Below are 71,740 nucleotides of genomic sequence, written 5' to 3'. Positions count from 1 at the left end.
AAATCTGTCCAGCTTCCTGTATTTATACAGGTCTGCCCCTTTCTTTTTAAGTGCTGCCTGGACCCCCTTTATCTTTTAAAAACAGAAAATTTCCATTAAAAATCTGTTTTTCCACTTTAAATCCCATTAGGCTAACTTTTCCCTGATTTTCAGCAGCCCATTATCCCTTGTTCCCCATTAGTATCATTAACTAATAGCCATTAACACTCCATTATCAGCCCACTATTATATCATATTACCCTTACTGTTTTATCTGTTTCATACCCAGAAATGTCCCTGAAATCCTACTGTAATTACTGTTATTACTGCCTTAAATGCAAAAATCATAACAGAATTTACAAAACAGATTTAAAAATCTGTTCAAACTTAATTATCAAACTGATTTAACACAGCTATAACCAATTCTCTTAGGTTCTGGACTGAATCCTAAGAATGTAAACATTCTATCACAATTACATCTAATCATCATTTGTAAACTTGAACTCAAACTTGACAATATTACACTGGGTTCAGCACAATAATGCAAACTGAACTTATAATTGAACTAAGATCAAACATACACAGGAGCATTGTCAATATACTGACAATGCCCTGTTCAGAAAACAACATATACAACATACATTTGAATTCACTGATTCACAAACAATCATGATTTAATTGACGAGCATTAATCAATTGACTATTTACAACATTTGTCAATAATTAGTCTAAAACAATAGAAGCAGACTGTTTTAGTTAACATTTTCAGAAATGAAAATTCGTAATATAACTAATCGACGAACTTAATCGAGTCGATTACACACATTGTAAACAATCACAACCAACAGAAACAATTCACATTCGGATTAAGTAGATAGGTAGGAGACAGAAATGACAGAATTGATCAAAACAAATATGAAAAATTAAAAAGCTATTGAGACAGACAACAATACACGTAGAATACACAAAGAAATAGAAAATACCTCTGAATCTTCAATCAGACTCGAACTCAACTCGGCTTTCGGATTTTTTGTTTGAAATCAAACAGACCTTAGTCGAAGTATTTTCCACTGAAAATACTTCGACTAAGGTCGATTAAACCTCAATCCTTTAATCAATTTGGACAAAAATCCAGAAGTTTGGTATTTCTAGGTTTCCTGAAGGTTCGATTTGGGACCTAATCATTTCTGGTTAGATTCGAAAGGAACCAAACATGATATAAGGGTGAGGGTAGTCTAGGGGTCATTTGGTGTTAGTTTGAAACGGATCTGAGTTCGTCCTTGTTTGGTCCGAATCTTCAAAAGAAGATTCGAGAAGTTCAGAACTGATTCGAGCCAAACAACCAACAGATCCATACTCAGGATGACTAGGGGAAGCTATGGTGTTAACTAGGTGTTGTTTGGTTTAGATCTGAACTTGGCTCGAATCTTCAAATGAAGATTCGAGAACCTTCAGGGAGATTCGAACCAAGCAGATAACATATTTGGATAGAGGAGGCTCAGGGGGTTCTGGGGTGTTACTTTGGTGACCGGCGGCGTTGATGCCGCCGGGTTTCAGGCGAAGGGGAATAGGGGCGGCTAGGGTTAGGGGTCTGTTTGAGAAGACGATGAACAGGAGAGGATGGGGGGGTGTTTAGTTAGGGGCCGGGGTAAGGGTTTGGGATTTATATAGGGGTGGGGTGGATTGGTATCGTCCGTCCGATCAAGTAAGATGGAGGGCCAGGATCAATCCACTAATCCAAACGACGTCGTTTGGTTTAACGTTGGGGTCGGACTGAGTCGGGTCAATGGGTCGGGTTATGGGTTGCGGGTAAGGGCAGGGGATCTTGACCGTTGGTTGGATTTAATCCAACGGCCCTTGATGAGAGGTGACCAAACGACGTCGTTTGGTCTTAGCTTGGGACTGGGTCAGACTTGGGCTGTTCGGATTGGGCTGTGGGGGGGAATTAATGTTTTGGGCCTGGATTTTAATCCAGGTCCGATTTTGTACAACTTGTATTATTTTTTTTATTTTTTTTATTTTCTAATTTCATTATTAAATAACAAAATCTTAATTAAAATTATAAAAACAAAATTACCCTTACAAAGATATTAATTACCTTTTTAACAACTATTAACACATAGACAACATTAATCACACAGTGGAAAAAATAGAACAAAATGCATATTTTTATGATTTTATTTAAATTAACTTAATTAAATGCATACTTAAATCCTAGATATACATGAAACATGTATTTTTATTTTTATTTTGTTTAATTATAACAAAGCAAATATTTTACGGACATAAACAAATATTTAACACCACGCAAATTCAGAAATTACACAGTAAAAGAAATTTATTTTGATTTATTTTGGAGTAGTTTTTCGTAAGGCAAAAATCACGTGCTCACAGCTGCCCCTCTTTGTGCGGAAACTCGAAGAGTTTTCGTACAAAGATAAAGTGAGCGGACACGAGCGATTTTTTGCCCGTTCGAATACTCCGGGGTAAGCATTTTTAGAAAGATTTGACTGAACCTCTGCTTCAAAGGTTTCCTACATATCCTTGGCTATAAAGGAATCAGGTCAATGTAGTTCGGGAAGTTTTGGTAGCTGGGACTACCGTGGGACTGTGATGTTACTGCTGCTTCGTGCTGTTTTTACTGCTTGCTGACCTCCTTATTACACCTTACTGTAAAGGAAATACAAAATTAAACTAGACTATGGTACATGAATTATAAAATCTTATCTAGATCATGCTCTCGCGTTTCTTGTTGTCTTGATATCTTGGTGACTCTTGGGCATTGGTCTTATTCCGTATTCCTTTTGGAACTCTTGTTGTTTCTTGTTGGGGATCTTGTTGGACTCCTCTGTTTTATTGATTCTAAGTGTGCTCCTTTTTCATATGAGCGGGCTTTTGATTTCAACACTTCAATTGCATTTCCCTCGTTCTTCAGGTGGGTGCCTCGACTGCTTCTTTTCTTTCTTCATCCTCATTTTCCAGGTGGACGCCTGATTTCTTCTTTTTCTCATCCTCATTCTCCAGGTGGACGCCTGACTTCTTTAATTCTCATCCTCATTCTCCAGGTGGACGCCTGACTTCTTTAATTCTTTCATCCTCATTCTCCAGGTGGACGCCTGACTTCTTCAATTCTCATCCTCATTCTCCAGGTGGACGCCTGACTTCTTCAATTCTTATCCTCATTCTCCAGGTGGACGCCTGACTTCTTTTAATTCTCATCCTTATTCTCCAGGTGGATGCCTGACTTCTTCTTTTTCTCATCCTCATTCTCCAGGTGGACGCCTGACTTCTTCTTCTCTCATCCTCATTCTCCAGGTGGACGCCTGACTTCTTCTTTTCTCATCCTCATTCTCCAGGTGGACGCCTGACTTCTTCTTTTCTCATCCTCATTCTCCAGGTGGACGCCTGACTTCTTCTTTTCTCATCCTCATTCTCCAGGTGGACGCCTGACTTCTTCTTTTTCTCATCCTCATTCTCCAGGTGGACGCCTGATTTCTTTAATTCTCATCCTCATTCTCCAGGTGGACGCCTGATTTCTTTAATTCTTCATCCTCATTCTCCAGGTGGACGCCTGACTTCTTTTAATTCTCATCCTCATTCTCCAGGTGGACGCCTGACTTCTTCTTTTTCTCATCCTCATTCTCCAGGTGGACGCCTGACTTCTTTAATTCTCATCCTCATTCTCCAGGTGGACGCCTGATTTCTTCTTTTCTCATCCTCATTCTCCAGGTGGACGCCTGACTTCTTTAATTCTCATCCTCATTCTCCAGGTGGACGCCTGACTTCTTCTTTTTCTCATCCTCATTCTCCAGGTGGACGCCTGACTTCTTCTTTTCTCATCCTCATTCTCCAGGTGGACGCCTGACTTCTTTAATTCTCATCCTCATTCTCCAGGTGGACGCCTGACTTCTTCTTTTTCTCATCCTCATTCTCCAGGTGGACGCCTGACTTCTTCTTTTCTCATCCTCATTCTCCAGGTGGACGCCTGACTTCTTTAATTCTCATCCTCATTCTCCAGGTGGACGCCTGACTTCTTCTTTTTCTCATCCTCATTCTCCAGGTGGACGCCTGACTTCTTCTTTTTCTTTACCAGGTATTTCCTGACACAAATATTGTTTTTGCCCCTGTTTTAAATCAAAGAAAACTTCGTTAGTTTAAAGCAGGGTGGTTGGTTGTGGTATTCTTGCAGATGGTGATGTTTCTCTTCGTCTCTCTTTATTGCCTTGGAATGATTGAAAAGACTGTTTTGTCTTTGTAATTGATCCTTGACTATAGGATTCCCCTCTGTGTGTTTTCCTTCAAAACCTTTCAACTGTAATCATGTGCCTCTTCTGACTTTGCTGATCCACTTTTGATTTCATCTTTCTTACACCCGTATTTTATCTCCCACCTTTCGTGGCTGTATTTTGTAACCTTGAATCTTGGTAGTATACCTTGACATTCCTTCTTATTTGTTTGGAATAAAACTTATCTCAAAGCTTGGAGAAAGTAAGATTATTAGTAACGAAATACGCTGATTTCGACAATTATAGAATGAAAAGAAAAATCCAATTTTTGGATGACTGTTGGAAAAGGAATAAAGGACTTATCTGATTGGAATTACTGGCACCAATGATCAGGGTATGCATTTCGGATTAATCAACCCAGTCTTTTAATCAATCTCCTTTCAATTGTCTCAAGGAGTTTTCATCGATAAATTTTCCTCATTTTTCACTTCCTCACTTCCTTTTCGCCTTATGGTGTCTGTGTGGGTTTTCACCTATAAGACTCTCTCATTTTACTTTTCTCTCAACTTCCGTCGCCTTATGGTGCCCGTGTGGGTTTTCACCTATAAGACTCTCTCATTTTTACTTTCTTTCCTTGTTTGTACCAGAGTGTTATGAACCACTTCATTTGCTTGCCTCAGCATTTTTCTAAGATTGATCGAAAGGTCTTTTTTGGTATAGGGTTAGGAATGGAAAAGGTATTAAAAGCTAAATAGCTTTGGTATGGGTTTAAAATTACAACTCTTGGAATCTTTTCTTATTTCTAATACAATTTCTGCCCCAGTTTCTTGATTGGGATCGCTTGACATAACTTTTTGTGCACATTATGTATATCGTGCACCCTATGACCGAGCCGTGAAGCGCCTATGTATCCTTCTTTGAGGAATCAGGTCAAACGTAGTTCACCACATATAGTGAAGATTTTGATTTTTTTGTTTTAATTGATTCCAAGAGACTGGTATAGGAAAGAAACAAGTATGGCTCAAAGGGGAAGCAAATGGTATAGTGTTTGGATAGCAGAATAAATTGCCTTTGTCATTTCAATCTTCGAAATAGTGCTAAATACAAACATTCAAAAAGTTATGCATAATATCTCTTTACCGCGTCAGAATTGATCGCCATATCTATGCATTTGCCTTCAATATCTGTTAAACATAGTGCACCATTCGATAATACTCTGGTCACAATGAATGGTCCTTGCCAATTCGGGGCAAATTTGCCTTTTGCTTCAACCTGATGTGGAAGAATACGTTTCAGCACATGCTGACCTACTTCAAACTTCCGGGGACGCACCTTTTTGTTGTATGCTCTTTCTATTCTTCTTTGATATAATTGACCATGACATACTGCGGTCAATCGTTTTTCGTCAATCAAGTTTAACTGTTCTAGACGGGTTTTGACCCATTCATCATCATCAATCTTTGCTTCGGCGATGATCCGAAGGGAAGGAATCTCAATTTCTGCAGGAATTACTGCTTCAGTGCCGTATACCAACAAATAAGGAGTTGCTCCTACTGAAGTGCGAACAGTAGTGCGGTATCCCAATAATGCAAATGGTAATTTTTCATGCCATTGTTTTGAACCTTCTACCATTTTCCGAAGTATCTTCTTTATGTTTTTGTTGGCTGCTTCTACTGCTCCATTCGCCTTGGGCCGATATGGGGTAGAGTTACGATGTGTAATCTTAAACTGTTGACATACTTCTTTCATTAAGTTGCTGTTAAGATTAGCACCGTTATCTGTGATGATCACCTTCGGGATTCCGAATCGACATATGATATTTGAGTGGACAAAATCGACCACAGCTTTCTTGGTCACTGATTTGAATGTCTTGGCCTCAACCCATTTGGTAAAATAATCAATAGCTACCAGAATGAACCTGTGCCCATTGGATGCTGCCGGCTCAATTGGTCCAATCACATCCATGCCCCAGGCAACGAAGGGCCATGGTGCCGACATTGTGTGCAACTCGGATGGTGGAGAATGAATCAAATCTCCGTGTATTTGGCATTGATGACACTTGCGCACAAAACTGATACAATCTCGCTCCATGGTAAGCCAATAGTAACCAGCTCGGAGGATTTTCTTTGCCAACACATATCCACTCATGTGGGGTCCGCAAACTCCTGAATGTACTTCAGACATGACAGCTGTAGCTTGTCTGGCATCTATGCATCTTAATAATCCAAGATCTGGTGTTCTTTTATACAAAACTCCTCCGCTCAAGAAGAATCCATTTGCTAATCGCCTAATGGTCCTCTTTTGATCTCCTGTGGCTTGTGCGAGATATATCCCCATTCTGATATATTCCTTGATGTCGTGGAACCATGGTTCACCATCAAATTCTTCTTCAACCATATTGCAATAAGCGTGTTGATCGTGGACTTGAATATGTATCGGATCTACATAAGCTTTGTCCGGATGGTGCAACATTGATGCCAGGGTAGCCAATGCATCGGCTACCTCATTATGGATTCTTGGAATATGTCGGAATTCCACTGATTGAAACCGCTGACAAAGATCATGTAGACATTGTCGGTATGGTATGAGCTTCAAGTCTCGGGTTTCCCATTCTCCTTGAATTTGATGTACCAAAAGATCCGAATCTCCCATGACTAAGATTTCTCGGATACCCATGTCTGCAGCTAGCCTTAACCCCAAAATGCAAGCTTCATATTCAGCCATATTATTGGTGCAATAAAATCGCAATTGAGCCGTAACAGGATAGTGATGCCCTGTTTCAGAAATGATTACAGCTCCTATTCCGACTCCTTTCATGTTGGCGGCTCCATCAAAGAAAAGTTTCCAGCCAGGTTTTTCAATTTGTTCCACCTCGTCGATATGCATTGTTTCTTCATCAGGAAAATAAGTCTTCAACGGCTCATATTCCTCATCGACCGGGTTTTCGGCTAAATGATCGGCCAGTGCTTGAGCCTTCATTGCAGTTCTAGTCACATAGATGATGTCGAATTCCGTGAGCAATATCTGCCACTTTGCAAGTCTTCCCGTTGGCATAGGCTTTTGAAAAATGTATTTCAAGGGATCCAAACGAGAAATGAGGTAAGTAGTGTAGGATGACAAATAGTGTTTCAATTTTTGAGCTACCCATGTTAGGGCGCAACATGTCTTTTCCAGATGAGTATACTTAACCTCATAAGCTGTGAACTTCTTGCTAAGGTAGTAGATGGCCTGTTCTTTTCTGCCAGTGAGGTCATGTTGCCCCAATACACAACCAAATGAATTTTCCAAAACCGTCAAGTAAAGAATCAAAGGTCTTTCTGGCTCTGGCGGGACCAACACGGGTGGGTTTGATAAGTACCCTTTTATTTTATCGAACGCTTCCTGACACTCATCGGTCCATTTGACTGCAGCATCCTTTTTTAACAATTTGAAAATTGGCTCGCAGGTTGTTGTGAGCTGAGCAATAAACCTGCTGATATAATTTAACCTTCCCAACAAACTCATTACTTCAGTTTTGTTTCTTGGGGGTGGCAGTTCTTGGATGGCTTTGATCTTTGACGGATCTAGCTCAATGCCTCGTCGACTGACTATGAATCCCAGCAACTTTCCGGATGGAACTCCAAATGCGCACTTGGCAGGGTTAAGCTTGAGGTTGTACCTGCGAAGTCTTAAGAAGAACTTCCTCAAATCCTCAACGTGGTCGGCCTGATGCTTTGATTTTATGATCACATCGTCCACGTATACCTCAATCTCCTTGTGTATCATATCATGAAACACTGTGGTCATTGCTCTCATATAGGTTGCTCCGGCGTTTTTTAAACCGAATGGCATTACCCGGTAGCAATAAGTTCCCCATGGTGTGATGAATGCCGTCTTTTCTGCATCTTCTTCATCCATTAGAATTTGATGATATCCGGCATAACAATCCACGAAAGACCCTATATCATGCTTGGCACAATTGTCGATCAAAATATGGATATTGGGTAATGGGAAATTATCCTTTGGACTTGCTTTGTTGAGATTGCGATAGTCGACGCATACTCTAATTTTGCCATCTTTCTTTGGCACAGGAACGACATTAGCTAACCAAACAGGATATCGAGTGACTCGAATGACCTTTGCTTCCAATTGTTTGGTGATTTCTTCCTTAATTCTCACACTCATATCAGGCTTGAATTTTCTCAGCCTCTGCTTGACAGGAGGCACCGTTGGATCGGTGGGCAATTTGTGGACCACTAAATCAGTGCTCAAGCCCGGCATGTCGTCATACGACCATGCAAAAACATCTTTGAATTCTATGAGTGCTTTAATTAAATCCTCTCGGATTTTTGGCTCGAGATGGACACTTATTTTAGTTTCTCGGACGTTATTCGTGTCCCCTATATTGACGTCCTCAGTATCACTCAAATTAGGTTTGATTTTTTCCTCAAAGTGAATTAACTCTTTACTAATCTCTTCAAAAACCTCGTCTTCATCATATTCTGAATCATAATCACAATATATTTCTTGAATTAATATTTCGGAACCAGATTGATTTTTAAGACTGGGCTGAAGATTCCTCATGCATGCCATATCACTAGAGCCAGCGTAAAAGGAACTGTATAGGAAAGAAGAAAAAGAAAAGAAAACTATCAGGAATGATAATAAAAAGGAAACTGCTTTTTATTGGATGATGAAAGATAACAAGGTTTGCACACTTCAAACAAACTGTAAGATAAACTTTGGGATTACAACCTTGAAATAACCCAAACAAACTGAAAGAAAATCAAAATAAACTACCAAGACTCCTTTCGAATTGGGAGAGGAGTGGCTTTCCAATTATTGAGCTTTGTTTCTGGTCCAACGAATTGAACTTCTGCGTTGCTACACCCTTCTCCGCCTTCCAACATATTCACATCACTAAACAATTTCTCGAACCTTTCAATTAATTCTTCCTCAGGATTGACCTGGGATTTAGGAATTGTTGTTATCGGGCGATTTTTAGCACCGGTCTTGACAAAAGACTTCGACAGCTGTGGTACTGGTTTTGGAAGAAACCATGCTTGGTGTTTCAACTTCCTGGCCCTTATCACGTCATTGGCGGTAGGTGTGAACCCTAAACCGAATGTTCCCCAGTTCTCGGGGAGAGATACTGGTTGTACAATTCCTTGCAGAGATAAGCCCAGACCTTTGCCGGGTATAAAGCCATTCTTCAGCATTTCATAAGCTACCATGACTGATGCAGAGGATATCTTTGGATTCGAAAGGTGTTTCCCCTCTGGAATTTTCTCTACCGACACCGTGTCGGACACTTGGTATACCCATGGTCCTTGGTCAATTTCTGTTCTCTCGACCGGTACAATGGTGCTGTTGTGAGCATTTAAACTTTCTTCTCCATACACGACTACTTCTTGATGATCCCATTCAAACTTGACAGCCTGATGTAGTGTTGACGGGACTGCTTTAGCAGCATGGATCCATGGTCGACCCAACAACAAGTTGTAAGAAACAGTCATGTCCAACACTTGAAATTCCATGGTGAATTCAACTGGCCCTATAGTTAGTTCCAATACTATGTCGCCAAATGAATCTCTGCTTCCACCGTCAAATCCTCGTACGCAGATACTATTCTTTTGGATCCTCTCCTCTTTAATTTTTAATTTGTTTAAAGTGGAGAGAGGGCATATGTTTGCACTGGACCCATTGTCAACCAATACCCGGGTTACTACGGAGTTTTCACATTTCACGGTGAGGTAAAGAGCTCTGTTGTGCTCGGTACCTTCCACAGGTAATTCATCATCAGCAAATGTAATTCTGTTTGTCTCAAAGATTCTGTTGGCTATTTTGCCCAAATGATTTACAGAGATCTTTTCAGGAACATGAGCTTCATTCAGGATTTTCATCAACGCCAGACGGTGTTCCTCTGAATGGATCAGTAATGACAACAATGAAATTTGAGCGGGGGTCTTCTTTAATTGATCCACAACAGAATAATCATGTAGTTTCATTTTTCTTAAAAACTCCTCTGCCTCTTCTTCCGTCACGGCTCTCTTTGTTGGCATTGGATTGTTTTTAGTTTTTCTCAGCTCTTCGGGAGTAAAACATCTTCCCGAACGAGTCAAACCTTGCAGCTCGAACACTTCTTCCTTGATTTCTTTTCCCTTGTACATTACAGTCACTCGTTCGTAGTTCCATGGGACGGCTTTGTTGTTGATGACTGGCAGCTGGATTACAGGTGTAATAATAACCCGATCTGTACGTGCTCCTTCCACGCATACAATGGGTTTGTTAGCAACCCATGGTACTATCACTTTCGGCCTTTCTTGTCTTGCGGCAACTTTGCTTGATGATACCTCATCGACTATCATAGACGGTTCGTCACCATTCTTGTTCTGCTTAGACACCGGCTTCTCCTCCATTAACTGCTTATCTGGCTTGGTTTCATGAGACTTGATCATCATGACAGTTTGCGATGGCTTCTTTGTCTTCCCATCAGCTTGTATGATTTCTATCATGTTAGCCTCTTGATGGGCTGGCATTGGATTTCTATTGATATTTGGAGCTTCGGGGGTTTGAACCTCGATTTTATTAGTATCAATCAGCTCTTGTATTGCATTTTTCAAATGCCAACATTTCTCCGTATCATGGCCTGGTGCACCGGAGCAATATTCACAGCTAATGGTGTAATCCAGATTCTTTGGAGGAGGATTGGGTAGTTTGGATTGTATTGGTCTCAGCATGTCTAGCTGTCTCAGCCTGTGGAACAGACTAGTGTAAGACTCTCCCAATGGAGTGTAAGTTTTCTTTTTCTGTTCCCTTTCTCCCCTGAATGCTGGCCTAGGCCTGAAACCTGGTCCGGGATAGGCTCGTGGGTAAGTATTTGGTGTGACAGGAGCACGCCAATTGGTGTGAACAGGTGGCTGATTGTATGCTTGAGCATGGTTAATGGCAAAATGAGGCTCTGAAGGGTGATAGTAGTGTTGGGATGAATCATGGTGGTAAGCTGATTGGCGAGGTCGTTGTTGATTATAGTAAAGTGGTGGACCTCTAGGTCCCGGCCAAATTCCTGAATCAACTACTGCTGCTTCCTCCCTCTTCTTTCTTCCGATTCCTCCTACCCCGCCTTGAATAGCTTGAGTAGTTGCCTTAATTGCTGAATAGCTCATGATTTTATTTGTCTTGAGGCCTTCTTCCACCATACCTCCCATCTTCACTACCTCGTTGAATGATTTTCCAACCGCTGAAACCAAGTGGGCATAGTAAGTTGGTTCCAAGGCTTGGAGGAAGTAGTCTACCATTTCGCTCTCCTTCATAGGAGGATCCACTCTTGCTGCCTGTTCTCTCCACCGAAAACCATACTCTCTGAAACTTTCATTGTGTTTCTTCTCAAATTTGGTCAAAGATAATCGATCTGGGATGATTTCCAGATTGTATTGGAAATGGTATGCGAATGCCTGTGCCAGGTCATCCCAGGTGTACCATCTCCCATGGTCCTGGCGTGTATACCACTCCAAAGCTGATCCGCTTAAACTTTGACTGAAGTAAGCCATCAATAATTCATCCTTTCCCCCAGCTCCTCGCATCTTGCTACAGAAACCCCTTAAGTGGGCTACTGGGTCGCCGTGCCCGCTGTATAGGTCAAATTTGGGCATCTTGAAGCCAAATGGCAATTGTACATTAGGGAATAAGCATAAATCTTTGTATGCTACACTGACTTGCCCACCTAATCCCCGCATGTCTCGGAACGACTGTTCTAGACTTTTGACCTTCCTGAACATCTCTTCTTGTTCAGCATTTTTGGCTGGCTTGTCAATTTCGGTTGGGAGATCAAACCGAGGAGCAGTTGAATTGATTTCGGAGGCTTTGAAGGTGGGCTCCGGGGGTAATATTGGTTGTATTGGGCCTGAAATGTAGGCTCACTAGGAGATTTGTGAAATGTAGCAGGGGGAGGTGCTACGAAAACAGGAGTCATAGGTGGAGGAAGGTACGGGACTGGTTTTGGAGGTGGAGACTGTGGTGTCTGAGAGGTGGTGCCTCGGTAGTGCTGATAAATGGGGAAACTTGGGGATAATTCAGTGGTGATATTATCCTGAGTTTGGGTCATTGATGGAGCAGGGTTATTTGGGTAAGATGGGGGTAACTGTCCTGTAGACCAAGCTTGGTACATTTCAGCCATTTGCTGCTTGAGCTTAAACATCTCTTCTTTCATTTTTCCGACATCCATATCTTCTATCTCCATACCTGTGTCGACATCTGGGATAGACATACTTTCGGGTATTAGTCCTTTTGATCTTGTGTGATAGTGATAATATGCCAGTATACTCTTTAGAGAAACTAACTGCTTGAATTCTGAAAATGAACAAACTTGTTAGTTTTGAGAGTTTAACACATATATAATCACACGTTGAGATGCAATGCTCCTAGACAAATAATCCCTTTCTATTATGCATTTGCTCGGCTGCTTGTGTCGTCCCAGCTTTCTTGAAATTTTTATTGTTATTCACTTTTATTTACTATATATATTTTTATCGTGGTGGTCGAATCTTAGAGATTGTCTACGTATCATGCCAAACATGAATCAGACCTTGCGTAGTTTGGACTAAAGTCAATCACGTTTATTTATTACACAAAGATGGAATTACATTTGAAAACTTTAAGAAAATAGCTTGAAACACACACACTTAAATCAAAATAAAAGATACAATTCATAACATCTCACAACATGCCCCACTTTCCACTTTTGTTCTCTAATATTGGATTATCTGCTCAATGTGGGGCTTGACCTGGATGGCCTCCCAGCGTACGATACATCCTTTCCAACTCCATTGCTAGATGACGAGCAAAAGTGGGCGCATGCTCTGTAAACCTTTCATAATCCATTCCTTGGCAGTTTACATAACTTTGAGATGTGAAGACTGCCAGGTCGTGGATTTGTGCCCTGAAACCTTGGAGACGTTGGTCTTGGTCTTGCAATTGCTGCTGACGAGTGGTGGCTATATCTCTGACACGGTTTTCACGATCTAAAGCTGATTCTAATAGAGCTCGGAGTCTGGCCTGCTCTAATCTTGCTTGCGATCTTTCCCTATCGAGGTCTGCTTGTTGATATTCTCTGTTGCATCTTCTTGCCTCTTCTAGTTGTGCACGAAGCTGGTCTTCTGATCGCATCCAATAGTCTTTTTCCTTCTTGAATTGAGCCTTGTCTTTTTCGGATTGCCTATCTTGGCGTTCCTTGTTAGATCTGGCTTCTTCGTTTAATTGTTGGATCCTTTCTTTTGCTTTGCTCAATGCCCTTTCGTTTTCCGCAAGAATGGAATCATAATCTTGCATTCTTTCAAAGAGATTGGCGATGGTTTTTTGATCTTTCCAGCTCCTCTTTGGCGTTTCAGAGATTCTTTTCATTTTCTGGAATCGAGCATGAAGATTTTCATTCTCATAAGCTAGACTCTTTTTCTCGCCTTCGGCTTCTTGTTCTTGCAAATCTTTCTCTAAACTGAGGCTTCTTAGATTTTCTTTTAGGGCATGGATAGTTGCTTTGTACCCTTTTTCTTTTTCTCCCCAGATCAACCGCTCTTGGATTTTATCATTGAAGTTTTGAACATGGGGTCTTTTTGTTGGCCTTTTTAGCTCAGGTTCTGGTACATCATCCACGCGAGACCGTTTTTCGAACCACCTTGCATATCCAGGATTTATCTCACCCTTGGTAGCGTCTAGGACTTGAGTATCACTTTTCAAGTATCGGCACCCATTCCACATCTGCTGAAGTAGAGCTTCGGGAATAGTGGCTTCTGGGTGTAATTCGATTACTTGCATACTCAAATCTTCCTCATCAGGAACTATTTGATATCTCCCTAGTTGCCTTAGGACTCTTAGTGGTGCATATGGCTGAATGCTTCTCAATCCCAATAGTAGTAGATAACTATTTGAGGTTGACATATGTATTACTTCTCTCATCGGGAGCCATCCCAGAGTCCATTCAATTTGATTTGCCGTTAAAGCCTTTAGATGAGATACCCATGCTTCTATCCCTTCTGGAGCTTGGTAATTTTTTGTTCTTTCCTCATAGCTCTCGATGCAATTAGCTCTGTTCGACCCATACTGTATGATCTTGGGTTGTTGTTGGAGATGTTCAATCACCCACATTTGCAACAAAATTTTGCATCCTTCGAAAACCTTCGCCCCTGATTTGCATAAAGTCAAAGCCCGATAAATATCTGACAGAATGATGGGGACAAGGGTGTGATTTTCTTTAGTGGTGAGGATTTGCACAATTTTTGCGGTGCGAATATCAATTGTTCGCTCTTTATTTGGGAAGACCATGACTCCTAGAAAAGCCACCATGAAAGCAAATCGACGGTGCATCTGCCAAGTGTCTTTGTTTTGCTTATTAGTAAGGCCTTTCTCATGAATTTCGAACCCATCTGACTTTCCAAACCTGGAATACAAAAAATTGAAGGAACAACATCCATTGATGACATTGCTTTTCCTGATTTGACTGCTGATGTTCAGAAGACCGAAGAATCGATGTATTGAAGGAGCCTTTGTGAATATCAAGCTTTGATTTCTTAAACTTCCGTCAAAACCAACATAGCCAGCTATCTCCTCTAATGTAGGAGTAAGCTCGAAGTCAGAGAAACGAAAAACATTGTGAACAGGATCCCAGAAAGTTACTAATGTCGTAATCAGATCATCCCGAGGCTCAACTTTCATAATGTCCGTGAGATTTCCCAAATGCTTGACGACCCATTTTTGACCGTCTTCGCCTAAATCATACCACCACATTTGAAGCTGACATAGAAATTCCTCCGTACTTGTGGATGAGGGGCTTTGTGTAGTGCTCATTTTGTATCTGAAATTTAATTTTAATAAAGTCAAAATTTATTTTGGAAAAATTTATACTAAAAATCATTTTCGAAATTTTTCTTTTATTTATTAAATATCTTTATTTCAAAATTTAAAACTATATTTTTTCGAAATTTTTAAAGCAACCCATTTTATTCCTTTCTTCTTACCAAGATTTTATTTAAGCTGGTCAACAAGCATGTTCGAGGCGAATGAATGCACAAATAACAAGTAAGATGCATCATGATGGTCTTTTAATTTTGGGTTCACCTGTCCTAGACAGACCCAACCCCTGTGTTGAGTCTCCAAGGCCAAATGCATATGATGCAAATATTCGTTCCTACTAGGGATCCGGTACATGGCTGAGTTATTCTAAGTGTAAAACCTTAGGTTGATTGTTCTAAACCTGGCTTACCCAAACGGACAGTTTGAGCCGAAGCGGGGGTAATGTACCGGGAGCACGAAAGTCTGCCCGGCCTAGTTACTTGTCCCAACTCCGTCTTATTTGGTATGACTTTAACAGAAAGGTGGGTCACGCGCACGTGTACACCATAAATTCAGAAGACTCAGAAAGAAGGGGGTTTCGTAGCAGTTGTATATATTCACAATTCAAATAATATTAAAGCGGTAAAAAAAACATTTAGCATATTAGCATATAAACAGTTGAAAATTATATAGTAAGTAAAGCCAATAAAAACAGATATTTTAAGCTCGAATTCTTTAAACCCTGAACCAATGGTTCTGGGTTATAGTAACAACTTTTGTCCCCAGCAGAGTCGCCAGAGCTGTCGCACCTCCTTTTCACCGCCACCGCGAGGCGCGTGGGGAGTTTTCTCCAATTGAAGGACAGTCGAAACGGGATTTATTTATTTGTTTTAGAGTCGCCACCTGGGAATTTTAAGGCGTCCCAAGTCACCAACTATAATCCCTGAATCGAGGAGAATATGACTCTGTTTTTTTTATTCTGCGAACCAGAAATCCTGAGTAAGGAATTCTGTTAATCCGGAAGAAGGTGTTAGGCATTTCCGAATTCCGTGGTTCTAGCACGGTCGCTTAAATGTTTTTATTATTGGCTTAATTGTCTCGATTAAATACTTTTGTTATGTGATTGTTACATGTTTTTACTACCGCTTATTGATGACCCTTCTTTGAATCGAATTACGCGTACGTATATTCGTGTTAAAAAAAATTGCGGACTTGTGTCACGCGTACGTGTACACAATAACTTTTTATAATATATTTATTAAGCAATCATTTTTCGAAATTGTGTTGGATCAAGAATATTTGTTTTTCTTGAATAATGAACCGTACATCTCGGGTTTTTATGAAATTGATTTAACGCCTTTTGGAAAAATCCTTTTATTAAATATTCGTTCGAAATTGCGCGTACGCATAATCCGAATTTTTGCTTTTAAAAATATAATCAGGGTACGCGAACGTATCCCTAATTGTGCAAAATATTCGTAATGATATTAGGGATTTTCCACAAATTGTTTATTATATCTATACATTTTTATGTGAAAATCATGATAAATTCCCATTTAAGGTGCCCTTAAATTCTTTGAAAAGAATTTACAATTTATTAAATGTTGACCGTTGATTATATTTTCCGAATATAAGTTATATTCATTCCAACTATTCAATTTCAAAGGACAGAATAAAAATATGACTAATACTATTAAAAAAAACAAATATGACATATATATATATATATATATATCAAAGAATAAATTGCATATGAAACTGAAAATGAACGATTCATAAAGGAAGGAAATATTTTCCAAAAACTTTTCATGATTTACTTAATGCAAATTCTATTTCTAATTACCATTGATATCAAGTGTTGCAATTGGTACTTATACATTTCATTTCTCATATAATCGCTTTTAATCTAATAAGCCTAATTATTTGATCAATTTGTCTTATGAAGGTATATAGGTATCGAGTTTATAAGAAAGGAATTATTATACAAGTTAATTCAATAAAATTACCTTACATGCAACTTAACTGTATATCGTAAACATTCATAACATTTTAACATTGTAACAAGCTACATCATATCACCTTTCGCCAACGTTTATACACACATCTATTATCTTATAAAAATATACCAACAACACCATCTTAACCTTATTTAACAATAAATATCACTACTGTAATTTTCTTGGCACTTCTACATCACTTCTTGCTTAACTAACAACAAAATTAAATAATGACCAACATTCATGCCATATTCCCTACTTTGACAATTTAATATGATTAAACTAATGAGATAATGAGCTAATATTATTACAAATCTTTATACGAACTTTCAAAGTAAGACAATTAGCTCATAGCTATCAAATTGAATTCACTACTAATTAACTAACATAAAACAAAAATGAAATTTAAATTGATGAACTTGGACAAATAGAAAACAGAATTTCAATTCAAACTTCATTGATGAGTCATGTTGAATCTCTTTCCAACTTAAAATTTAAAAGACATGTACCTGAAAATGAAGGTGGAAGGAGTAAATTTCAGCAGTAGCAGCAATAACAAAATCAGTAGAATATACCAATAACACAACAAGTCTGAACAAGACCCGTTGACCCAGATGAACAGTGACAGAGACTTAGGAAAAATTTCAGATTTGGACTGAACAACATTCACAGGCAAACAACAGATTCCAGAAAGAATGCATTTCAGATTTCATTTTCTTTCTGTTTCGGATTCCTTATTTCTGATTTTCTGTTTCTGCTTTTATATCTGTTTCAGATTGTGTGTGTGTGTGTGAATGTTCTCTTTTCTATTTCTCTTTCTGTTTTCTTCCTCTCTTTCCTTTTAAACAAAATCTGAGTTCTTTTCTTTTCTTCAAAATCTCAATCCTAAAAATCTCTCTCCCTAAAATCTGTCCAGCTTCCTGTATTTATACAGGTCTGCCCTTTTCTTTTTAAGTGCTGCCTGGACCCCCTTTATCTTTTAAAAACAGAAAATTTCCATTAAAAATCTGTTTTTCCACTTTAAATCCCATTAGGCTAACTTTTCCCTGATTTTCAGCAGCCCATTATCCCTTGTTCCCCATTAGTATCATTAACTAATAGCCATTAACACTCCATTATCAGCCCACTATTATATCATATTACCCTTACTGTTTTATCTGTTTCATACCCAGAAATGTCCCTGAAATCCTACTGTAATTACTGTTATTACTGCCTTAAATGCAAAAATCATAACAGAATTTACAAAACAGATTTAAAAATCTGTTCAAACTTAATTATCAAACTGATTTAACACAGCTATAACCAATTCTCTTAGGTTCTGGACTGAATCCTAAGAATGTAAACATTCTATCACAATTACATCTAATCATCATTTGTAAACTTGAACTCAAACTTGACAATATTACACTGGGTTCAGCACAATAATGCAAACTGAACTTATAATTGAACTAAGATCAAACATACACAGGAGCATTGTCAATATACTGACAATGCCCTGTTCAGAAAACAACATATACAACATACATTTGAATTCACTGATTCACAAACAATCATGATTTAATTGACGAGCATTAATCAATTGACTATTTACAACATTTGTCAATAATTAGTCTAAAACAATAGAAGCAGACTGTTTTAGTTAACATTTTCAGAAATGAAAATTCGTAATATAACTAATCGACGAACTTAATCGAGTCGATTACACACATTGTAAACAATCACAACCAACAGAAACAATTCACATTCGGATTAAGTAGATAGGTAGGAGACAGAAATGACAGAATTGATCAAAACAAATATGAAAAATTAAAAAGCTATTAAGACAGACAACAATACACGTAGAATACACAAAGAAATAGAAAATACCTCTGAATCTTCAATCAGACTCGAACTCAACTCGGCTTTCGGATTTTTTGTTTGAAATCAAACAGACCTTAGTCGAAGTATTTTCCACTGAAAATACTTCGACTAAGGTCGATTAAACCTCAATCCTTTAATCAATTTGGACAAAAATCCAGAAGTTTGGTATTTCTAGGTTTCCTGAAGGTTCGATTTGGGACCTAATCATTTCTGGTTAGATTCGAAAGGAACCAAACATGATATAAGGGTGAGGGTAGTCTAGGGGTCATTTGGTGTTAGTTTGAAACGGATCTGAGTTCGTCCTTGTTTGGTCCGAATCTTCAAAAGAAGATTCGAGAAGTTCAGAACTGATTCGAGCCAAACAACCAACAGATCCATACTCAGGATGACTAGGGGAAGCTATGGTGTTAACTAGGTGTTGTTTGGTTTAGATCTGAACTTGGCTCGAATCTTCAAATGAAGATTCGAGAACCTTCAGGGAGATTCGAACCAAGCAGATAACATATTTGGATAGAGGAGGCTCAGGGGGTTCTGGGGTGTTACTTTGGTGACCGGCGGCGTTGATGCCGCCGGGTTTCAGGCGAAGGGGAATAGGGGCGGCTAGGGTTAGGGGTCTGTTTGAGAAGACGATGAACAGGAGAGGATGGGGGGGTGTTTAGTTAGGGGCTGGGGTAAGGGTTTGGGATTTATATAGGGGTGGGGTGGATTGGTATCGTCCGTCCGATCAAGTAAGATGGAGGGCCAGGATCAATCCACTAATCCAAACGACGTCGTTTGGTTTAACGTTGGGGTCGGACTGAGTCGGGTCAATGGGTCGGGTTATGGGTTGCGGGTAAGGGCAGGGGATCTTGACCGTTGGTTGGATTTAATTGAACGGCCCTTGATGAGAGGTGACCAAACGACGTCGTTTGGTCTTAGCTTGGGACTGGGTCAGACTTGGGCTGTTCGGATTGGGTTGTGGGGGGGGAATTAATGTTTTGGGCCTGGATTTTAATCCAGGTCCGATTTTGTACAACTTGTATTATTTTTTTATTTTTATTATTTTCTAATTTCATTATTAAATAACAAAATCTTAATTAAAATTATAAAAACAAAATTACCCTTACAAAAATATTAATTACCTTTTTAACAACTATTAACACATAGACAACATTAATCACACGGTGGAAAAAATAGAACAAAATGCATATTTTTATGATTTTATTTAAATTAACTTAATTAAATGCATACTTAAATCCTAGATATACATGAAACATGTATTTTTATTTTTATTTTGTTTAATTATAACAAAGCAAACATTTTACGGACATAAACAAATATTTAACACCACGCAAATTCAGAAATTACACAGTAAAAGAAATTTATTTTGATTTATTTTGGAGTAGTTTTTCGTAAGGCAAAAATCACGTGCTCACAGTGCATATCCTCAAGAGGTTTTCATAAATCAAATTAGGGAAAAACCCTAAGATACACCGGCTTCTAGCCAAATATTATTCACGAGTTCCATAAAAATGATGTATATATATAGGAAATGCCAATCCAACATAAAAGTAAACTCACTGTCGAGGGTCGAACGACGCGAACCATAGATGCATCTATTACCCTGCCGAAGCGAACGGCCCGTTCCCATGAGAGTATGGTACATAAATCTTGTTGAGGCGAACGGACCGATCCCATAAGAGTAGTAGAAGGAAATACCCCACTTGCGAATCATACGTGCGACGCGGTCAAGTATAATTCACGAAATTTCCTTGCTCGTGAATCATACATGCGACGCGACCAATATAATTGATTAATAAATCAAAATCTTTTTTCTTGATTTTCTTTCAAAATAAGGACAATTCAACGTGAAGCTTTTATAGATATTTTACAGCTCGCGAAATGCACATGCGACGCGGTTACACATAGATTTTTTAAGTCATTATAATATTTCTCAATTCTTTCGAAAATACGAAGTTTCATGGAAACCCTTAAAAAATCTTAGATTTTCTCAATTCAAATTCCTTTCAAAACAATTATTACGCAACCCTAATCTTGTTTCTTCTCAAGACAACAATAACATAAATTAACAATGATATCAATCAAGGCATGATGTAGGCCTAAAACTACCCGGACATAGATATAATAGTAGTTACGTACGCACTCTCGTCACCTCGTGCGTACGTAGACCCCATAATTAGAAGCACATAACCAATTAATTCATCTATGGGGACAATTTCCTTTTACAAGGTTAGAAAGGAGACTCACCTCGCTCCGAAGTTTCATAACCGGCATTCCACGCCCTTTCGAAGACTCAAATAGATGCAAAATGCTCCAAAACTAGCCAATAATTATGTAAACCCATTAATATGTGTTCAATTACTCATTATAATCCAAGTTATAACAATCCCTAACCCCGATCGAAAAGTCGACAAAAACGCCCTCGGGCCCACGTACCCGGATTCTGAAATTTTCGAAGATAAAGTTTATCCATAACCTCAGGAACTCAAATATGTAAGTTACTTTTAATTTCATGTCCAAAATCGTTGTCAAAATCCAAAAATACCAATTTTCTAGGTTTTCCCCTCAACCCCAAGTTTCTACCAATTTTCATGCTAAAATCTATACAAAAATCAATGTATTTAACTCAAAACTAACACAACCCATTTACCTCATGCTTGGTGGTGAAAATGGCATTCCCAAGTTGCTCTAAATCGACTCTCATGGAGGAAAAAATGGTGAAAATGAGCCAAACCCTCGCTTTTAAAAGAACACACTGCCCAGCCTGCTTCTCGCACCTGCAGTCCACCTGCCGCTTCTGCGGCTCCGCACCTGCGAAAATTTCTATCGCAGGTGCGGTCTCAACTAACTCGCCCAAGATCGCTTCTGCGGAGCTAGGACCGTTTTTGCGGTCTCGCTTCTGTGGAAGCTGCGTCGCTCTTGCGCCCCCAACCAAGCCCAGCCATTTCCGCTTCTAAGATACCAAGGTTGTTTCTGCGGCTCCGCACCTGCGGCCAAAACCTCGTAGGTGCGGTTACACTAGATACCAGCTGTTTCAATTCTTCTTCAAATTTCAAATTTGATCCATTAGCCATCCGGAATCTACCCGAGGCCTTCGGAATCCCAACTAATCATACCAACTAGTCCCAAAATATAATGCAGACCTGCTCGAGACCTCAAATCATATCAAACAACGTCGAAATCACGAATCGCACACCTATTCGAGCTTAATGTACTTTAGAATTTCAAACTTCTACTTTCGATGTCTAAACCTATCAATTCACGTCCGATTGACCTCAAATTTTACATACAAGTCATATTTGATATTACAAACCTATTCCAACTTTCAGAATAGGAATCCGACCCTGTTATCAAAAAGTTCACTTCCGGTCAAACTTCTCAAAACCTTCAAATTTCAATTTTTAGCCAAATGACTCCAAAATGGGCTATAGATCTCCGAATTCACTTCCGATCGCGCTCCTAATACTAGAATCATCATTCGGAGCTATTCCCAAACTCGTAATCCCAAACGGACATCGATAGCATTGAAATGCACTTCAACCCAAATTTATGAAATTCTTCCAAAAATGCTAACTTCCACAATAGGCGCCAAAATGCTCCCGGGTTGCCTAAAACTCGATCTGGGCATACGCCTAACTCCGAAATCACCATGCAAACCTTCTGAAACCTTCAAATCCCGATTTCGAGGTCGTTTACTCAAAAATCCAATCTTAGATAATTCTTTCAACTTAAAGCTTCCGAAATGAGACTTCTCTTTCCAAATCAACTTCGAACTTCCCAAAATTCAATTCCGACCATGAGTACAAGTCATATACCTGAAGTGAAGCTACTCATAGCCTCAAACTATTGAACGACAAGCTAGAGCTCAAAACGAACGATCAGGTAGTTACACTAGCCGGAACTGCTCTCAAGGTGTATTCAAGAACAAAGTTATTACAAACTCAAGGACCAAATCTCAATACTGAAAATGTCTCAGGTCCTTAGGTTTGTTGAGTCTTTGGCATTTATTTTTTACTTTTAATCCTGCACTACTTTCGAGAAGTGGATAAAATTCAACCATTATTGTTTTGGTTTTTTTTACTAGAGTTAGTCAAGGTATGTTTGCTTTGAAATAGAATTATTGGAAAAGGCTTACAATAGAGTTATTGTAAGGGGCAAGGGATTAGGAGTTTAATTCCTAGATTGCAATATGTTTTAATCTGAAGTTATTCGGTTTAGTGGAGTTGAAATCCTACTTTGGTAGGCCGCGATTTTTAATCCCATAAGTAAGGAGTTTTCCAGGTAAATATCGTGTATTTTTTACTTTCTATCTCTTTGTTGTGGGAAGAGATAGAGAACCTGGTTCTCTATACTGTTTGGTGTATTCCTAGTTTCTATCAATTTGGTATAGAAGTGATTTCACATATTTGGTGATAAGATTTGATTATCAAAATTGAAAGAAATTCTAGGCACATAAATAATTTTAAAAGGGCAAAAAGAAAGAACTAGAGGCTTGATTTTAACTCTTGGAAGTTCTTGTAAATTAATTAAAGTTTATTTTGGAGAATACTATAATTATATGTGATGACCCAAAAGGTTATCTTATATTTTAGAACTCGATTTTGTGCTCTTAAGCCTTAAAATTTCATTTTACCCTCCTCAATTTGCGTGCGCAATCCGGACGTATTTTCGGAAAGCTTTTATGTTGAAAGTTGATGAAAATAATAATTTTTGCCTTAAAAGTTGATTTTAGTTGACTTCGGTCAACGTTTTGAGTAAAACATACTCAGGACCGTATTTTGACTATTCTAGTGGGTCTGTATTGAAATATGGGACCTGGGCGTATGCCCGGAATAGAATTTCGAGGTCCCTAGCTTGAGTTATGAATTTTTGTTGAAAATTAAAAGTTTGAAAATCTAATAGTTTTAAAGAATTTATTGATGTTTGGCCTTGTTGATAACCGATCTGTATTTTGGTTACGGAGCCCGGTACAGGTCTAATATAATATTTATAACTTTTTTGTGAAATTTGGCGAGAAACGGAATTGGTTTTACGTGATTCAGACGTCCGGTTGTGAAGTTAGAAGTTTTAAAGCTTTCTTGAAAATTTCATTCGATTTGGTGTTCAATTCCTAGTTCTAGGTGTTATTTTGGCGATTTGATCGCGCGAGCAAGTTTGTATGATGTTTTAGGACTTGGGTGCATGTTTGGTTTAGAGCCCCGAGGGCTCGAGTGAGTTTCGGATAGGCTTTGGGATGTTTTGAACTTGGGAAAAAAATCTAATTTTTCTGTAGTCAGTGTTTTCTGGTTTCCTTCTTCGCATTCGAGAAGCTACTCTCGCGAACTCTAAGTGTGAGCTAGGTTGGGGATGGTTTTATTCTACGCGAACGTGAGTCCATAGCCGCGAACACGGAGCACTGGTGGGTCTGCTCTTCGCGAACGCGACCGGCAACACCCGAACGCATGGAGTTATTGGAGGTGGGCTGGGAATCAGTGGGTTGTTCTACGCAAACGCGAGCCAAGGCTCGTGAACGCGATGGATAGGGGGACAGATCATCACGAACGCGTGCAACCTTTCGCGAACTCGCAGGCCTTCTTGGCCTCTACCCTTCGCGAGCGCGGCAGGCCCTTCGCGAACGCGAAGAAGGCCTGCCCAGTTATTAAAAACAGAATAAAAAACGAGACTTAAGCCATTCTTTCAAATTTTCAAAATGCTAGACGACCTAGAGGCGATTATCCCAAGCTAATTTCTTCCCCAAAGTGTTGGTAAGTAATTCTAAACCACTTTCTTTTAATTACTCATTGCATTTCATGAATTTTCAATCTAAAATCTAGAGTGTTCATGGTAGAATTGGGGGTTTTGGGTAGAAACTAGGGATTTGGAAAATTGGAGATTTAGACCTCGAATTGAGGTCGGATTCCAAAACCAATAATATATCCGGGCTCGAGGGTAAATGGGTAAATGAATTTTGGTCCGAACCTCGAGTTTTGACCAAGGGAGCCTGGGGTCGATTTTTGACTTTTTGGAGGAAAGTTTGCAAATCTAAATTTATGCATTGTAGTTTATTTTTTTAGCAATAATTGAGGTTATAGAATTAATTGTGACTAGATATGAGTGGCTTGGAGGTGGATACTAGAGGAAAAGCGGTAATTGAGCATTGAGTGGCCCGTAGAGCGAGGTAAGTGTCGTGTCTAACTTTGACTCGAGGGATTAGGAATCCCTGACTTATTTGCTATATGAAATCCATGTGAGCGGCGTATATGTGAAGTGACGAGTACTTATGCGCCGCCAAGTTATCTGTTTCTACCTGTTTTCTTCCCCTCCTTCTTATATTGTCTTTTCCTACCTTAACTGGAACATGTTTTACTTGTATTTCCATAGTTAATTGCTACTTGTTAGACATTGTTTCTCTTTGTTGAAGATATTAGTTATTTCGTAGCTTCGTTGTCTCCTAATTGCTTAAGCTGGTTATCGGTACTTTTAAGGCATATTCTAAATTGGTCTCGCTGAGTAGTATTACTTGTGTAAAGTTTCATAGTGTATAAGCTTCTTAATTGTTTGGGTTTGAAGTTAAGCCTTGTGAAGGGTCATGTGATTTGAATTGTGAAATTTCTGTACTTACTGAATAACTGATACTGATATAGTAGGATCGTGTTGCGCGCCGCAACAGGTGGAATAAGGGTGATATATAGAAGAGGAATAAGGGTGAAATGATACGTATGGTAGGATCGGGTTGCACGCTGCAACAAGTGTAAAAGGGTGGATTGTGGTGAAATAAGGGTGAACTATGATTGTGATTATTGTGATATGGTGGGATCAGATTGCACGTCGCAACACTTTTACTTATATCCCATTGTTCTTATTAATAAGAGGAAATAAGGGAGGAACATGAGATATACGGTGGGGTCGGGTTGCACGCCGCAACGACCTATATGTTTATACTTTTTCTTGACTATGCTAGTTGTACGATAGTCTTAAATTGCACTTAAGGATTGGTAGTAGCTAAACACTGATGATATGCTTCGAGAACTGTATTCACTTCTTGCAAGTTACTGCTCTATTTTATCCTGTCTTTCTTTCTGCTTTTATTATATACTGTATGAAGGTTATATTGTGATTGACCCGCCGTAGCCTCGTCACTACTTCGTCGAGGTTAGGCTCGACACTTACCAGTACATGGGCTCGGTCGTACTGATACTGCACTTCCTGTGCAGATTTTGGAGCTGGTTCGGGCTGATCGAGAGGTTGGCTATAGGATTTGTTAGTTGGAGACCCAAGGTAGACATGCCGGTGTCCGCAGGCCCTGGCGTCCCCTTCTATACCTCATACTTTACTGTTTTCTTTATTTCGCAAGCAAATGTATTTTCTTTCAGACAAATACTTGTAGTAAAATCTTAGAATGTCGTGAATTATGACTCCGGATATATTATTGATTTTCAGGTCGTGACATTATATAGTTCAACATTCTTTGTGATAATTTATTATACCTTTTTTCTTAACGACATACTGAACATTACACTAAAATTTACATATATAAACTCTAATTACACATGAGTTCTTCTAATTTGAACCTATTTAGTTTGCTTATGATCATCCGTGCCACAACAGATCTAAGAGAAATTGTGATATATATAGGTCAAATACATAACAGGAAAAAAAGAAAAAGAAGAAACAAAGAATTGCAAAATGCATTGTGCATATATATAATTGAAGTTACATACGTTTTTGACATACATAACAAACAAAAAAAATCATAATTAAATAAAGAAATCCAAGATTCACGCGATCACTATGGCTTGTTAATTTTACCAGAGCTAGAGTGATGAGAAACTTTATGCCTAACGGCATATCCATTAAACAAAGCTAAAGCATTGCTAGTAACTTGTGCAACATTAAGAACCTTAGCTTTAATTGTAGCCTTTACTTTACCACCCAATATTTTGTAGCCAGATATTCCATCCATGCATGTGAAAGCATCAGTCAATACTGTGCTAAGCCAAGTTTGAACATTACTCCTATGCCACATAAAATCACTTTCCTTATCTAAATTCAAATGGTGAAGCTCTTGGACTGAGTTGGAAAGTAAGGATACACCATCTGAGATTTGATCTAAACAACTTTTCACCACTTGATAATCTTTAGCCTTTGTTTGTTGGAGTTGTTTGCAAACCTTATTCACGTATGCTTTTGCGTAGATAGCCTTGACTAAACTCACATGTAACGCTGCTTGAGCTAGCTCTTGGGGTTGAGATGTAGAAGTGACGTATTTTGACAAAGAAGTCATACATAGCTTTGGATAACGAGTTCGCCTGCATTGTGACAGCACCAATTTGTTGGCACGAGGTTGTGAAAGTCTAGCACTAGGGCCCTTCACTGCTCCAACAAAGGAGAAGATAGAGATATTGAAGAAAATTAAAATTAGGAAAAGGGTAATTTTTTCCATTGTCTTGATTATTGATGGCTAATCAGCAATGTTAAGTTTGTGAGAAGATTGCTACGGAGTTACAGTATTTATATAGAAACGGCTTGTCACATACATAAGAGTTGACTTCTTTTCCTTTAATTTAATGATTTTACACGTGCAAGAACCTTCAAAGAACCAGATGCAAAGTTTGCGATTAATTCTTGTCAGAGCAATTGGTTTATTGTGTTTCGATTTACTTAATTCGTTGCTTAATTATTTTGCCGATACAATGGGATAAATTCCATAAACTGTACAAGTTTCACCATAATTTCGCCGTAATATTTTCCTTCCCTCGAAGCAGATTTTTTTTTTGAAGCAAGGGAAGCATTATATAGCCTTTTTGGCCAAGCTTCTTCAAGTTGAGAAGTATTTTTTTTTTTTAAAGTTAAAGTGTTTGGCCAAACTTTTAGAAGAAAAAAAGTGCTTTTGAGTAGAAATAGAAACCGTTTTGGAGAAGCAAAAAAAAGTAGCTTCTTCCCAGAAACACTTTTTTGAGAAGCATTTTTGAGAAAAATATACTTAGAAGCACTTTTTAAAAGTTTGGCCAAACACAAATTGCTGCTTAAAAGTATATTTCAAATTAATTAGCTAAACACAAATTGTTTTTCATCAAAAATACTTTTGAAAAAAGCGCTTTAGAAAAAAAAAACACTTCTCAAATTAAGCTGATTTTTCTTTTGGGTTAAAAGTTTTTTTTTCGCCAAAAGTATTTTTTTTTTCCTAAAATTGAGGTATTTGGCCAAGCTTTTAGAAGGAAAAAAATATTTTTTTCTGAGAAACAGAAAAAAATAGTCTCTCTTCAAAAGCACTTTTGAGTTAAATATACTTAGAAGCAGTTTTTAAAAACTTGGCCAAACACTGCTTTTCAAATTAATTAACCAAACACAAACTACTCATCACCAAAAACACTTTTTTAAAAAGCACTTTTGAGAAAAATATTTCCCAAAATAAGCTGATTTTAAAAGTTTGGCTAAACAAGTTATAATATTAGTACTAAGATGAAAGCAAAGTATTACATCCTATAGTTATGCAAATAATTCATATTAGCACTAAGAAGAAATTATATAATGAAGCAGCTTCATTATATCGTAACTCCTTCAAACTCTAAGCTTTCATAATAATTAATGGTATGTAACTTACTATCAGACGTTAAATAATGTAAAAAAAATATTAATTAAGTTACCTGATGTATATAACTTAAATTCATAATTGTTTTACATCTCCCTTTAGGGACGGGAACTACAAACCTCAAAGCTCAAATTATAACCAGATGCTATTGAGCTAGTAATTAAGTCGATTGGCAAGTAAAATCGGTAAATTAAACTGATTAATTAAAAGATAATCTGATTTTACAAACAAATGAAAATTGGTTGTCTGGTAAGAGTGATGCCAACGGTTTGTTTAGCTTGTTCGGAGCACGCTTCCTCATCCATGAATACCGCAACTTGTCTCAGACAAAGTAAAGAAATAAAAGATAGAGTAAATTGCTGACCAACATTATGCTTGGTATCAACCTAAATTATTTATTTCATTGTATTTATAAATCTTAATACATAATAAAGTATAATGTAAAGATCTGAGATCTCATAATTCAGATTGTTAAATCTTTATTTTGAAGATCAAATTTGAGAATCACCAGCCATATTTTAGGTTTAAAACTAAATAAGAAAGCGTACTTAAGCTAAAAACACATAAGAATATGCATACCTGTTTTCAAAATCTTTAATTTTATGTGATTTTGGGTTTCAAAATCTAACTCCAAAAGATGGTAGATGGTCATTGTATTTTAACGAACCTGAGGACACCTCTAATAATAACTGGAAGTTCCTTATACTAGTTATCAAAAACCCTGAACTTGTTAAGTTGATTGCTTTTTTTCAAATCAATTTTCTCATTTCCACGAAAAACACTTTACTCTATCGTTAACTTAGGTTTGAGAATTTTGTAGAACAAATCAAAAAAAAAAAAAAAAATTGAGTAAGATACGACAACAATTTAGGTCGAATTGAAGGAAGATTTCTTAAACCGTCCAAAAATTGAGAACATAGTTAAATTGATAAAGTATTGTTTAGGATCATGTGCTCAAACAGTAGAAGCAGCTAAGATCATGGTCCATGCATAACGCATCTAGGATATACTCAATGCCTAAACTAGTCAACACAACAAAATGTTAAGGTTTTGTTTTTCTTTTCTTTTTTGGCCCTCCTTCGATTCTTTTTTCCTATGGTCTCCTATAAACAAGAAATAAATAAGATAGTTCCACCAACTAAACTTCTCCGAATATTAACTAATAGAAGGTGCGTAGAAGATGACTTTTTGATGATAATTTAATTAGAAAACAAATCCTATTCTCTCTCTCTCTCGTTTTCTTTTTCTGCATTTGCTAAGCTAGGTTTTTCCCTTAAAAAAGAAAAAGATTGAAAGTGATTGACTAAAATTTAATCTAGAGAGTAAGTTGATTGTGGGGAAGGTGGGGGGTGAATTTGGATCTCCCACTCAATGGTTATCCATTGTTGCCTCGGAATCGTTGCCTATCAGAAAACAAAACATTTAAGAAATCTATTGCCTCGGAATCATTTCAAGTTCTTTCAAAGATGACAGATGAATAATTCTGTTTTTTTTTAAAAGAAATTATTTGGTAAAACACACCACCTGTCACCTTATTTTTTATTGCCAAGATCTGGAAATACATGATTTGGAATGAAATTAACAGAGATGATATGGCTACTACGATTCATTTCCATATTATAAAACTAATGATCTGTAAATTTGCACAAATAATAGTGTATTGGTGTTACCGAGGATATTACAGTAAAAAATATACGATGTGCATTAATATGTCAATGTATCCCTCAATATCCATGGTTGTTACAGCAACTAAGCTACAAACACTTGAAAGCCCGAAGAGTGCTAAAAATTGTTTTAAATATTTGACTTCAAATAATGACTTTTATTTTAGAATGAAATATCATTAACGTTTTGATTTAATTTGTCCTTTTTTTTTTTTGCATTTAATCTTCAAGTCTGAAAGATCGTTCACATAAATCACAAATTAGTGCTATTTGTACATCATGCCCTTTTATAACTTTAAATTTAAGAGAATGACCTTTTTAGATCATAGAATATTACTTTAATGAGTAATAGAGAAGTTACCAACCGCACAAACGCAACCAAATGAACAACCGAACCATACTGAGTTTATTTTAGTATGATATCGGTATAACATATCTAAATGGAATACCGAAAATACAAAAAGAAAATCTTTCAAAACCATACCAAACCAACCGATGAACACCGCTATATCTAGTCATTACTGAAAGGCACATTTTACATCAGACGGCCAGTATGTAACAACATTTGCTAAAACATAAGGCACGATAAAGTATAATCACACGATATACATATAGAAATCAACATAATACAAAGACAGAACAAAATATCATTCAGTAACCTTCACGCCGGTTAGGTAGACTTGGCACTGGATCACACTACCGCCGATATAGAAACCAGGCATAACCATCAGACCAACCTTAGGCTTCTCCTCGTTTTCATCTACAATAAAATTCTTCAAAACGCTTTCCATATAAACCTCTGAGAACTCACTTCCCTTCTTGACTTGAAATACTCTAACTGGAGGATCAAATGAATATGCCAACCTATGCAAAAGCCAAATTGACTTGGCCAGTTTCAGAAAAGCCTGGTAGAAAGCTGTTCTTGGGTGCCCGCCACCCATAATATAGTTTCGCTGATCCACGTTCCCAAAGAATGAAGCCTCCATCTTTGGATGAACCACCACTATATATTTGCTGCGGCAGAAGTTCCCAAAAAGGGAATCTGGACTTTGGCCTACAGCATCCAGTGGATCCATTTCACGTAATGCAAGATACTGGTGGAAAAAACTATCCTTGGTGACAGCTGAATTCTCATGTTTCACAGAGAAGAATTCGTCCTGAAATCCGGTGAACATTCTTTGGCAGATATGTGACTCAAATGCATACTTCTTGTGAGCTCTCTTTGCATAAGCTATATCTGGCTCTATGGAGTTTGCTGCAGCATCAAGATCCCAACCAGCAGCTTTCATCATGTTGATCAATGGCTTAGAGAAGTCGTGAATGGCCCTGTAAGCAGCTTCCACAGCTGACCTGAAAAGCACAGGTGTTAGGTCCATGATGTAAAGCCCATTCTCGTCAACTGCATTTTCTGATTCTTTGGCTGACAAGCCCCTGAGCTTAAGGTTTTTCTCCAATTTGACCCGCTTCTGACTGGCCTCTTGTATCTGCTGCTGCAGCTGACCAATCTCAGAATCCTTATTCTGAATCTCAGATTGAAACTTCTTCACCATAACTTCATATGTTTTCAACAAACTCTGCTGTTCTTGGATCTCTGCAGCCAAGCGAGAGTCCTGAGGTGAAACACACACAGGTTTGGGATTGTGCTCCCTGTAGAAGTGCTTGAGTTCAGAGAGATTCTTCAGCTCCGAAATTACAAGTTTATCGGCAGCTTGGATTTTATCCGGGTCGTATGGAGTATGAGCAGATTGGAGTTGAATGTAGGCAGACTTCAGGGATGAGATATTTGTAAAAATCCTAGATACCATAGCTTCAACTGCTTCAGGATTTTGGTTTGCGGCTTCCTCCATAGGTTGTGGATGGACCTTTTGGCTGTTGCTCTCGCGGAGTTGTGTATCTTTTGCACCACTGGGTTGCATAGCTACTTGTAATGCGATAAGATTAATCAAAGCCCGACCCCTAAAAGATTGTGGTGATTAACCTGTAAAACCTAAACCCTGTCAGAGATGCATGAAATAATCACAAACAGGCAAATAAGAATTTCCAAACATCTAACAGTTGCAGCATCCAGAAAAATCTGCCAAGGTCGAAAACAAAATCTTTACAAATAGCAGTAGAGTACACTTGGGAAAGCAACAAAGCAGCAAAAGATCAAAAGCTTGTCGACACCTAAACAAAACAATCCCTGGTACCATCAGCATCCATCCTGAGCAATTTTACCTTAAGATCTCATAAGGAAAAGTAAATGTAATTATACTTTACCTTATCAGAAAAGGAAAAATTAGAGAAGTAAATGTTATTAACGCATCCAGATCTGAGCAGAAATTCATCAGTATCTAACAAGCAAATACAAGGATCCCTTATCAATTTTTAAGTCATAACTCACAAATTTGCCTCCATCATTGTCTACCCCCAAAATCAATAAAAGTTCAAGAATTCCACCCCAACTCCTCCAAGCCTCCATAAGAATATCTTTTGTTACCAAACTCAAGAAAAGTTTCTGCGCTTGAACTCTCCAAACCAACAAAAGGCAATACATGTAACCGACAACAAAGATAATCAGATGACACCTTCTGCTGCACCAATTTCAAGCACGATGGTTTGGAGTGCGGAAAACTTAACAAAGAAAACTGGTATTCAAGTCAGCTTGCGATAGAGGGACAGGCTCACAACCCCCCACAACCCCAACCCCCAACACACACACACACTCCCACCCCACCCCAAATTGAACCAGGGTTGAGTTATCTAACTCAAAGGGAGTTTCTCAGTTATCCCCAAAAAACCAAAAAATGTACAAATGTGCTCAACCGTCACCTATCCCATTGGCCCAACTACCTTACACTTCTTCCTTTACCCCAAAAGAATAAATGAAATGTAATTTAATTCTTTAGATATTTACATACAACGTACAGTTTGAAACATTTTTCATTCTTCTCCTTCCAAATTAGCCAAAAGAGATGCGACAATGTTGTTCCACCAAGTTGTACTCCAATCATTACTGATCTTCGGTACACCTGCCCCAATGTCTTTGGCACAACCCATGAAATATTAAACAAAGTGAAAACCAAGCCACAGCTGTGATGTAGACCTACAATGCAATGGTATATGGCATGTGTCCTCTCATTGCTCTTCATATAAACTAGACCAACTCACCATGATATGTCTCCTTACTTCAAGGTTTGTCGTTGGCGCTGCATCTCCAAATTGTATAGAGTATACCAAGTTCTTTTTCTTTTTCTTCTTGTTTTATGGGGGTCGGAGGGTTGACCAAGAAACTTTTTCTTAATCAGTACAAAGAAAGTTTTATTAATGTACACCAAGATGGTCTTAGGGGTAGGGCATGCAGTTACAAATATTCCTTTTACCTCGTAAAAATCTACCCGCTTGGTGGACGAAATCTTCTCCTTTTAGAATTCTTTCTCCCAAGCACCTTTTTGTCCACTTATCTATGCAACATGAACTAATTGCCTACCAACTTACCAAGTGAAGGGCAAGAGAAAGTGAATGTATTCCATGCCCTGGTATGTGGTAGATTCCACTTGTGGGATTATACTGGGTCGTTGTTGTTGTTGTTGTTGTGGTATGTGGTAGATTCATTTCTGTACCTCCTTCATTTCCTGTTCCAACAAGTTCCCAATAGAAGGAATCAAGGAAAAAAGATTTGGCACCTTCCCCTCCAAACATGCCCCCCCCCCCCACCACCACCACCAAAAAAAAGGAAAAAAAAACAAACAATTCCTAGACAGTCATAAATTTCATTAGGAGTAAGTACCTTCTATTCCCAACTTGAATGGCCCCTCAAAAGATTATAAACAAGTGATCCCCTGCACAAGCCTCCTCGAATACGTGGAGACACAATAGCTTCTTAACTGTTCACCAAATTATATAGCCATGGGTATTATTATTATTATTATTACTACTACTACTACTGCTATAATAATTACCAATTACTAATATTATTTATTCAAATTTAACTTATTTTGCACTTCTTTTTTTATTTGATATGATGATGACATGAGCTAAGCTTAAATAGAGAAACATGGTCAGTGAGGATACATATAGCTAACCGCAACTAGTATAGGACTGAGGCGTAGTTGTTGGTCTAATCCATTACATCACCTGTTTTTCTAAAATCCTACACTCTTGCACAACTAACACCAAAGTCAACTCCAATAAGATAAGTGTATGGAGAAGAATTATGGATGAAAAGAAATTCACTTGCATTGTTTTTCTAGTTGTTATGAATGTTGTAAGTTGTTTTTTGCCGTTACTCATTTGGCCCAACAATCCATTCAAATCATCTTTTTTCACTCTTAAGTCGGAAAAGAACCTGTTTTAACTTCTCATCAAAGTTTGATGCTTTTCCAAAGCCTTCTTAATGTAATCAAGCCAGCATAGCTTGGACTATATGGGAAGAAAGAAATAAGAGGTGTTTTGAAGGCAAACAGGAGGAAATGCAGTCTGAAATATGGCTGTTTCATTGATTAAACTAGTGGAAAGATGAAAACCCTGTTACGAATTTACGTAACCTGCTGGACATGCTAGATTGCTTAGGATTTTAATGTAATCAAGCCAACATTATCTCTGTATTTTTTGCAGTATCAACTTGATACTGTTTTAATAAAATCTTAACTTGTAAAGTTTTAAAAAAAAAAAGCCTTCTTATGGACTGAATTTCTTGAAGCTGATTAAAGACATCTCACCCTTTTCACACCAGTCTTGAATGCATTTTCTATTTCCAGAATTGCCAGGGTGCATTTTCACATTCTACAATCACAAATCACCAATACTTTGTCAAAGTATCAAAATCTCCCAAATATTTTAAGTTTCTATGAAGATCTCTCTCAATAGAAAGCTGTTTCTCAAAGTTGACTCTAGCACATTGGCCACCATTAGACCAAAAGCTCTGACACTTAATTTGAACCACAAAGATAATGGAGATAATAGGTAACCTAGAATAGATAACACGGAGATGTAACTTAAGAGAAACTACATATAGCAGAAAGGAATCAACTTGCCAGTGGAAGGTATGCCTAAAAACTAAAGGAGATCCTATGGTGAATAGCCAGAAGGCTCCAAAATAAACTTCGAATCAGCACAAATATTCTCAAAATACATGGACAAACTATGGTAAATCAAGAAGAAAGTAAGGAAATTGCACATAGAAACACCTCTAGGAGCAGCAGTAGCGCGAGAATTAGAGTAAACAGGACACAGTCTACGAAGTATGATAGTACATATTAAAGAGATAGAGATAATCTGAATAACATACCAAAGAAAACTACAGAGCGACGACTGAAGGTGTCCAACATACATAATAACCTTAACACTGCAAAACAACAACAACAAAAAACAAAAAAATAGAAACAACATCAAACATAACTAAGTAAAAGTGATTATTCTGCAAGATTAGTAATATAAACATCTAGCTGACATTATTTCTTCCACAAAACAAAAAACACCCAGTAGCCCATTTGTTTATACAAGGTCAAAAATCATAGCAACCCTTTGCTGCTTCTTCTTCTATGGAATCATGAAATCAAGCAAATCCCAATTGTTTAAAGCAATTAGAGATTAAGGCAAACCCCTAAAGCTATAAGTTACACAAAAAAGGTTGCTTTTTCCCCCCTTCCAAATGAAGATAACCCTAGGATAACTAATGTCACTCTGTTCAAGAAAACAAATAATATAAAACCCCAAAGAGGTAAGTAAGTTCGTTATAATGAGAAAAAAGGGGTACCTGATCGGAGATCCCGCTGACGAGTTACCGGAATTGAAGAGCAGAGTTTAAGCGGTGGTGGTGGTGGAGGTGGAGTTCTCCGACAATATCTCAAACCTTGGGAAGCATCTTTGTTTGTCTGTTCATTTTAATCTTTCGGTGGAAGCACGCCTGCCGGATTTGGTGCTTTCTATAATTACCAGCCCCACTTGCTATTACTGTAGTACAAATGCCCTTTCCGGTTAATTTTTAAGAAAGAAATATTTCAATTACTTACCCTTTTAGTATATTGTCCAATATGTACATTATTTTATAAGATCTCTCTTTTTTTCTTCTTAACTAGTATACTTACCCGCATCAGTTAAATAAAAAAAGTAGAGATATTGGGAACATATATATATTGCACACTAAATTTATTGATCGTATTAAAAAGAATTAAACCAAAAAGAAAAAGATGAATTTAATTGAATTGTCTGTCTAAATTTTTTTTGCTAGAGACCACCAATCCCCAAGATATGTTTCAACATTACTTTTTATCTATAATATATTCCAAATTTATTATTTAACATTCTTACATTTAATATAGATCTTTTACGCCATCGACTTGTCAAAACATGATTTTAATGAACAATTCAGAATTGCATAAGTTCAAATAACTCTATCACTAACTCTTTTAGAACACGGAAACTTTTTAACATCATTAGAAGGTACATAAATAATATGAAGGAGCATTGAAAGTACACATAGGAAGTAATATCATCCAAATCACATATGAAATATGACTCCGAGGTACACAATCTATTATTTTATAAGGCATACGTGTATAAGATATTAAAAGTGAAAACTCATCCAAAAGAAAAAAAACATATTTTGGATTATCCTCGTAATGGGATACTAATCATGACATAATAGAAAAAATTAAACACAATTGATGTAAGAAATCCTATCTATTTGAAACATAGTCACAAATGTATTTATGAATGAACACTAATAAAGACAATATTAATAAAAATATGATTGTTGTAAAAGAACTTATTTATGATAATAAGTTATTTCTAAAAATGAGATTGCATAAACGCCCAGTAAAATACTATATAATAATTTAATTGTGAATAATTCAAAAACATTAACTAAATCAAGGAACCAAAGAAACAACTTCCATAATATTTGATACTATATACTAGGATTTCGATTTAACAATAAAAAAATATACAACTCGATATCCATCTATTGAATATCAATACCTAGCCATCTCACGTGGCAGTACAGTTACTTCAAATTGTCAATAAGGACGGATGGTTGAAGTATAAGTTAATTTAATTTTTCACCTTTGTTATAGTCTATAGCAATTGTTAACAAATTTGCATCAAACATTTGTTTCATAGGAGGAGAACAACAATAATGCTTACCATACCCATTAGTATTCCAAATAACACCCATTACAAAGGCTCTGAACCATTTTTCTTTAGCTTATGACATTTCAATGTCTTAAATGTATGACATTTCAACTTAAATTATATTCAAAGAATACATAACTACTTAGTAGTAAGGTGGGCTGAGGAAAAAAAATCTGGAAAAAATAGTACTGAGTTAGCATAACAAAATTACAGGAAAAGCTCAAATGGAACCATTATTTGCACCATAGGTTTTTTCCCATTTCACGTTTGGTCAAATCACACATAACTTATGATAACTCCACTAAAAATAACACAGAAAATAAAAGTTTTAACTTTATAAAAACTTAAAGGCCTTTTTCTTTCCAATCTTTTAAGCTTAATAGGTATAATTAAGTATATAACTTTATAACCTCATTACCTATATAGAGAGATTGTACAACGCAAAAGTTTGATATCCTCAATTTCTACTAATAAGTTATAATAATATGCAATTAGTATTTATGAACTATTCATATTATAGAAATAAAGTTAAGTTAAATAAATACCTTGTAATAATCGTAGCTCATTTAAATCTGGTAGAAAAAGATCTGTATGCACATTTGAAGTTGACAAACCACATCGCAGATCTTGTTTTTGCATTGAATTTGGATATTGTGCCTGAGACTGAGACGATGAAATGTGTCCACAACTCTTTATGGGTGTACTACGTAATCGAGTAGGATTTTACCGATTTATTATGTCTGTTAATGGTTGTTTCATTTTTCCTTTTTCAAAAAGCATTCCTTCTGATAGTAGCAGGATCAACAAAGTCTGTAAACCATAAAACAAAAGAATTAGCTAATTGTATTAAGATGAAAAACTTAGGAAAATATCAAACCAATAAAGGATGTCGTGTCAAGACGTGTTTTATTTATAAATTTATTCGTATGTTTACATACCAAAGTGCGTTTGAAGTATCAAAAAAGAAGGTTTTACTTCATTGACCCTAAATTTATTCAAGGAATTTAAGAACAATAAAAAGTAATTCCTACAGAGTTATATATACAATATAATCAACTAATATAAACTATGTTTAAAGCCAATAACACTCTTAAAAGTAAAAATATAAGTAATGAAGGGCTTATTTGTTTTGTGATTTTTCTCCAATTGCAACAGACTAAAGCATGTAGAAAAGCGACTATTACATACGATAGACATACACAACTAATTTTGTCAAAAGAACTTTAAAAAATGCTACTAGATTCAATGACTTCACAGGAAGGATGAGATGGTCAAATAGGGCAGAGATGATAACAAATTATATAGCCTCTGAAATGATCACCCTCTGAATTCTATAGGAAGCTATGGACGATAATGACATGAATTTAAAACTCTATAAATAAATTTCTGAATGTTCACTTTTTTTTTTAATCCAAGAAGAGCTTGAACGTGAAAATAATTTAGAGAAACAATTTTTGTCAAGTCCATGATAGTTCTTGTTAGGAGCTCTAACATAATTCAAGTTAAAATTCTTTCTATTTAAGATTTAAACATCAAATTGCAGAGCCCTAAAATATTAATTTATTTTAAAGTAAAATGTATGAGGAATCGAGAAAGATAATTTGGACTTCAAGCAATTAATTTATACGTATTTGTTTTGTCTTAATCATGTATTACTTTTGTTAAGATTTATAAATTTTTCCAAATTTAATTTTTGACATTCTCGCATATAATATAGATCTTTTACGTCATCGCTTCATAATGAAATACATGATTTCAATGAACAATCTAGAACCGTGTAAACTCAAATAAGTCTACTTTTACTATTTTTTCCAACAGAGATAATCATTAGAATGTACACATATAATATGCAAATGCTTTAAACAATTAAAGAAAATTAAGGACATCACTAACATTTATGGGAAAATTATTTCTGGTCAATTAGAAAAAACGAATGAGGTAAAAAGAAGAAAAAACTAATTTAAGCAAAACAAAAGAACATGGGACAACTGTATTGGAACAAAGGTACATAATTTTCTATTCATCATTAGAATGTACACAGATAATATGCTACAGTTTGAATAGTTAAAAAAACTTAAGGAGTTGATCGATAGTTTAGGGCGAAATAAAAATCTAGGGAGAAAGACAAATCAAGTTAAAAGAAGGAGAATCTAATTAACGGCAAAGAAAAGAACAGAGTACAACTGTATTGTAACAAAAGGATTGCATAAAATTATATTTTTCTATTTTCATATGTCACAATTAGTTTTTAGTGTTCGTAACTTTAAGTACAATATTATATGATTTTATATAAAAATTTGTAAATAGTGATGTTAATAGTTCATACCTTTATTATCCGAGTAATATTTAGGCCATTTTTGGTTCCGTATGCATATTCTATTTTTCTTGCGAGTTTCCTCTGTTCTTCCATGTCAAAGTGCCGTAGAAACAAAATTTGGTGTGAGAAGTGGTAGAGTCCTTTGGAAAAGCAAAGCCAAATTTGGTGGGGCTAGTTGCCAACCCTTAGTGTGATGAAGCTGATGTACAACAACTCTATTTTCTGGTGATCTCATCTGATTCTTTCAACGATTTCTGAAGCAACCACAAGACTTGAAAACAATACTAATTTCTAAGAGAAAGTATCAACAAACCTAAAAGCATGAGAGTCTTGGACGCATATCACACAAATTAACAGCCGTTGAAATTGGCAAGTTAGTCGGAATATGCTACCTATCCAGATTTGAACAGTTACAAATGGTTACAGATCGTGGGTAGGTTTACATAGCGTAGGTTTAGATAAAATCTAAAATATAGGGCAAGTGAGATATAAACGTGTGTATTCACGTTCATATGTAAAATCAGTTAGTACTTGTTAAAAATAAAACAAGCTGAAACTTTTAGTTCACGAAAATGGAATATCGAATTTTGCTGGAGATTTTCTCCAAAAATATAGGTCTAAAAAATGTGCCCCTCCTAAACGTGCACATAAGCTTTAGGATGCTTTTGATATTTTGCTTCTTACAAAATAAAAATATCTGATATTATGCGATTTTTTGTCCAATTTATTTTTAATTCCAATTTTATTGGAGCTATGTCTTAAAGTGCCAAATGTCTTATTGTGATGATGCCACTTGTCAAAAAATAGTGGCTTTTGCCTCTCCTCTTATTAATAGATAGATGTTAATGTTTGAAGCACTAGGCACCGCTAAAGTAATATTTTTTTTTATTACAATCGCATGTTGTTAATGCTTGAGACAGGTGTATATATATAGCAACAAACTGGCAGACGACTAAGCAAAACATGAAAGCAATATGCAAATTTTTGAAAATTAAATGATCTATCTCCTCCTTTGTTAATATCTTTCTTTTGAGAATGTATCGAATACCTATGCAAATCAAACCGTATTAGTAATAATATTAGTGTTCTTTTTTCTGAAAAATATTATTAAAATTATTTCCAGGATAAGGATGTATTGAAGTACTCTGTGTTTTGGAACAAAAACCAAAAGTACTCCGCTCAAATTAAACAATAAATTGTTGATTTCTTCAACACTTATCAATTGCTATGGTCGCGCCTTGTGTTCATTTCATGTTAAGGAAATTTATCGTGGAATTATTTTATACCAATATATTCGACCAAATAAAAAAAAGTAATCTGACTAAAAAGAGAAAAGTGGAACTGAAATGAAGGAAATGTCATTGAAAAAGATGCCTTCCAAAGTAGGTAGAAATAAAAATGTCAATTAGAGAGTATTAACAAATTAAAGTAATTTTACTTATGTCTACTCCATTACCTGTCTCAAGATCATCATTTTGCAATATTTGCTTGAAAGAAGAATTCATAGAAAGTTCTATATGTATTATAAGAACATAATGCTTTATGAAAGGAAATAAGTAGGCACATCCATAATATCCAGTGCGGTTTAGCCTCTATAAATTTTCTCTAAAAAATTTCATTGCATCTATTTCTCCAGGAAAAAAGATGAAAAGACAAAATTCAATTTAGACCTGATTTTCAAATCGCGGGAAGTGCTCTTTTTATTATTACCAAGTTGACTTTAAAACCTAATCCAATCAAGATCTCCATTTCCTTTAACTTGACGTCTTTATCACATGAATCATATATCCTACTCCTATATAATTATAGGCTATAACTATAATAGTTATTATTATACCAGTGAATGGCTGACATTATAAGATTAACTTCACATTAACACTAATGGGAACAGAAAGTAATAGCTTTGAAACAAAACCCTGCCTTTCGCTCTTATCTTTTAATTAACTAGTCTCAGGGTATATCAATGAGTATATAATTTTAAAAAATTACGTAAATATTATTAAATAATATATTTGAGTTATTGAATAAAAATTAAAAAAATAATTTATTTATTTTTGCATTCGGGATTCGTGCTTTTGCAATGATATAGAAAATAGAGATACTTTTTTAAACTCCTTCTTACTCGAATAACATCTTTTTCTCTTCATCGATATTTTCGCATAATATTTAAAAATTATATTTAATTATTAGAAAAATAGTTAATTAAGTACATGCATCTTAATTTAATAGTAAGAATATATAGTGTCCTCCCCTTAGAATTATAAGTTCAAACATATTTCATATAAAAATTGTCGTAAACAAATATAAGCAAAAGACAATGTAATACTGTTATTTCTCCCCAAACAATATTTATGTTAAGACAATGTAATATTGTTATTTCTCCCAAACAATATAAGTAAATGATAATAGATCTTTGTGGTCTGGGCCTTATCTGGACCCCGCACATATAGTGCACCGAGCTTTCTTTAATATTTATATTAAAGTCCTAAATATTAGGACTTCCTACATAATTTAACACAAGAAATATTTTATAACCAAATTAGTTGATTTCAAAGTACTATATATTACGATAATAACTAAATTACGATATTGTCTAATTTGAAGTTTAATTTTAAATGGTAAAAAAAGGCGAACGATATTTCATTAAGGGCTTTCGTGCATTTAATATAGATAGATAGAACGATATGTAAGTTATTATGTATTCTAGAAATTAATCAATTTAGTAGTGTACTTGATTAATCTTCTTTTTTTTTAACGTTTTAATTTAAAATCCTACAAATGATATGGAGATTAGACGTGGTAAAAAGCTAGTATTGTTTTTCCTTTTGAAACAAAAGTCTTTATTGTATTAAAATCACGTCTTCCTATTGCAAATAAAATTGTAATACAATCTAATAAGAAAAGATTAACAAATTAATTCTAGTTGATATTAAAGTTCTAACTTTAGGAAAATTAGCATAAATGGTAATTGAATGTTTATTCCTAAATATTAGGAAGGCAACTTAAATTACAATTTTATCTAGTGTAAAGTCGATTTTTTAAGGGTAAAAAAGTCGAACGACATTTCGTTAAGGGTCTTCGTGCTTTTAATATAGTATAGATTAGGTTGACAGTAAGCACTTGTGTAGGGTAAGACTGCGTAAAATAAATCTTTGTGGTCCCGTCCTTTCTCGGACCCCGCGCATAAGGTAGCTTAGTACATCGGGTTGCCTTTATAGCAGTCCTGCTTGAATTTTGAAAGTCTTTCACGCTCATGACTAAAATCAGCAATGCCACTTCCTGTACTCATTGATGCTATCAATGAAAGACAAGAACAAAGAGGTCTAAAACAGAAACTTAACTATCCGTGCATAGTCCAAATTCACATAGAGACTTTACAAGGATATGCTGCAATGCGTGAAAGTAGGGTTGTTCATAGTTCGTTTTGAATCGGATTTTTCCTAAAAAGAGACCAAACCAAATAAATTGGTTTTTCAAATATTAGAACCAAATCAAACCAATTAAGTCGGTTTTTCCTCGATTCAGATTATGTCGGGTTTTGTCGGATTTTCGATTTTTTCAGTTATTTGTCAGTTTTTTCTTAAATATAAGGTATAAACTACCAAACAAATATTCCGGCGACCACATTTTCAACGTAACATATCAAATCAATTGCCCTTTGAGAAATCTATTATTTACCAAGATATATTGATGATAATTTAATCAAATAGTGATGAATAATTTAAGGACTCAATTAAAAATATATTATTTTTAATACGAAATGGATTCTTACACTTAACAAAAGAAAACTACCAATCAAACTAGAATGTAAAGGTAAAGAACTATACTAAAAGTGCAAACTATTAACATTTAACATAAATTTTTTGAAACTTTGTATAAAAATATACATATATACAAGTGTAATAATAAATTTGAAATAGCTAATCTTATAGTCGGTTTGGTTCGGTTTTATTCTGATTAAAACCAAAACCAAACCTAATTTGATCGGTTTTTAAAATTCAAAACCAAAACCAAACCAAACCAAACCAAAAGTATCGATTTTTTTGGTCGGTTTGGCTTGGTTTTCGATTTGGTTCGGTTTTTCGGGTTTTTATGAACACCCCCACGTGAAAGAGAATAGAAGATAAGTGAGAAAAACTTTAATGCAAGTTCTCACCATCGAAGAAAACGTTGGTTCTGTACAATGATGGAATTGGCATAAGCATTACGTGATAAGTTTATGTACAGAGATTCAACTTTGGTTCCTAACTATATACTGTAGCATATCAAGATATTCATTTTCTTCACCTTTAGGTTTCAGGAACTTTTATTTTCTCCCTGATTGTCTGAAGAAATATGAGCATAATTCAAGTGAAATTAGCTTTGTTATGTTTCTGAAATTGGACATAATGAGTCAAACAACCTTTTGGTATTATTCTGATCAAGCATCAACGCTTGGGCCAGGGTATGCTGGCAGACTCATTATCCGCTTGTCAACAACTGGACCTCCAACTGTAAAATGATAGAGACTCTGAAACTCTGATCCTTTGAGCCCAAGAACTTCATGCACTGGCAATGATCATGCAAAAGGAAGGGTGATAGGTTAGTGGCAATACAACACCCAATTAATCTCTAGTCGAGTACAGTTATCAAGCTATAACACGACACCACTTACTAATCATCTGGAAAAAGAAAGGGGAAGATGAAAAGGGGCATACTGGATCATTCACAGACGTCAAATACCAAAGATCCAGAAGGAAGATAAATGCATATGTTCAGGTTCACATTTTGCTAATACGATTACTTTAGATTTTTTACGCTCCGGAGGTAGTACATACATTAGGTTTTCTATGTGACAGATTTCAACGGAAGAACAAGGTGATTTAAACAAAAGGTGATAACAATAGTAAGAATCACAATAAGTTAATTCCACAAGTTCATATTACTTCTTCCATAAAATCCACAACCAAGTTCAAATTAGTATTAGACTTCTCAATGTCCTCTTTCATTTCCCTCCACTTCCTCCTTTACATTTTTCAGGGTTCTCTTTTGGCTCATTCTTTTTTATGGCGGCGGTGTCGGGGCAAACTTGCGCACACATCCACCAATACACCTCGTACCAACTACCTCCCAGTAGCATAGGTACCGGGTAACTATGCATACCAAGTATTTTTTTTACTCCACTGAGATTTGAACCTTGAAACCTCATGGTTCTCCTCCCATTTCATTAACCGCTAGGCTACACCCTTGGGTGCAAGTTTCTCTTTCGGTCTTTAAGATTAGGAACTGGCAAGTAAAATATCTTTTGCATATCTTAAGTAGAAAACACAATTCTAAACATGATATTATTGTTTCCAGCTTCTATGGACATTTTTATTCCCTAAATGAGGTTCAACAAGGAAAGAGACTCTTGGCATGTGTGAGTAATAAACATTTACAATGTGAAGATAAATAGAGAGGGTAGAGAGAATATACCAGGATCGTCAAAGAAACAGCCAATTCCGGTTGCAGAGATGCCAACTGCATGCGCTTCAAGATACAAAACTTGTCCCAGAACTCCTGTCTCCCAAAATAACCGTGGGTACATCCAAGAACCCTTGTTGCGCAAAGTCGGCTCAAAATGGGCAATCATACCCAAGCTGAAGCAGCCATCACTAGCAATGTCCTGCATAAAGAATTTCCCAAAGAGGTCATTTGAAGCGCTACAAGCAACAAATGAGCTTGATCTGACTGTAAGTCCACCTAGCATCATGATTCTACATAGTATGACAATTAACAGAGATAAGAACTAGTAAAGGATCAACAATATTAAGTATGACAAAACGTTTGTTTTACCCTTGTCTTTAGCTTTATTTCCGTTGGAGAATGAAAACACTTCATTCTAAATTTTATAATCAGATATACAGCACTTAGTATGAAAGGGGGAAAAGAAATAAAATAAGATTTTACAGTTAAACAACCAAGAACACATTTACAATGGTAAGAACTAATCATATGTTTTGTGAGTTTGTACAATGACAACTTTTTTGAAAATTCCACCACAATGTCAGAAAGTTGTAGGCACCATAATTGTAATGTGAAAAGACTCATTAATAACGAGATAATAGAGAAATGGAGGATGAAAAATCTGGATATGAAGTAAAAATATTAATGTCACTATATCTTCTGGTACCAGAGGTATCTGATCAGAGAAATAGTAACAATCTGACAGGTATAAGTTATGCGCAAGTATGATCATATCAAAGTAACAACAATAATTAAGCTTCAACACAAAAATAAATTGGTCGGCTCTATGAATCCTCAACATCTGTTCTGATCCATATGCACCGGTTTCATTCCAGCACTTATATTTGATCATATCAAAATAACAACAATAATTAAGCTTCAACACAAAACTAGATTGGTCGGTTCTATGAATCCTCAACATCTGTTCTGATCCATTTGCACCGGCTTCATTCCAGCACTTATATTTGTCTTTAAAGACAAATTGATCCCAACTAATATGACTTATCCAAAAGCAGCTCCACTAATATGATCAAATCAAAGAGCAGAAGTATATACCTGATGGCATGACAATCGTTTTGAAAGCTCCATGCAGTCGCCTCTTGACAGTTCATACAGAGGAAGATCATCAGGACAACCATCTGGTTTCACCCATTTGAATTCAGCTCTAGTAGCTTTCTTAAGATCATCCAAATGGTTCTCATTCCTCACCAAAAAATATAATCCACTAGGCAAGCCAACAACTCTATGAACAAACAGAGCAGCATGCACTTCACCATCCCAAGCCAGTGATCTAAATGGCAATGCCAATTGCCTAACATGCTTCTCTCTGTCATGCGAACCAGAAGGCATACAATGCAATAACATCTGATAAAATGTTTCTTTTGCCATTTCGGTAAAACCATCCATATCAACCGCGCTCCTACGCTTCCTAACCAATTCCCTTAAACTAAAATCCTTATAAGAGCTTTCACTGGTTGTTCCACTACTCTGAAATGGATCAACTACGGATCCATTAAACATTGTTAATGGCTTTTTCGCTGCTTCGGCTGTTCTATATATAATATCCCAACAAATATGCTCTTTACTAAGCACATTAGGCTTACCCTTCCAATCCAAACCCGAAAACTCCGAAATACCATTACTTAACTCCTTATAATCCACTTCAAATTCATTCACACCACTAGGAAAAACCAAAAGAACACAATCCGGATGTTCCAATTCGATCTCAGGCATTGTCCCTTTCACGGGCCGAGACGGGATATTAAACTTGGGAAAAAGTTCAAGGCCCATTAACTTCTCCAACTCCTCATAACCCAATCCATCTAGAACCTTCACATCCCATCCAAGCCCTGCTGCTGCCATTGAAACAGCAGCAATAGCATGGCCCACATCATGATTACAATACCTAAATGCCCTTTCACCATACTTCCAAGCTTCTCTCCAAAAAATAGATGATAACCCAATAAGGAAAGAGTTTTCAGGGAAGAATCTTGTGAAGAACCCAGATTGAAATTGGGCTCTAATTTCCAAAGAATGCTCTTTTGGAGCATAATGGGCCACAAAACCTTTATCTGACACTGATTCAACAGGTGGACTAATAATATAAGCTTCGGTTGGATGAAGGTTTCCACTACTAGGGTTTACACGAAGGGACCAAGTTGAAAACCCAGTAGATTTCCAAGCTGATAGGGCTAAAGAATCGTAAAAAAGCTGAGAAATTGTGGAATGGGAAATGGGTTTTGGAAAAGGGAGAGTCTTGAAAAGTGAGGAGTAAAGAGGAGATGATTCATCGGGAAATGGAGAGTGTAAGAGAGGGATGAGTGGAGAAGAAACGTAACGACGAAAAGGGTTGGGCTGATTAGCCCAATCAAGACCACGAGGGCCACGAGCGTAGTTGGTGAAAGAGTGTTTGGTTTCTTTGTGGTATTTCAAGACTTGCGCTAATAATAAAGCTTGTTTTTCTTCATCTTCTTGTTGTTGGTCCAAGTGTTGATGAGTTGTTTCTGAAGATGAAGTGGACATGGAGTGAATTGGGATTATTAGTTTTCTGGGGATGATTTTGGGGTTGAAGAGGAGAGGTTGACGGTGGAAGGGAAGAGGAATTTTGTGATGAAGAAGATGCATTTTTCTGCTGTTTTCTTTTTTTGTTTCTATAACTGTCATTAACCATATTTTGGGAAGGGGGTAATGTTCTAGAGAACAACTTTGCCTGAAGTTTTCGGAATGTTCCATGTTTGATGGGCCCATATTAGAGGGCGAACGGCACAAATAGCCACTAAAAGCAGTGGCTTTTATTTTAAAGCCACTGTTAGAAAATTTTCAATGTATTTAGACTTTAGCCACTCCTTTAAAAAACTTATACCTGACTGGACGAAAATGTCCTTCTGGTATAACTTATACCTATGCTATCAACATAAGCAGCAGTTACACAAAGAGAAGAAGCGAGCAGCAGCAGCAGTTACCACAGCGGCGATCAACTGAGGACGAACCACCATTTCTCTTCCCAATTTCAAAAATTCAACATTCTAATCCAAAAAAACGACATAGATAAACAGTAAGTTGTAATTTCATGTGTTTTTATCGATTTTTATTTCGCTATAGTTATACTTTTTTAGATTTGTATTGATTTGATTATATATTAGATAAGAATTTGATTTTTTTTGAATTTCTGGATTGATAAATTTATAGGACATTGCCTCCTATGATAATTCTGTATTCCGGACATAGTGTCTTCATTTTGGAAATTGAATTCAAAAAAATAAGAACACTATGTCCTTAACTTTGATTCTACTGGCCTCATTTTGCAAATTGAATAAAAAAACTTAAGGACAAAATGTCCTTCACTTTGTTGCTGTTCTTCTGTATACAAAGTCCTTAACTTTTAATTCCATGTTTAAATGGTAAGGACTGACAATCCTTAACTTTAATTACATATTTAAATGTTAAAGGACAGACAGTCCTTAACTTTTAATTTCTGGTTCAAAAATTAAGGACTGACAGTCCTTAACTTTTAATTCCATGTTTAAATGTTAAGGACAAGCAGTCCTTAGCTTTTAATTCCATATTTAAATGTTAAGGACTGGCAGTCCTTAACTTTTAATTCCATGTTTAAAACTTAAGGACTGGCAGTCCTTAACTTTAATTACATGTTTAAATGTTAAAGGGCATGCAGTCCTTAGCTTTTAATTTTTGGTTCAAAAGTTAAGGACTGACAGTCCTTAACTTTTAATTCCATGTTTAAATGTTAAGGACTGACAGTCCTTAACTTTAATTATATGTTTAAATGTTAAAGGACAGACAGTCCTTAGCTTTTAATTTCTGGTTCAAAAGTTAAGGACATGCAGTCCTTAAGTTTTAATTTCTGGTTCAAAAGTTAAGGACAAACATTCCTTAAGTTTTAATTTCTTGTTCAAAAGTTAAGGACTGGAAGTCCTTAACTTTTAATTCCATGTTTAAATGTTAAGGACAGGCAGTCCTTATCTTGGTCTTGCACTTACATTACACGTGTTCTTAATTCTACAAGGATTGCTTTATAACGTATGTCCTTTGTTTCCCATTCTCTTGACTTGTAGGATGGAAACAATATGCATAATAGTTGCTTTTAATGGTAGATGGACTGAAGACTATAAATATCTTGATCATCAAACAAAGCTTTTCCTAGCACCTGAGTCAATTCAGTTTGAAGATTTCGTTAAACAGATTTTTGAGCTTATTGAATTGGATAGAGAAAAGTTTGAAATAGTGATATGGTTTGATATCAACCTTGGAACAAGCAAAGGAATGCTTGTATCCAAAGATTTAGATCTTCACACATGTATAGAGTTGCTAAAAACTCATTCACTCTTCAAGAGCTGTCGTTTCATAGTTGATATTTCGGAAAGAGTTTTTGCATCAACAAGCAATGAACATGCCAACACAAAAACTCAACATGACAATCAAGAGCGATGCCAACAGATAGTTGAAGTAGATATGGTTGAAGCTCAACCATTAAATGAAGAGGTACATCAAACATTTGATTCTATTCAAGTAGAAGGACAAAGCATTATAGAGATTGACAACGAACAAGCTTTGGGTATTCAAGTCTTAGAGAGTGCACCGGTAATCGAAGCAGTTGCTGACAAAACCTGCACTCAAATAACTAGACGAAGATCAAATTTGAAACAAAAAGAATCCCCAACTACGATATTAAGAGAAAATGCTTCTTTGGATAAAATAAAAGTCGGATCAGTATTTGACAAGAAGAAGAGCATAATTAACTGTTTTTCCAATATAGCAATCAAAGGACATTTTGAATTCAAAGTTGTTAGATCAAGCTCAATAAGATATTCGTTGACATGCAATGATGATAGGTGTCGTTGGTGTGTGCGTGCTTTCAGAATTAAAGACTCAACATTATTCAAGATAGTAAAGCTTGAGAAAAAGCATGACTGCTCTGTTAACACTAGGAAAGCAGATCAAAGGCATGCTACTTCAAAGTTGATTAGTGGTTACATTATCGATAATCTTCGGGACCCAAGATTTGAAGTAACACCAGCTTTTGTCATGGCAGAGATGCAAAAATTGCATGGACTAGACATTGGATATCACAAGGCGTGGCGTGCTATTCAACATGCTTCCACTTTAATAAGAGGAAGTCCTGAAGAAAATTATGAATTGTTGTGTTCATACTTGTATATGATGACAAGTAAGAACCCGGGAACTTATACTAACATAAAGATAGACGACAACAACAGGTAAACAATTTAGGACATGCTGTCTTTAGCCTTGTTAACTTTTGAGTTGTAACCAGAAGTTGAGGACTGCCTATCCTTAAGTTTTGAACTTGTAATTAAAAGTTAAGGACTTCCAGTCCTTAAGTTTTGAACTTTGAAATAAAATTTAAGGACAGCATGTCCTTAACTTTATAACTTGTAAATGTAAGTTAAGGACCGACTGTCCTAAACTTCAGGTATTTTAACCTTGTTTTATATTGTATTTTCAGGTTTCTTTATATGTTTTACGCATATGGATCATCGATAGCTGGTTGGAATCATTGTAGACCAGTGATTGCTATTGATGCGACTTTTTTGAAGTCAAAATATCGTGGTGTTTTAATGATTTCAGTTTCAAAAGATGCAAATAACCAAATTTTCCCATTAGCCTTTGGAATAGCAGAATCTGAAAACAACAATTCCTATGAGTGGTACTTTAGTCAGCTTCGCAATGCAATTGGGAGCCGTGAGAATTTGATTTTTTTATCAGACAGGCATCAAGCTATTGCAAATGGCATTGTAAAGGTATATCCTGAAAGCCATCATGGGATTTGCATCTATCATTTGGAGCAGAACCTAAAGCGAAGAAAGGTGAAAAGTGAGGTCATAAAACTTTTCCAAAGTGCTGCAAGAGTATACAAGCGTAAAGAATTTGACATATACATGTCAGATATTGCAAATGTAGATAAGAAAACTTATGACTACTTGATGGAAGAACCACCGGAAAGATGGGCACGTTCTTGTAGTCCACAACGAAGATATGACATGCTCACAACAAACATAGTTGAGTCGATGAATTCAGTGCTATTAGAAGCAAGGGAGCTGCCTATACTAAGAATGATGGATTTCATTCAAGTGAAGCTACAACGTTGGTTTTATGAAAGAAGAAATAAAGCAGAAGGAACATTTTATGATGTTTCTTGTTGGGTAGAGGAAGAATTGAAGAAAAGAATAGATTTAGCATTTACTTTGAACGTAAGTATTATGTTTTATGTTTATATTATGATTTTAACATAATGTACTCACTTATAATTTTTCAACATTGAAGGTCTTCCCTGTTGATTCATGGCGTTCTAGAGTTGAAGAAGAAGGAATAACTTTCTTGGTAGACTTAAACAAAAGAACATGTGATTGTTTTCAATTTCAACTTGATGAATCACCATGCATACATGCAATTGCAACTATCGAGAAGAGAAACATCAAGAAGTCCGACTTTTGTTCGCACTGGTACTTAAAGGAATCTTGGCTGAAAACATATGAAAGACAAATACATCCTGTAGGACATACTGATTCTTGGATTGTACCAGAGAGTGTTAAGTCACAAATTGTTAAACCTCCAGATTTCAAAGTGCCACCAGGTAGAAGGCAAAAGAAAAGGCACATTCCTGCTACCGAGCCATCAAAAATAACATTCAAATATGGTCGTTGCAGAAGAATTGGTCATAATAGAACAGCTTGTATATATTCTCCGGCACTCCATCCATTTTCAAGAAAGCATAGAGAAGAGTAGAAATATACACTTATATTTATCGACTCTTTTAAGTTTTTGCTATAGATTGCATTCATTATTATTCTAATTTGAGCGGTTGCCTAGATTTTCAATATTTATATCTTGTTACGTTCTTTTAATTTCTTTTGAGTTCAACAATTAAAAGTTATTAACAGGAGTCAGTAAGTTCAACTTGCAATTTTGAAATTTTAAGGACTGTCTATCCTTAACATTGAATTTCAAGTTCAAAAGTTAAGGACATGAGGTCCTTAAGTTATAGTCCCATGTTAAAAACTTAAGGAATGTATGTCCTTAACTTTGAATTTTAAGTTCAAACGTTAAGGACATGAGGTCCTTAAGTTATAGTCCCATGTTAAAAATGTAAGGACTGTCTGTCCTTACTTTGAATTTCAAGTTCAAAAGTTAAGGACATGAGATCCTTAAGTTATAGTCCCATGTTAAAAACTTAAGGACTGTTTATCCTTAACTTTGAATTTCAAGTTCAAAAGTTAAGGACATGAGGTCCTTAAGTTATAGTCCCATGTTAAAAACTTGAGGACTGTTTGTCATTAACTACATGAGTCCTTAAGTTTGAAATACAAGTTCAAAAGTTAAGGACATGAGGTCCTTAAGTTATAGTTCCATGTTCAAAACTTAAGGACTGTCAGTCCTTAACTTTGAATTTCAAGTTCAAAAGTTAAGGACATTTGGTCCTTAACTTTGAATTTGAAGTTCACTTACACTTAGTCATGAACAAATACTAACAAACTCAATGGACAAATCAACAGTTGAGAGAAACAACGAAATAAATAACAAAATGCCTTGACATAACTTTTGAAATTGTAATTTTGCATAGCTGTTACAAAAAATTACGCTATGCCAACAAAACAAAATATAAGTGCCTTTTCACAAATTTACAGAATATTTCAGAACTATCCTAAACTGGCAGAATTCAGATGTCACCTTTACAGCAATTTTATACAAAATAACACCACAATTTCTTTACAACTCCTTTGGACAGAATGTTTCATTTTCACTCTCATAATCATCACCAACATTTTCTGGTGGAGTATCATAACCAGAATTTCTTTTCCATTCACCATGTTCCCAAAGATTTGCAGCAAGTTCTTTTCGAAAGTCTTTTATGTCTTCGGGTTGGAATTGCTGCACGTCCTTTCCAATCATCAACAACTCGACAAATTTGACCAGGAATGCACCACAATCAGTCCTAAGAGAAATGTAAGATATGCAGTGAATTAAACAATAAATCTTAAGTACATATAAATAATATAACAAATAACAACACGTACGATCCAGTTTGGTGTGGTGATCTTTACCACTGTATATCAAATTTGTTGAAGACATTCCCAAAAGACTTGTGATTTTTGTCAAACTGTGAGAACTTTAGCAAATGGGGGATCATGCGTGCATACATTTGCATGTAGTTCATTCCTGCTTTATATGGCTCACTGTATATGGAATCGTATACATCAATCTTTTTCTGATTCAAGTCCAATACTCCCAACAGAAAGTGTGTCACAGCTTTATCATCTTCTGAAGGAAGCCGACATGGAAAAAAGATTTTGTCAACCTCAGTCCATGCAATTCCACATCTACGGTTGTCCCCCACACATATGGTGTCAGAAATAACTGATTATCACCAGCACACCAAAATTCATCACTAGCATCTTCACTGAAATCTTTATACACAAGTGCCATATAATTATCAAAAAGAACATCAGTAGTTGTGCATCGAAAAGGATGATCGCGAGGGTGGTAGCATTCCTTTTTTCTCAGATAATAGAGAGCAATGTCAATATGCTTCATAAAAAGGCAAAAAATAAAACAAATCAATAACAAATCTGTCATAAAATAATGAAAAAATGATAAATTAATAATAGACAAAAATAAATGCCTTGTGAATTATCTAACCTTATCATCAAGAACAAATTTGCTATCTGAAAGCTCAAGGAAAAATATTTTGCTACTGATTTTTTGATGATACAATTTGTATGGTTTTTTCCTCACACTATTATCATCAACATATAAATCAATTTGTCCCCTGAAATTTTTGAAAATGTCAAGTTAGAATTTAATCCTGAACTTAGCCTTTCATGCTGAAAAATTAATGACAGGCAATCCTTAAATTTGAATTAGAAGTTCAAAAGCTAAGGACAATTGGTCCTTAACTTATAGATTCAAGTTTAAAACTTAAGGACTGTCTGTCCTTAAGTTTGAATTCAAAATCCATAAGCTAAGGACATGCAATCCTTAAGTTTGAGTATCAAATTCAAAAGCTAAGAACACTTGGTCCTTAACTTATAGATTAAAGTTTAGAACTTAAGGACTTTCTGTCCTTAACTTTGAATTCTAGGTTCAAATCTTAAGGACAAGAAGTCCTTAAGTTTTAAACTTGAATCTATAAGTTAAGGACAGTTAGTCCTAAAATTAGTCTTACAATCACAGAAGTTAAGGATGTAGTGAAACACATTAAGAGACTTACTATTTTTTGCGACCTCTCCTTTTCTCCTTGCCCAACCACACAATGAATTTCTTCACTAATTTTTCATCTTCTGTGGCATAATGAAAAATACACCTACGAGTATAAGTTGATTTTATCCAACCTGAACTCTTCGGAGTATATTGATTGTCTGCTTTGGAACTTACTGCTTTTCCTTCCTTATCAAAAGGAGATTTCAACTGCTAGCTTAACTTCTTGTTCCTTTTACCTCGACCAAGTTCTTCTTCAACATTTCCTTCACCCTCCATAGTTAAAGTCACATCAATGTCCATTTGTGTACTTGGAGGAGTAGGAGTAAAAAGAGAAAATGACGGACCATCATAACCAATATTGTCTCTCTTTCTTTTCCTTGTATATTGGTTAAGATCGTCATCATTAGTGTTCTCTTTGTTTTCCTCTGCTGGCGACACTATATATATATATATATACATATTCATATTAGTTTTCTGTAACAGGTCAAATGAAGAGACAAAATTTCAATTGTACATATAATAATTAGGGCACAATCAGTACCTGTCTTCTCCGCAGTACCTTCTTGTGTTTTTTCAAGAGACAACTCAGCTAAGATATTGCGTGCAACATTTTCTTTTTCTTGCAATTCCACATTTTCTTTATCTTGCAGTTGTTCACCATGATCTTTAGATGCTTGTTGACAAGATTCTGCAAAAATATTTACAAGAGGTAACATGTTAATAATCTTTAATTAAAACAAATATATATAAAATTAAAAAAGCACTGTCTAACCATTTGCAATATCCAAGATCATTCCAGCTACATCGTCATCATCACATGTTGCATCTATAGATTTGGAACCAATCTCACTTCTGCCTATGTCTTGAGATTGTAGTCCAGTTTTCTCTTGATATTGCACTCCAGCTTCTTCGCTTGCTGCTTCAAAAGATACTGTAATATTTGCAATTAATACCCATTCTAATAATTCACTAAAATAAAGATACAATATATAATGAAAATTTTATCTAACCTTGACTGACACAAGTTTGAACTCCAAATTTTTCTTTGTATGACAGCGGTGTAGAGAGATCATACGTTCCTTCTAAGCATTTGCATACAATCTCGCCGACACTTGTCCCCAATGGACTTGTTAAATCCTCCTGTGATTGCAGTCCACAAACTCTACAAATTTTCTGTGGCACTCCTTTCTCTTGTTGATTCTCCTACTCTTGACAATCTCCTAAATCTTCAACTTCTGCATGCACATGCATAGTTTATATGTATTAATCTATTGAATATACATTTCAACGGAAAAAAAATCAAAATCTATATCTAACCTTTCCCAATATCAGTAACATTTTCAGTTTCATCATCTAGATGTACATCTCTAAATTCTCTTTCATACTGACCCTCTGCATGCACATCCATATCATCACGTTCAACACCACCTGCATCTTGGTTGAATATGCCAGTAGGCTCAGTAGCACGACAATGATCATCAACTCCATATTTTCTAATTGGAACACTAGATTCTCTATCTGTGTTCATCTGATCAGCTTTCCCAAACATGTTCATCAAAGTATCAAGCTTTGATCCTAGAGTTTTCTTTAAATCCTGAGAAAGCAACTAAGTTACAAAGAGAAGGACAAGTTTAAAACTTAAGGACAGGCAGTCCTTAAGTTTGAACTCAAAGTTCAAAACTTAAGGACATGCAATCCTTAAGTTAAGGACAAGAAGTCCTTAACTTTGAATTCCAAGTTCAAAACTTAAGGACATGATGTCCTTAAGTTTCATTTCAAAGTTCAAAAGTTAAGGACAAGAAGTCCTTATCTTTCAATTCCAAGTTCAAAATTTAAGGACACAAAATCCTAAAGTTGGACTAACTGAAATTACCTTGATTTCATTCTCAATCTTTTTTTCTGATACAGCAATTTTCTGATTAACTCTGGTAACTTCTGCTTGCAAATTCTTCTTAAAACTCTCTGATAATCTCTGAATCAAAAAACATAATATAAAAAAAGGTGTTCGTAAGCAAGAAATAATCAAATAAAAAACTAATACTATTCAAAGGCAGAAACACATACTCTAACAATTTCCTTAAGTACGCCTTCGTCAAATTGTGTGGAAGAAGACCTTGAGCCTTGATCTTGTGAAACTGGCTCCTCCACACAAAGAGGCTCTGTACCTTCTTCTTCCACGGGAATAAAGGGTGAAACTTCAATCAACTTAAACACCTATTATATAAGAAAAACTAAACATAAGTATACATAACTAAAACAAATAAACAAAAAAAGAGATAGTAATTATATTAACTTACTTTTTCATTATGGAAATATTTTCTACAAAGAGCATCAAATTGCGGGGACTTCATTTCAGAATAACATAACATTCGAGGATAACCAGCTTCTTTGAAGTTCACAAATTGTTTCTCTTGGAAAATAGGAAGTACTTCCATAATCCAGACACAAAACGCAAAAGGAAAGCCAACTAAAGTGTAGCTATCAATATCTTTTTCTTTCTCTTTCTCCTTCTCAACATCATTCTCATTTGATTTCAAGCAACTCTTCAATGATTTTAATAGCGTCCCATAAGCAAGAGAGCCCCAGTTGAAGGAAGCGCAAAGTGCATCATCGTCAACAATTTTCATTATTTGCTCCGACACATTCCTATTTTTCCTCTTGCCCATCAAAACCGACTCAACAAAATAGAGTGTTGCCAACTTCAAAGCATCATCATCACTGCCAGCAAATGATGAAGTTGTACCATGTGGGCGACTAGAAATAAAACTATACAAATCAGCCAACTCAATTTTGTCCTTTCCAGGGAAATAGACTCTTAAAAGCCTATTCTCTTTCTCATTTAAACCTTTCATGTCAAGCGACGAATAAGACTTCAAACCAGTAATAATATGGAATGCATCACGAGTAAACTTAATATCGCGGTCAAATACCTTGAAGGTCATCGAATCAGGTTCATTACTAACAATTTCAGAAAGCAATACACAGTGCATAAGTTTACCCGAGAACTTCACACTTTGTAATCTGAAGAAGTTGCCAAAAATACTTTCCCTCAATTTCTTCCATTGTCTATTCGACAAAAAACTTTTAATTGTTTCCTTATATTGAAAATCTCCTTTCCAATGTACCAGAAAATTACGCCAATCGTCAAAATCGAACAAATGATCGCCTTCCATTATAACACTAGAAAAGAAGGAAAAACAAACAAAGATTAGGACTTAACTTAAAATTTCAAGTTTAAAAGTTAAGCAAATACAATCCTTAACTTTAAATTTTAAGTGCAAACGTTAAAGAAATACAGTCCTTAACTTATACTTTCAACTTCCAAAGTTAAGGACACTTAGTCCTTAACTTCAAGTTTCATGTGCAAAAGTTAAGGACAATCAGTCCTTAACTTTAAATTGTAAGTGCAAAGGTTAAGGAAATACAGTCCTTAACTTATACTTTCAACATCCAAAGTTAAGGACACTTAGTCCTTAACTTCAAGTTTCATGTGCAAAAGTTAGGACAATCAATCCTTAACTTTGAATTCCAACTACAAAATTTAATGTCGTTTCTTCCTTACATTTAATGAACACAGTTAACTGAAAATTCATAATCACAGTAAGCTTATGAATTTCTACGACTATTTTTATGAAATATACCTACATAATCAAATATATTGAATCAACCACAAACACATTTCAAATTTCACACACTAAAAATTTATCAAAAACAGAATCACACAAAATATACTACACTGAATCAACATATAATGCTAATTTTTGAAATTTCACACATACTTCACACGACATTGAACCAACTTACACATAAAGAAAAACAAAAATGAATAAAAAAAACATATTACCAGTCGCGATTGACAAAAGATGACAGAGAAGATGAATGAGCAAAAGTTTAACTGAGATTGCAGTTTGCATGCGAGGAAGATGAAGAAGCGCAGAACACGGAACCGTGAACCGCTCTCGTCTTAACTCTGAACGAATGAAAATAAAGGTTTTCGTCGATTTTGGGATTATACAAGAAATAGAGAAAGGGTAATTGTGTTTTTCCCCCTTAGTAGTGGCTATTTTTGATAAGCATTTTAAATAGTAGATAAAAATTAAATACACCCTTATTTAGTGGCTACTACACGCCATTTTTACCATATTAGATCACTTGCTCCGAGCGTCAACGGGTTACTTTCACTGGGCTCGGGTTTAAACCATACAAACAGTCCAATAGTGAATCTCAGGCCTGCAATTGATCTGATGTAGGCCCAGTGGGTGACATGAAAATTGAAAAGGATTTTTCGTAAAATATTATAGTTTAGAGTCTAGTAACTATTCATTATTATTTGTAGCTACTGTTTAATTATTACAAGCTTGTATCACTTGTATTCAAACATGCAACGAACATAGCATGTGTCTATTGTATTCGTTCGCGCAACGAATACAACCAAGGCGAATACAGAAATACATAAAGATAAAATTCTCTTGCTGAAAGCCGAACTTAAGATCTCCGCTAACGAAACGACTGCTCTAATTAACTAGGCTACGTGAGTTTGTTACTCTCTTATTTCAGTTCAAAATAATTAATTTTTATTTTATAAATATGCTATAAAATTTAAATATAGCTACGGCTAGTAAATTTGTGAAAAGTATATTTACAAACGATAAATTTGACGTTTGGCGTACTTTTCCCAAATGAGAATCCTACCAGCGACTTCCTTTCTCTTCAAAAAAAAAATGGAGGACAGATTTTAATATGGAGCTAGAACTTTGCATTTACTTTTCTCTCTGGCCTTAACCATGATGACGTTAGAGAAGTTTGGTGTGGTTGGCCAATGAGGTGGTGTCAGCCGCCCAATTGCGTCCGTGATTGTGAATTGGCACATAGAAGAGTGTGATATGCAACGGGAAACGGGCCAAAAAGTAGCTGATGTCGTCAGCTGCCAAATTTGGGTAACTCAATTTATTTCCATTCACTTCCCTCTAATTATTCCTCAACGACAAATAGTCAAACATATGATGGACGAGTTAACTACAATTAGTTGAATAAAAAATATCGAAATCATGAATGAGTTAGGTTATAATTTGATTGTTTTTTATTGAATTAAAGTGGAGGATCAATTTAGACTAAACAATAGGTTATAATTTAATAAGTTTTATAATTAGTCAACTGGGGCTACGTATACAATTCAGATTGACCCGAGCATCTAGATAGATTAACTTGGCTATGCTCAAAATAATTCGTCAAAATACTTGGTTCAACCTGTCCAAGTTTGGGCGGATTGAAGGAATTGTATTATCATTAACATCTCTATCTCTGCTCAATGATCAATTCAATTCTCAAAATACTGTATTAAGTATTTGGATACTGTATTAGTATGTAACTGGATTAATAACATGTTCAACTAAGCTTTTAAAATCAGTTTATTTTGATAAGTGGTTTTCTTAAAAGTAATTTCGGTGAACAATAATTTGTGTTTGACTAGTTAATTTGAAAATTATTTCTGAACAACCAAAAGTGTTTCTAAGTGTATTTTTCTCAAAAATGCATTCGAAAAGAAACTATTTTTTTCTGCTTCTCCAAAATTGTTTATGCATATATTAAAAAATACTTTTTCCTTATAAAAGTGGACCAAATACTTTAACTTAAAAAAAAGATTTTAAAAAATATATTTTTGACTTTGAAGAAGCAGACTATAAAATGAAAAATCCATTCGTCTCGTGCTATCTAAAATCAAGCAGGAGCCAGGAGGGGTATCAAGAATATTTAATTAGGTTGGTCGGACAAATCCGTTTAGCGATAGGGGATGGATTGGGTTTAGCAGTCAGTGATTACGTGCGAAGTGCGCTAATCTAGTTGGATCACTAATATTATTGGCAAGACTCCATTTTTCACACTCCATTTGCTGCAAGCAGCAAATATTACCAACTACAAAAAGGACTGCATGCCCCTTCTCCACCTTCGCTCTTCTGTCCTTCCACAACCCTTTCTCCCTTAGATCTATTCAACTCTCGGTTCTCTTGACCTGTTGTTTGCCTCTGCTTCTTGCAGGTATGATCACTTTCTCGCTTTGTTCCTCTTCATACCCTATTTAGAACCTTATTCTTTTCCTTCTTACTACTATGTTAATCTTTTACCCTTCAACAATTAAGCTTTTTCTGTCTTGAATTATGTGCTTATTTAAATATGTTATCTGCAAATTTGATACCTTTGCTGTTTTGTTACTATATCACCTTCCAAGCCTTCTTCGTCCTTCTTCCCAATAAATATTGCTTTTTCTTGCCATTCAAGAAGTAAGCTTTGGTTCTTGAATTTGGTGCTTCTTTAAACATTGTTCATCTATAAGTATGTACGTCTGTTGTTGGGTTGTACTATTTCCGTTTACAGAGGAAGTTTAGCTCTTCCAAGAAAGATAAAAAATAATGGGAGTTAAAGAAAATTGCTATACTTTTGGTTGATTAACCAAAGAATAGCTAGGAACTGGAAATTGTACGGGAATATGAACATGGGTTTGGCTGTTTAGCTTGAGTAAAAAATTCCTATTTTGGAGGATCTTCGGTCAAGGAAAAAGTTTGATTTTTTCTTTTTTCCTTGCTTGTTTTTCCTTCCCTTCTATTTTTTCACTATCTGATGGAAGAAAAAGATATCTACTAGTGGAGAATAGTTGGAAATAGGTTTTAGTCATGTTAGTAAGTTGATTTTGAACCTATTGCTTTTCTAATAGTATTTTGACCTTACCGTAGATTTATATATTTTTATGCTATTAAAAATATAAACAACAACAACAACAACAACAACCCAGTATAATCCCACTTAGTGGGGTCTGGGGAGGGTAGTATGTACGCAGACCTTACCCCTACCCTAGGGTAGAGAGACTGTTTCCAAATAGACCCCGACATCCTTCCCTCCAAGAACTTCCCACCTTGCTCTTGGGGAGACTCGAACTCACAACCTCTCGGTTGGAAGTGGGGGTTGCTTACCAGCAGAGCAACCCCTCTTGGGGAGATTCGAACTCACAACCTCTTTAATATTATTTATGTATATTTAATTGCTTTTATTTTTATTCAATATGACGATGACATGAGTTGAGCTCAGCTGGAGACATATGGTCAGTGAGGATTCATGTAGCCGACCCCAACTCTTTTGGGACTGAGGGGTGAGATGTAGTTGTTTTTGGTGGTGACATGACTTAACTATACTATGCCTTTCTGTATGTTCACAATTTGATTGACGACAAACCCTTTTACCAGAAACAATTGCAAAATTGAAAAGCTCTTCTTGAAAAAGCAGACTTATTCCTGTAGATATGCCATGGTTGGCTTGAAATCTTAACAGACTTGTGGAGGGTCTTTTCTAAGTGTCCTCTCTTCTTTTGGGGATTTAAGTAGGAAAAACATAGCAATTTGGTGGTTGATGTTTGTTCATAAACATGACCAACCGTTGAAGATAGGTCATATAATAGATCTGGTGAATTTTGTTGCGTCACTTCATGCTTTGTTAGTTTCTCTCTATGTTGTCTTGTTCTTGTCTGTTTAGCAACTTTAGATTTTTGTATTAAGTTGTATGTCTTTTTGTTTTTCTATGTTGACCAGACTTTGCAGGATAACCAGAATTAGCAAATATGAAGTGTGCAGGAAGGATGGGAATCCACTATATGCAGAAATTGAACGCGGCGAATGTTCCAAAAGAATTAGTAGAAAAAGGACAGAATCGTGTTATAGAAGCATCTCTTACACTTATTCGTGAAAGAGCAAAGCTTAAGGTAATGTAGGATGTGGAAGAATGTAATTTTGAGTGGGCAACTATGGTGATATGATATGCATTAGTATTTTTGTATTTGGCTACAGCAAGCTAATTGTGTAAGTACTAGTTGTGAGTAGAACCTTTTGTACAAGGGTTTTGAACTAATGGCCTAACAGCACCCATGCAAAAGCTTTCTTTGGTTTATCTTGGTGGTTCTTAATGGCGTGGGTGTTTGTAGATTCAGCATTGAGTTATTATGTAAAGTAGTTTTACATATGATAATAATCATTAGAAAAAAGTTTTATGTATGACTGGAGATGATATGCATGACAACATTTCGCCAGCAGCAGAGATATTTTTAGGTTTTGTATTGTTTGCCATTTTAAAAGCAGTGTTAACTTTCTGCTTGGTCTGTATCCCTACATCATCACTTAATCTAGTCATACAAATGCAATGGGAAAGTGGAAGGTGTATCCTAATATGATAATGGTCAATTTCCTTATCATGGTTAAGGATAGTATAGAACATAGGGTACCAGGAGAGAAGGAGAGAAAGAAGCTAGCAGCTACTTCTGTTGCATTGTCTTACAAGCTCTCCCTTTAGGGCTTGTTGTTTCTCGTTCGCACTGACCTACAAGTTGGTTCTGCTTTGACGATTGAGTTATTTTTCTGTAAGACCGTTGACGTGAATGAATGACCTTATTCCCTTCCTGATCTTTTTAGTTTATTCTTACAGGGAGAGCTTATTCGTGCTCTCGGAGGTGCTGTGGCCTCAACGTCTCTTCTTGGAGTTCCTTTGGGACATAACTCTTCATTTCTCCAGGGGCCAGCATTTGCTCCTCCTCGTATACGAGAGGCCATTTGGTGTGGCAGCACTAACTCCACGACTGAGGAAGGTAAATCAAGTATCTACCTGTTAAAACGATTATTCTTCACATCATTTACTTCGTGCGAGATGAGTTTCAAAAGACTATAATTTCCTTGGGGAACATCAAATCACAATCCCATATTCAATAAATATTGGGTTAAGCTTTATACTCATTCTATCCAATATCAGATCTAGTTGCAGTTGAGATTTTGATATATATGGTGAAAGACATCCCATCCCCCACCCCCTACCCCCGGGGGGAGGGGGGGGGGTTTTTCTCCTCATGTCATTTTTGAAAATCTATGTGTAGTGACTAAAGAGTGCAATACATATTATTTGCAGAACCATCTGCATTTCCATGTAATTACTATACAGAAGTCTGGAAAGTGAATAATCACTTTCATCATGTTGTGTAAGGAAGAATGCACTACTGTGAAATTGTTTAATTTAATCATGAGAGGGAAGGGGGTGGCGGGGTCGGAAATTGTAAAGAAGATGTAGGTGTTTGAACCCAAAACCTTAGTTCAGCAGTGGTTACACCAGCCAACCTATAGCCTGTTTGGCCAAGCTTATTTTTGGCCAAAAGTGCTTTTTTTTGGCCAAAAGCACTTTTGGCCAAAAATTGAGGTGTTTGCCAAGCTTCTGGAAGGAAAAAAAGTGCTTTTGAGGAGAAGCAGAAGCAATTTTGGAGAAGCAGAAAAAAGTAGCTTCTCTCCAAAAGCACTTTTTTGAGAAGCACTTTTGAGAAAAATACACTTAGAAGCAGTTTTTTAAAGCTTGGCCAAACACTAATTGCTGCTCAGAAGTGCTTTTCAAACTAATTAGCCAAACACAAACTGCTTCTCACCAAAAGTACTTTTGAGAAAAACACTTTTGAAAAAAAGCACTTCTCAAAATAAACTGATTTTTGCAGCTTGGCCAAACGGGCTAGCCCCTTTATCCAAAATTTTATCTTGACGCGAAGTGTAGCTTTCAATTATATTAGTAGATAAGTGGTCAGAATCATTCACTTCGTAAATCTTTTTCTCTGCATTTATTAGTAGCCGTTCTATCTCCAGCTCGAGCTGCTGCGCATGTCTATTTGGTTCATTTGCCAGATACCTCGGTGTTTTGGCCTCCTCTGTTGTCGGTTTTGTTGAAGTGTGTGAACTGGCTCATCGACAGATTTAAACTGTTAAAAATGGATATTTTCTATTTATTTATTTTAGATTGCAGCTCCATCATGGTCGGGCCTAATTTTCATTGTGCCAAGCACGTAAGTATTTTTGTGATGGTCAATAGTGACACTCGAATTCGAGACCCATGTCTGCTGTACCCTGATAAATATTCATCTCATCGAAAACCTTAAGCTGCTAGGTAGAGGTTATGTATTTAGTTCATTGCTGTAGAAATTCCGTTGTCTTGGTGCTAACTTTCATTTTGGATATCTGACGCTTTGCTGCTGTTGCTTGGATGTTCTATGATTAAGAGAAATGTTGCATTGCTGGTTAGCATACTATATTACATTTTTGTAAAGCTTAGTAGCCTAGATTGAGCAATTTTTCGGCTAATGCACTACAATGCCATTAAAACTCGGAAATGATCTTACCTTTTAGTAGAGCAGTTTAATTTCCTTTTATGTGTCAATAGAACATGATACTAAAGGAATAGTGAATCGTAATGAAGTTTCAAAGATTATTGGTTGGACCCAAGAGAGAAAAAGAAAAATAAACAATTGAATCTTAACGAAGAAACTTGATGTTCTAAATCGTTTTAACCATGTGTGGCTTGAAGCTTATGGTCGCTCGTCCGGTTTTGCTCAAAATCTGAAGGGAATCAATCACTATTTCATGTTCCCTTTTCTGCTATGACCCCTTGATCTAGAGTAATTCGGTCTTCCTTGTTCCTCCTATTCATCTCTTGCATCTACTGATCAGCTTTTCAGCAACTGATCAATGTTGTTTGGAAGATTTTCTCTATTTGACGGATCCTTCTGGACAAGTAAAAGTTCAAGTATCACCAGGAAGTCACACCATAAAGTAGCACCAAAAAGTGCTATCTGATTGCTTGAACAGCCAGACACTCAGTCTAATTTGCTGAACCTCTTGAATGTTATTATCGGCAATTTTCACTATACATGTTGACATTCCTTTTAGCTCACCGATATTCGAAATCTGAAATCTAAACAAGTTATTTCTATTATGCAGGAAAAGAATTAAATGATTCACGCATCTTAACCGATGTTGGTGATGTGCCAGTTCAAGAGTTGCGAGATAGTGGCGTTGATGATGATAGGTTGATGAGTATCATAAGTGAATCTGTCAAGCTAGTGATGGAGGAGGTAAACCATCTTTTATGTAAATAACTTCTGAGAAAGTATTTGGTGTCCTTTTTCTGCAAGGGATGGATACTAAAATCATAGGCCTTGCTAGAACGGTGGGAGGGCCGCCGCCCACCCCACCCACCCACCCCGGCGCACCCATTCAAGTTAGAGAATTTACTAAATCCATTTTATAACGTCATATCAAACTTCCGAAACCCCCTCCCACCCAAAACCAGGAAACAAAAAAGATATAATTTAGAGTATTTCTTTTTCTTACATTTGACTCCTACCTGCTCTATTCTAGAATTTTAGCTTTAACTTTATCTTTTCTATGTATATTATTTGAAGTTACCAATGTGAAAAATTAGCTCTCACCTTCATCCATATCTAAGAGAAGTTAAAAAGGGTAAAGGAGAGTTCTCTTCATGACCTCATATGCTGTTCTCATGGATCTTTTATCCATAACATGATTTTTGGAGCTGGAAGGACCTGCTTGAGACAGTTTACTGATGACTATATGGGCATCAAAATATTGTTGCCTTTCTGTACTGCCACAATAGTCCTAGCCAATTTTTTCACCTCAAAGTGAACAACTAAACAGAAAAAGATCTTCCGTTGAATGAAAGAAATCAGCTTTTCCCAGCTGTTATCCAATGAAACATCAAAACTCACTTTTGTTGTATGATTTCCTTACTTCTGAATGGAATGTTAATATACTTTGATGTCGGGATAAACAATTCTCTACAATTATGAACTCTACTCAAAGTAGTTCTTATTAGGCAATGGTTTATATGCTTCGGTTTCTTTTCTTTTTCCCGTACTTAATAATTTGTTAATTCAATTCTCATATTGACTTTTCAGGATCCATTGCGCCCCTTGGTGTTAGGGGGTGATCACTCCATATCCTATCCTGTTGTAAGAGCTGTGTCTGAAAAGCTTGGAGGACCTATTGATATCCTTCACCTTGATGCTCATCCTGATATTTACCATTCCTTTGAAGGAAACAAATATTCACATGCATCAAGCTTTGCACGAATTATGGAGGGTGGTTACGCTCGACGGCTTTTGCAAGTAATCTAAATTTTCCCTATAGACCAACTAAGCATGTATAACTTTGTACTACATTTCTTGCATTCCTATGTAAAACGATCTCTCCTGCGATAGGATAAGCTGTTCAATGATGTACTCTTTGGGTTTACAAGTAGCTTACTCTCGCTAGCATAAACCTTAGAAATTGTTTAACAAAACCCTTGATCTTGTTTGTAGGTGGGAATTAGATCAATTACAAAAGAAGGTCGTGAACAAGGAAAAAGGTTTGGCGTGGAGCAATACGAAATGCGAACTTTTTCCAGAGACCGCCAATTTTTGGAGAATCTGGTCTGTCTTTCTTTACCATCTCTTTCCTTTCCCTTCCACTCTTCTTTCTTCTCCCCAAATTATATACTTGCAAACGTGTTCATCAGTTCAGGAGTTTCAAATGTGCTGAGTCTATTCCAGATGCATACTACTCTCATATTTCTCTCTGATTCTCTGTATATCCTACTATAAGTTATCCCCTTTGGTTTCATATTTTGCGTTATGTTATCAAATGTAAACACTGCCAGACCTCGAATGTCTATACACTGGCATTTCATCATTTATTTGCTACATTGATAATCTCAATTGGTAAATACTTTTGTACTTTTCAGAAACTTGGTGAAGGTGCGAAGGGCGTGTATATTTCTGTGGATATCGACTGTATGGATCCAGCATTTGCTCCCGGAGTATCTCATATAGAACCAGGCGGTCTCTCTTTCCGTGATGTTCTAAACATACTGCATAACCTTCAAGCGGATGTTGTTGGTGCTGATGTTGTTGAGTTCAACCCACAGCGTGATACTGTTGATGGCATGACTGCAATGGTTGCTGCGAAGCTGGTAAGAGAACTTACTGCCAAGATATCCAAGTGATCTGCACAGGTTATTCTAAATTTATGAAGGACGCAATACTGTGCATCCTATATAGACCGCTTGCGTTAGATTTATACTCACTTTTATTGGGAAGTTTAATAGAGGATAAGCACCAAAGAAAGTGTTTATTCACCTTATTGTAGCACTGAAACCGTATTAGAACTTAAAATGGAAGTATCAGGTAGGCCTAGTAGATGCTCAGTTTTCCATTGCAAGATCAAATTAGACAATGAGAATTATTTCATGTTATTGATTGGGATATCTGTAAGCTCACCTCCCAAAATAAGCTTTCTTCGCTGCTCCTACTTATATCTGGTAAGTAATGCAAATCTTGTTGTGTACGGATGTTATTTAATCTTTTGTGGTGTAGAACAAAGCGTTTACCAATGGGGCGAGGCATAGCCCGGAACCATGACTTTTTAGACTGATAATTCTAAAAATAAAAATTGAAATAAAAACAGATTAATTTTTTTTTAAAAAAAATAGAGAAAATGCATTAAACATTATATAATTCAAAAGCAATATACTGTACAAGAATTGATTTTATCGGGGCATAAATTGTATATATGAAGGGGAGCCTTGGCGTAACTGGTAAAGTTGCTTCCATATGACCAGGAGGTCACAGATTCGAGTCGTGGAAATAGCCTCTTGCAGAAATGCAAGGTAAGGCCGTGTACAACAGACCCTTGTGGTCCGGCCCTTCCCTGGACCCCACGCATAGCGGGAGTTTACTGCAGCGGGTTGCCCTTTTTATAAAATTTTATATACATCCTAATATTTTAAGCCACCCAGTTTAATAATTTTAGGAGAAAATTATTTTTAGATGTAAAGAAACTTCAAACACAATGTTTGGGGGCTACAGGTCCAAATAATTTAAGATGTAAAGTGTGCACGAGGCAGATAGAGGCTGCATTGCTCCTAGGGAGTCCCAGTTTTCCTTCTTTAAAACATTTTCTTTTGTGGAGATTTGTTTAACTGGTTGACACAGTAATATGTGTTATAGCTTAGTCTGAATATTGTCCAAATCTGCATGCTCTTCAGTTTACTCTGTAACCACAAGCAAACATTTATGAAGGAAAACTGCAGTCCCTAAAATAGCTTTTTGAAAGTCATTAACGTGACATAGGTATGACAATGATACAAAACTATTGCTAAAGACCTGCAACTGGAAGTCAGTAGAATGAGTGCCTGTTCTAATGTTCAAAAGATTTTAAGCCTTGTTACCGTGAGTTGAGAGTGGACTCTACCGAAACATGAAAACATGACTGTTCTATCATTAACATGATCCTATATATGAAGCATTACAACAAAACCAAGATTGCAAGGAGGTTTTTGTCAATACCAAGATTGTCACAAAACACAACACATTCAGTATCTAATTAAGCATGCTTTCTTTTGGTTTCTATTTAATTTTCTTCTTTCCTCTTGAGTAAGGCTCCACAATGCTCTACTTCATTTTGTGTTTCTTCCTAAACAATAGAACAATTGTTGTGGAGTTGTTACAATTTTGATTAGTTCAAGCTGTAGCTTCCATCTCTTGTCCTATCTCTCTTTTTTCTAGTGCTATAGACTTATACCTTTTAGCGCACACAACAAATAGTACAAGATCTAGTGCAGTCAAAGCAGCTGAAAGGAAGAAAAACCTATCCAAGTGCCCGTTGTTTAAATTCGCAGGTATCCAACCTGGCTTTCCATGCCTTGTTGTGATCTTCATCACCACACTTAATATAATGCTGCACAAGTAGCTACCTAGTGCTGAGGAAGACATGGACAACCCAAGCCCCATGCTCTTCAGATTATCGGGAATTTGTGATGCAAAAAATTCCCACTGAGCAACATAGATGAATGCTTCCCCTACTCCGACAAGCACATATTGTGGAGTTTGCCAGAAAATACTCAAGGAACTTGTCTCTTCCCCTCCTTCATTAGCAAACCTTAGTCTGTGTTGCTCAACCAAACCTGCAATCACCATAGCTACTGTTGAAATGACAAGTCCAATCCCTATCCTTTGAAGCTCACTCGGGAGCTTTGGCTTACTTTTGGTTAGTTTCACATACAGAGGAATTATGATCTTCTCATAGCAAATGATGAAGGTGGATGTGCTTATGATGTCAAATGATGTCATGCTTGCTGGTGGAATGTGAAACCCCGAGATCATTGTGCTTGTGTTCATTGCAGATCCTTGCTCGACGAAGAGAGAAAGCACTTGCACAAAGACAATGGATGCCAATATTGTGCAAAACCATATTGGAAGTAGTCTTAGCACACATTTCACTTCTTCAACTTGTGTCACAGTACATAGCCTCCATTGGTTATGAGTTTCACTTTTATCAGGTAATATAAGCATGTCTGATGGGGTTACAACTGCAGCTCGATCAAGAAACCTATTCGTACAAGTTAAAGGAACGTGTCATATGTTCGAGTTGATGAAATTAATCAGCATTATAAGATCCTAAAACAGGGCAAGCTAAGCTTACTTGAAGTCATCTGTATGAGAGATTCTTCTGGTGCTGTCTTTTTCATTTCTGCTTCGTGCTTCATACAACCCCTCTCCATGTGAAGGAACAGTAAGCTTTATTTTCCTAATAGAAGCGATGATTACCTGAGAGAACCTGGAGATGGGGTTGCAACAAGGTCTAATATGGCGGTACCTAGGGGCGCCACTAATGATTGAGAGCAAAGCAACAAAGCCACAAGCTGTAGATATCCAAAAGGCAAGTACCCATCTTCCCATGTCTTCCATATAAACCAGAAGTGTCTCTGCAACCAATGATCCAAGATTTAGAGCAACATAGAAGTAGCTAAAGAATTTCGTCTTGGAACGACTTTCTTCTGGATCCTCTTCATCAAATTGATCAGCTCCAAGTGTGGCAAGTGCTGGTTCTATAGAGCCACTCCCAAGAGCTAGTAAGTATATCGATAAATAGAACATGGCAACCTCGACTTGTGATTGTGGTTTACAAAGCTCTCCCAACTTGCCACAACCTTCAGGTTCAAGCATAAATGCTTGAGTTAACAGAGACAATACCACCAAACCCTGCAAAGAGCAAATTGGGATCGGCTATATGAATCCTCACGATTTAGAAACGTCAATTATCTTGAAAATAGATTGTGGGGCCTAAGGGGGTGTGCCGAAAAAAATATAACTTACAACATTCATAACAGCTAGAAAAACAATGCAAGTGAGGTATCTTCCAAAGTAGGAATCACTTAGAAAAGCTCCAAGCAAAGAGAAAATATAAAGAGTTCCCATCCATTTGCTGAACATGTTTGCTGCTTCAGCATTTGACTGCCTTAAGACAGTCTTTGAGAAAAGAACCATGTTCACTTCCACTCCAGTAAATGCAACTGCAGCCAATCCTTCACTGACTGCATCAAGCAAAGAACACAACGCTACCATATTATCATAAAGAAGTTTAATTCAGATATTTTCAGCTTAATTATATATTAAGCACTTTGTAAATGTATGTTATAAACTTGGAAAATATGAGTTCTTCCTGTTTTTTCTACTTCTTAGTTCTCTTTGTATATTTTGGCATCGTCAAACCAACTCCTCATTTTCTTTCTTCTTGTAGATGTATGTTTTCAACGCAAGGGTGAATCGCTTTCTCTGCCCTTCTCTAAAGAGTTTAAGTTTTATGCACTGATAATATGTAATATTTTTATACATCAGATTAAGTTTAATGAATGGAATAACATGTGATTGTTTACGACAAATATGATATGATAACTTGATAAATAAAGTAAATAACCTGGTATAACATGTTAAATTACACTACTGATATTGTAAAAATTCTTTGTATTTTCTGTGTATATAACTTAAGCCTTTCTAGAACAATGGCCATGCATGCTGTTCGATCTTTTCTTGAATGGAACAGATTTTTATTTTAATCTCAACTGTCTTAAAGTTTCTTTCCCTATTTTTATGGTTAAACCACTCTCTTCAAATGGCTTGATCTAATTAGTCGTTAATTACTTTATCTCTTCTTTTTATATATACAAAAATATGACTTTTATTCTTTGTGTCCTGAGTATTGAAATTATCATAATCATAAGTGGTTAAATGGAAAATGTTGTGGCAGGGGGGAACTATGGTAGTAAGAGTATAATTAGTAGACCTAATAAAAGAGCTCCAGTTTTCCATCCACCAGTTTTTGCCTTGATTGCTGGTTTCCCATGCCTGTCTGTTGATCCATCTTTTGTACAACAATCCAAAAGTCTCTTTTTCCCTTCCTGTTGGCCATACATAAAAAGATATCACATTTCAAATATTATATCCTTTCATGAAATATCATGAGGTTTCATATTATATAGTAATATATAGCATGCTTCCTTTTTTTCTCTCCCACCCCACTTAAAAAAAAAAAAACGAAGACAAACAAAATGTTGTATAAGATTTTCTTTTGGTACTTCGATTAACTTTGACTTACCTATAATAATTGTTTTGATAAGAATAAATTAGAATATCGTGTGGGACCATATAGAGGGGATAATTCAGCTTTCTCATTGGTTCAAATTCTAGTAAAAAGTTTTTGAAAAGTTGAGTCAAAAAGAGGAGTAACTTTTTTAGGATTATGTCAGATTTGGATGTAGACACAATAAATCTGAGGTGATCATGAAATCCAAATAAAAGTTGACAAAGTACA

The 71,740-nt window shown here is 36.2% G+C and overlaps 6 protein-coding genes and 1 long non-coding RNA gene across 12 annotated transcripts in view; 2 read left to right on the top strand and 5 right to left on the bottom strand.

The window, feature by feature from the left end:
- Positions 1-26,537: 26,537 nt before the first annotated feature.
- LOC104219303 (21 kDa protein-like) lies at positions 26,538-27,309 on the bottom strand. Its single transcript, XM_009769967.2, has one exon. The coding sequence runs from the start codon at positions 27,285-27,287 to the stop codon at positions 26,634-26,636; it is 654 nt and encodes a 217-aa protein (XP_009768269.2). The 5' UTR covers positions 27,288-27,309; the 3' UTR covers positions 26,538-26,633.
- Positions 27,310-30,581: 3,272 nt separating this feature from the next.
- On the bottom strand, positions 30,582-36,001 carry LOC104219299 (protein GRAVITROPIC IN THE LIGHT 1). 6 transcript variants are annotated; one of them, XM_009769959.2, is made up of 5 exons: positions 35,838-36,001; positions 35,370-35,426; positions 33,870-33,966; positions 33,578-33,714; positions 30,582-32,078 (listed from the first exon to the last, which is right to left on the bottom strand). In XM_009769959.2, the coding sequence occupies exon 5, from the start codon at positions 32,014-32,016 to the stop codon at positions 30,748-30,750; it is 1,269 nt and encodes a 422-aa protein (XP_009768261.1). In that variant the 5' UTR covers positions 32,017-32,078; positions 33,578-33,714; positions 33,870-33,966; positions 35,370-35,426; positions 35,838-36,001; the 3' UTR covers positions 30,582-30,747. The 6 variants fall into 6 exon arrangements, with proteins under 6 accessions (XP_009768261.1, XP_070026994.1, XP_009768264.1 ...); XM_070170893.1 differs by lacking the exon at positions 33,870-33,966; XM_009769962.2 differs by lacking the exons at positions 33,578-33,714; positions 33,870-33,966 and having other exon boundaries at positions 30,582-32,094.
- Positions 36,002-43,649: 7,648 nt separating this feature from the next.
- LOC104219300 (uncharacterized) lies at positions 43,650-47,703 on the bottom strand. Its single transcript, XM_009769964.2, has 3 exons — positions 46,071-47,703; positions 44,985-45,174; positions 43,650-44,078 (listed from the first exon to the last, which is right to left on the bottom strand). Exons 1-3 carry the CDS (start codon positions 47,676-47,678, stop codon positions 43,951-43,953), a joined length of 1,926 nt encoding a protein of 641 aa, XP_009768266.2. The 5' UTR covers positions 47,679-47,703; the 3' UTR covers positions 43,650-43,950.
- Positions 47,704-48,971: 1,268 nt separating this feature from the next.
- On the top strand, positions 48,972-51,776 carry LOC104248315 (uncharacterized). Its single transcript, XM_009804555.2, has 3 exons — positions 48,972-50,248; positions 50,497-51,241; positions 51,315-51,776. The coding sequence occupies exons 1-3, from the start codon at positions 48,972-48,974 to the stop codon at positions 51,774-51,776; spliced, it is 2,484 nt and encodes an 827-aa protein (XP_009802857.2).
- Positions 51,777-55,737: 3,961 nt separating this feature from the next.
- On the bottom strand, positions 55,738-56,193 carry LOC138880706 (uncharacterized). Its single transcript, XR_011403353.1, has 2 exons — positions 56,122-56,193; positions 55,738-55,842 (listed from the first exon to the last, which is right to left on the bottom strand). It is a non-coding gene; the product is annotated as an uncharacterized lncRNA (long non-coding RNA).
- Positions 56,194-59,958: 3,765 nt separating this feature from the next.
- On the top strand, positions 59,959-67,449 carry LOC104219302 (arginase 1, mitochondrial). Its single transcript, XM_070170876.1, has 7 exons — positions 59,959-60,284; positions 61,826-61,995; positions 62,712-62,871; positions 65,030-65,163; positions 66,007-66,216; positions 66,412-66,522; positions 66,834-67,449. Exons 2-7 carry the CDS (start codon positions 61,855-61,857, stop codon positions 67,092-67,094), a joined length of 1,017 nt encoding a protein of 338 aa, XP_070026977.1. The 5' UTR covers positions 59,959-60,284; positions 61,826-61,854; the 3' UTR covers positions 67,095-67,449.
- Positions 67,450-68,395: 946 nt separating this feature from the next.
- Positions 68,396-71,740, bottom strand: part of LOC104239272 (protein NRT1/ PTR FAMILY 7.2-like) — a 5,407-nt gene continuing 2,062 nt past the window's right edge. Inside the window, exons 2-5 of the mRNA XM_009793871.2 lie at positions 71,213-71,327; positions 70,246-70,463; positions 69,572-70,131; positions 68,396-69,478 (exon numbers count right to left, since the gene is read on the bottom strand). Coding sequence (XP_009792173.1) covers positions 68,611-69,478; positions 69,572-70,131; positions 70,246-70,463; positions 71,213-71,327 — 1,761 coding nt within the window. The 3' untranslated portion in view covers positions 68,396-68,610. The remainder of the gene's footprint in view (positions 69,479-69,571; positions 70,132-70,245; positions 70,464-71,212; positions 71,328-71,740) is intronic.

The sequence above is a fragment of the Nicotiana sylvestris genome, chromosome 1, assembly GCF_000393655.2.
Source record: "Nicotiana sylvestris chromosome 1, ASM39365v2, whole genome shotgun sequence".
Classification (NCBI taxonomy): Eukaryota; Viridiplantae; Streptophyta; class Magnoliopsida; order Solanales; family Solanaceae; genus Nicotiana; species Nicotiana sylvestris.
Note: the sequence above shows the minus strand (reverse complement) of the source record. Positions and strands in the feature narration are given on the sequence as shown.

Coding starts and splice junctions, on each gene's coding strand:
- LOC104219303 (XM_009769967.2), bottom strand. CDS start 27,287: ATGGAAAAAATTACCCTTTTCCTAATTTTAATTTTCTTCAATATCTCT.
- LOC104219299 (XM_009769959.2), bottom strand. CDS start 32,016: ATGCAACCCAGTGGTGCAAAAGATACACAACTCCGCGAGAGCAACAGC.
- LOC104219300 (XM_009769964.2), bottom strand. CDS start 47,678: ATGACAGTTATAGAAACAAAAAAAGAAAACAGCAGAAAAATGCATCTT. Junction 45,175..46,070: donor AACGATTGTCATGCCATCAG/GTATATACTTCT, acceptor TTCTTTATGCAG/GACATTGCTAGTGATGGCTG. Junction 44,079..44,984: donor CTGTTTCTTTGACGATCCTG/GTATATTCTCTC, acceptor GATCATTGCCAG/TGCATGAAGTTCTTGGGCTC.
- LOC104248315 (XM_009804555.2), top strand. CDS start 48,972: ATGTTAAGGACAGGCAGTCCTTATCTTGGTCTTGCACTTACATTACAC. Junction 50,249..50,496: donor AAGATAGACGACAACAACAG/GTAAACAATTTA, acceptor TTGTATTTTCAG/GTTTCTTTATATGTTTTACG. Junction 51,242..51,314: donor ATTTAGCATTTACTTTGAAC/GTAAGTATTATG, acceptor TCAACATTGAAG/GTCTTCCCTGTTGATTCATG.
- LOC104219302 (XM_070170876.1), top strand. CDS start 61,855: ATGAAGTGTGCAGGAAGGATGGGAATCCACTATATGCAGAAATTGAAC. Junction 62,872..65,029: donor TAACTCCACGACTGAGGAAG/GTAAATCAAGTA, acceptor TCTATTATGCAG/GAAAAGAATTAAATGATTCA. Junction 65,164..66,006: donor TCAAGCTAGTGATGGAGGAG/GTAAACCATCTT, acceptor TTGACTTTTCAG/GATCCATTGCGCCCCTTGGT.